At 48.1% G+C, this 72,089-nt stretch overlaps 3 protein-coding genes across 5 annotated transcripts in view; 2 read left to right on the forward strand and 1 right to left on the reverse strand.

Annotated features, from left to right (window-relative positions):
* The first annotated feature begins 3,650 nt into the window (after positions 1-3,650).
* Positions 3,651-39,181, forward strand: LOC130210583 (zinc finger protein 883-like). 3 transcript variants are annotated; one of them, XM_056441016.1, is made up of 7 exons: positions 3,651-3,994; positions 5,589-5,772; positions 34,172-34,572; positions 34,857-34,911; positions 35,238-35,304; positions 35,395-36,003; positions 37,840-39,181. In XM_056441016.1, the coding sequence occupies exons 1-7, from the start codon at positions 3,887-3,889 to the stop codon at positions 38,630-38,632; spliced, it is 2,217 nt and encodes a 738-aa protein (XP_056296991.1). In that variant the 5' UTR covers positions 3,651-3,886; the 3' UTR covers positions 38,633-39,181. The 3 variants fall into 3 exon arrangements, with proteins under 3 accessions (XP_056296991.1, XP_056296990.1, XP_056296992.1); XM_056441015.1 differs by having other exon boundaries at positions 35,238-36,003; XM_056441017.1 differs by lacking the exons at positions 3,651-3,994; positions 5,589-5,772 and having other exon boundaries at positions 33,369-34,353; positions 34,439-34,572; positions 35,238-36,003.
* Positions 39,182-41,167: 1,986 nt separating this feature from the next.
* Positions 41,168-52,368, forward strand: rnf168 (ring finger protein 168). The gene is made up of 8 exons (XM_056441020.1): positions 41,168-41,339; positions 41,834-41,985; positions 43,654-43,852; positions 44,010-44,077; positions 44,153-44,308; positions 44,416-44,501; positions 51,494-51,536; positions 51,766-52,368. The coding sequence occupies exons 2-8, from the start codon at positions 41,857-41,859 to the stop codon at positions 52,234-52,236; spliced, it is 1,152 nt and encodes a 383-aa protein (XP_056296995.1). The 5' UTR covers positions 41,168-41,339; positions 41,834-41,856; the 3' UTR covers positions 52,237-52,368.
* A 16,545-nt stretch (positions 52,369-68,913) lies between these two features.
* nyap2a (neuronal tyrosine-phosphorylated phosphoinositide-3-kinase adaptor 2a) overlaps positions 68,914-72,089 on the reverse strand; it is a 5,640-nt gene continuing 2,464 nt past the window's right edge. The window contains exons 3-5 of the mRNA XM_056441018.1: positions 71,765-72,089; positions 70,318-70,441; positions 68,914-69,034 (exon numbers count right to left, since the gene is read on the reverse strand). The exon at positions 71,765-72,089 is cut by the window's right edge and continues 710 nt beyond it. Coding sequence (XP_056296993.1) covers positions 68,914-69,034; positions 70,318-70,441; positions 71,765-72,089 — 570 coding nt within the window. The remainder of the gene's footprint in view (positions 69,035-70,317; positions 70,442-71,764) is intronic.

Genomic DNA, 72,089 nt, shown 5'->3' on the forward strand with positions numbered 1-72,089 from the left:
ACTTCAACACTATTGGGAGAAAAAAATAACAGACTGTCAGGATATGTGCAGAAGGGAGCCTGAAACATTCACAGCAAATGTTGTGCAATTTGAACCGTAGGGGGCGCTACAATAATTCACCAAAGTTGGCCGTTTTGGGCGTTTTTTGGCGTTTTTTGCTTGATTTGGCCCTTTCCACTCTTTCCCCATCGATTATTTCTCCCACAAAACGCCAACAGAATCGGCTAAAAATCAGTTTTATAGAATCTCAAGACTTGAATAATGAACACTGTGAAAAAAAACGGACTTTTCGTCGGTAGGAAATTTACGTTTTTTTACTGCCAATAATTTTTTACTTTCTGTGATTTCTTTATGTTAAAAACTATTGCTTAATCTCATCCAATACTTCCCCAAAAAATCATGTGTGATGCCAGTCAAGGCCTGAACACATTCAAATGAAGAAACAAGCACATTTCTTCCAGGAACACCTATTGATCACCTATTGATAAGTAAAATAACCACATTTTTCTGCCCAAAATAATGTGAGCTCCTACGGCTGCCTGTAAACCAGCTGGCTCATAGCTCACCATCATAAGTGTTGGTCTGGACACCTGGAGATGCGTGTTCGATTCCAAGACAAGGCAGCTTTTTTTCATCACTTTTTTTTTTTATATTGAATTTACATGACGTGATCTCTACTTCACGTAGGGACACACGACGCATGAATATGTTCACGTAGTTAAAGCGCCACCTAGTGGCTCAACTGGACTTCCTTCAGTCCGCCCCAAATTTGTTTGACTAGCCCGTTATTTAGAATGGAATAAGAACTCTCTCTCTCTTTTTCTCTGTCTCTCTCTTTTTCCTTCTCTTCTCTCTCTCTTCTCTCTCTCTCTTTCTCTCTCTTCTCTCTGTCTCCTCTCTTTCTTTTCTGTCTCTCTCTCCTCTCTCTACTCTAACATAACTAACGTCAGTAAACAGCTGGACGAGGCTTTTAAATCACGGATTTCGTGAGTTTTTGTTTATAGGGACACATGATGCATGAATATGTTCATGTAGTTAAAGCGCCACCTAGTGGCGAAACTGGACTTTGTCGAATCCGCCCCAAACTTGTCGCGCTCGTTACAAGTCGCGGCCCGAGTCGAGTCCGATCGGCGCGCCCGGGTCCTCGGCGCCGGCTCCCCCGACCGGCGTGGGTGAGCGAGGACCCGTTCGACGCTGCTTGCAGCTTTAATTTGAATTTCCATTTTTTTGTTTTGTTCCGTTTGTCTCTGTCTCTTGTCCCCATGTAAAGCGTCTTTGTGTATTTGGAAAAGCGCTCTGAAAATTGGAATTATTATAATTATTATTTACAAAATTAGGCACATCTTGTCTTAAAAAGGGTAAGGGTTAGCTTGTAGAACCATATTACCCCACTAGAGAGCTTGTAGTACCATGTTACCCCACTAGAGAGCTTGTAGTACCATGTTACCCCACTAGAGAGCTTGTAGTACCATGTTACCCCACTAGAGAGCTTGTAGTACCATGTTACCCCACTAGAGAGCTTGTAGTACCATGTTACCCCACTAGAGAGCTTGTAGTACCATGTTACCCCACTAGAGAGCTTGTGGTACCATGTTACCCCACTAGAGAGCTTGTGGTACCATGTTACACTAGAGAGCCCATGTTACCCACTAGAGAGCTTGTGGTACCATGTTACCACTAGAGAGCTTGTAGTGCCATGTTGCCCACTAGAGAGCTTGTGGTGCATGTTCCCACTAGAGAGCTTGTGGTGCCATATTGCCCACTAGAGAGCTTGTGGTACCATGTTGCCACTGAGAGCTTGTACATGTTGCCACTAGAGCTTGTGGTACATGTTGCCACTGGAGCTTGTGGTGCCATGTTGCCACTGGGGCTTGTGGTGCCATGTTGCCACTGGAGGCAACATGGCACCACAAGCCTCCAGTGGGGGCCATGGCACCACAAGCTAGGCAACATGGTACCAAGCTCTCAGTGAGGCAACATGGTACCACAAGCTCTCTGGTGGTAACATGAGATCAAGCTCTCTAGTGGGGTACCATGTTACCCCACTAGAGAGCTGTCTCACTAGAGGCGGGGCTACTTGTGGTTCCTAGAGTCTAAAGTAGGAGGAGCCAGAGCCTTCAGGTATCAAGCTCCTCCTCTTTTCTGATCCAGCTCCACCTTCAGTCCTGGCGACTCCGCCCCCTCATGGAGACTGAAGACTTTCCTCCTGATGGTCTGATAGTGAGACCTGGACCAGGTTCACCTGGTCCAGACCTAGAGATGCTGCTAGAGGCTGAGAGGCTGAGGGGGATGCTTAGGATACACTGAGCTCCTCTCTCCTCTCCTCTCTCCTTATAGACGCTTAGGAGACACTGAGCTCCTCTCTCCTCTCCTCTCTCCTTATAGACGTTTAGGAGACACTGAGCTCCTCTCTCCTCTCCTCTCTCCTTATAGACGTTTAGGATACACTGAGCTCCTCTCTCCTCTCCTCTCTCCTTGTGGACGCTTAGGATAAACTGAGCTCCTCTCTCCTCTCCTCTCTCCTTATAGACGTTTAGGATACACTGAGCTCCTCTCTCCTCTCCTCTCTCCTTAAGGACGCTGAGGATACACTGAGCTCCTCTCTCCTCTCTCCTTATGGATGCTTAGGATACACTGAGCTCCTCTCTCCTCTCTCCTTATGGACGTTTAGGATACACTGAGCTCCTCTCTCCTCTCTCCTTATGGACGCTTAGGAGACACTGAGCTCCTCTCTCCTCTCCTCTCTCCTTATGGACGCTTAGGATACACTGAGCTCCTCTCTCCTCTCCTCTCTCCTTAAGGACGTTTAGGATACACTGAGCTCCTCTCCTCTCCTCTCTCCTTATGGACGCTTAGGATACACTGAGCTCCTCTCTCCTCTCTCCTTATGGACGCTTAGGAGACACTGAGCTCCTCTCTCCTCTCTCCTTAAGGACGCTTAGGAGACACTGAGCTCCTCTCTCCTCTCCTCTCTCCTTATGGACGCTTAGGATACACTGAGCTCCTCTCTCCTCTCTCCTTATGGACGCTTAGGAGACACTGAGCTCCTCTCTCCTCTCCTCTCTCCTTATGGACGCTTAGGATACACTGAGCTCCTCTCTCCTTATGGACGCTTAGGATACACTGAGCTCCTCTCTCCTCCCCTCTCTCCTTATGGATGAATTTTCATCTCTCCATCACACATTATTAACTCTGCTTCCTCCCCGGAGTCTTTGTGACTTCACGTCTCAGAGGGTCCTGGTCTGAAGCCTCCTGCCATGGACCTGCTGAAGCTTTTACAGACCCTAAAGATGAGAGCTGGTCCAGTCTCTGAAATCCTCCAACCTCAAGTGATATGACTCATTTTATATTTTTCATACATTTACTCAATAGTTTTCTACTTATTGTTGTATTTTATATTACTGTTATGTTTTCAGGTATGATACAATTTAAGTTTAGACTTGTGTTTGCGTCCATCTGGTGGCCAAATCGTGTAACTACATAGTTTAAGCAGCTATAGCTTCAAGGAATATTTATATAATATTTATATAGTTTATGTGTGATATGATTCTGTAGTATTGTGGTAGTTGTTACGTGTAAAAATAATAATAATCATCATAATAATAATAATATATAATAATAACATAATTCATCGTATAGTTTTGGACACAACCTTTACTTTGAAGGTACTCGGCAGTGAACTGACCTTTACTTTGAAATGAACTCGGCAGTGAACCGGATGTAGTCAGAGCGCCATATTGCAAACAAAGAACCAAAGTGTTTGTGTTTCACACTTTCTCCAACAGTCACAGGCCCGCTGAACCGGGACCGGACTACCTCGTCCGAGGCCCGGTACGCCGGCCTGCTGCTGCTGCTCCGCGGATCTTCCAGCAGACTCGCGGCCGCCATGGAGCGGACCGACACCTTCGCGTCTCAGACGGAGCTCATCATGGAGGTGGCGGTGGAGTCCGCCGCCTCTGTCCTCCACCATGGGACCGACAGCCGGGAGAGACGGGTGAGGGGACATGTGTCTTACATAGCTATATATATAAATATATAGAAATCAATCTTATTGTTCAAGTCTACCAGAGCTTCAGAGGAAAATCCCACGGTCACTTCCTTCTTTGCTGGGAGTTGTAATCACGCGAGACAACAGAAACGTGATTTCAAATGACGTACTTCCTGTTAGATCTGTAAGCTAATTGTAGTTTACAGACCTAGTTCGGATTTATAACTATTTGGTGTATAAGTGTTTATAAATATATACTTATGTAGAAAAGTGCGTGTACCTGTATTATTTCTACACTGAAGCACTGTAATACATGTTATACAAGTACAGTTTATCATTAATATTGTTCTAAGAGATGTCTTTAGATTAAGCGTGGTGTTTGTTGGCTCTAAAATCTGAGGTGAGGTCATCAATGGACACGTGTTCATGACGTCAGACACGACTGTGATTCTGATCTCCAGCCTAATGTTGTCAATTGTACAACAATGGACTTTGTAATGCATTTATTTATACAAATTTAAGGAGTAATTAAGGAATCTATGAGCAAGTGACAACTTCTCTCTTAAATTATGACCTCGGTAATCATTGTAAACATGAGTTTATGTTTCAAGTCTTCTTCAAAACAGCGTGATGATCATTTAGTAAAGTACGGTCAAACAGACCCAAAAGCGGGATGCTTTAGGGCGGGGCTACAATGTGTTTGACAGGTCTCTTCCTCTTTTAATCTTTTAATACGTTTTCCCTGCTAAGGTCGAAAGATCATCGGCCTGAATGTGAAATGAATCGGGTTTAATCTCGAGGAGGAGTTCTTTATTTTACAATTCCCCAAAATCTGACAAAAGGCTAAAAATGCAGAAGTTGAGCTATTGACTGCGTCGCTGCCTAATATTGAAATATTCTGAAAATATTTGTGTACAGTGAGGCCTGGATTAGGACACTAGACTGAGGATGGGCCAAGTGATTTGGAAGTTGTGTGTCTTGACGTATTAAGCCACACCCCTTACATGTTCATTGGTCCATATCCTCTGAACGCAATGAGAGATCAACAAGTATTGGATCATTGTTGGTGACTTTAAACCACATCAAGTTTGATAAAAATGTGACCCAGTGTTTATGTGATGAAAAAAAACTTGTTTTTTACCAAATTCAAAATGGAGGAAAATCTGATGAGCCACATTTTAATGCCATGATTGACTTTTTTGTCGAGCAGGTCCAAGTGGACATGTGTGCCAAATGTCAAGTCAATCGTCACAGGTTGCAAAAATTATGGGCTTTCTACCTCAAGGGGGCGCTATAGAGACATTTCCTCATACCTGAATGCGAGGCCCCTAAAATATTACATTTTAAACAAGTCTAGATATGCATGTTTAAATGTAACAACTTTTGGGATATGATGAAGCCCCCAAAGTGTTATTGCTAGATAATAAGAATAATTTCTCTAAATACAATAGGTTCCTCTCGGTACGGGGTCTCCAGCAGGTTTCTGGAGACATTCATTCATCATTTACTCCGTGACATGAAAAAATGCCTTGATCGCTTTCTTTAGATGGACCAACAACACAAACACGGAGCTTCAGTTGACCTGTTGATTCCCATACAGGACCAGCTGACTGCCGTCCTCCAGATGATGACCAGGGAGGCTGTTCGTAAGATCTGCAGAGTCTTCAGAGAGCTGCACGTGACCTTGGCCATGGAGAACCAAGCTCTGAAGGACAAAGTGGGACATCTGGAGTGTGAACTGAGGTCAAAGACTGAGAAGACCGTTTACACAATAAAACCATCAGGTAGGAACAACGTGACCTCCTTGACCGTACGTAGACTGTAGAGGAACAATGTGACCTCCTTGACCGTACGTAGACTGTAGAGGAACAATGTGACCTCCTTGACCGTACGTAGACTGTAGAGGAACAATGTGACCTCCTTGACCGTACGTAGACTCTAGAGGAACAATGTGACCTCCTTGACCGTATGTAGACTCTAGAGGAACAACGTGACCTCCTTGACCGTACGTAGACTGTAGAGGAACAACGTGACCTCCTTGACCGTACGTAGACTCTAGAGGAACAACGTGACCTCCTTGACCGTACGTAGACTCTAGAGGAACAATGTGACCTCCTTGACCGTATGTAGACTCTAGAGGAACAACGTGACCTCCTTGACCGTACGTAGACTGTAGAGGAACAACGTGACCTCCTTGACCGTACGTAGACTAGAGGAACAACGTGACCTCCTTGACCGTACGTAGACTCTAGAGGAACAACGTGACCTCCTTGACCGTACGTAGACTCTAGAGGAACAACGTGACCTCCTTGACCGTACGTAGAGTCTAGAGGAACAACGTGACCTCCTTGACCGTGCGTAGACTGTAGAGGAACAACGTGACCCCCTTGACCGTCCGTAGACTGTAGAGGAACAACGTGACCTCCTTGACCGTACGTAGACTAGAGGAACAACGTGACCTCCTTGACCGTCACGTAGACTGTAGAGGAACAACGTGACCTCCTTGACGTCACGTAGACTGTACAGGACCAACGTGACCTCCTTGACCGTACTTAGACTGTAGAGGAACAACGTGACCTCCTTGACCGTAGACTCTAGAGGAACAACGTGACCTCCTTGACCGTCGTAGACTAGAGGAACAACGACCTCCTTGACCGTATGTAGACTGTAGAGGAACAACGTGACCTCCTTGACCGTCGTAGACTGTAGAGGAACAACGTGACCTCTCTTGACCGTGTAGACTAGAGGAACAACGTGACCTCCTTGACCGTCACGTGTAGAGGAGCAACGTGACCTCCTTGACCGTATGTAGACTGTAGGAACAACGTGACCTCCTTGACCGTATGTAGACTGTAGAGGAACAACGTGACCTCCTTGACCGTATGTAGACTGTAGAGGAACAACGTGACCTCCTTGACCGTACGTAGACTCTAGAGGAACAACGTGACCTCCTTGACCGTATGTAGACTGTAGAGGAACAACGTGACCTCCTTGACCGTACGTAGACTGTAGAGGAACAACGTGACCTCCTTGACCGTACGTAGACTCTAGAGGAACAACGTGACCTCCTTGACCGTACGTAGACTCTAGAGGAACAACGTGACCTCCTTGACCGTACGTAGACTGTAGAGGAACAACGTGACCTCCTTGACCGTACGTAGACTGTAGAGGAACAACGTGACCTCCTTGACCGTACGTAGACTGTAGAGGAACAACGTGACCTCCTTGACCGTATGTAGACTGTAGAGGAACAACGTGACCTCCTTGACCCGTCGTGTAACTGAGGAACAACGTGACCTCCTTGACCGTATGTAGACTGTAGAGGAACAACGTGACCTCCTTGACCGTACGTAGACTGTTGAGGAACAACGTGACCTCCTTGACCGTACGTAGACTGTAGAGGAACAACGTGACCTCCTTGACCGTACGTAGACTGTAGAGGAACAACGTGACCTCCTTGACCGTACGTAGACTCTAGAGGAACAACGTGACCTCCTTGACCGTACGTAGACTGTAGAGGAACAACGTGACCTCCTTGACCGTACGTAGACTGTAGAGGAACAACGTGACCTCCTTGACCGTACGTAGACTAGAGGAACAACGTGACCTCCTTGACCGTATGTAGACTGTAGAGGAACAACGTGACCTCCTTGACCGTACGTAGACTCTAGAGGAACAACGTGACCTCCTTGACCGTACGTAGACTCTAGAGGAACAACGTGACCTCCTTGACCGTACATAGACTGTAGAGGAACAACGTGACCTCCTTGACCGTACGTAGACTAGAGGAACAACGTGACCTCCTTGACCGTATGTAGACTGTAGAGGAACAACGTGACCTCCTTGACCGTATGTAGACTAGAGGAACAACGTGACCTCCTTGACCGTACGTAGACTGTAGAGGAACAACGTGACCTCCTTGACCGTATGTAGACTGTAGAGGAACAACGTGACCTCCTTGACCGTATGTAGACTGTAGAGGAACAACGTGACCTCCTTGACCGTAGACTGTAGAGGAACAACGTGACCTCCTTGACCGTATGTAGACTCTTGAGGAACAACGTGACCTCCTTGACCGTATGTAGACTGTAGAGGAACAACGTGACCTCCTTGACCGTACGTAGACTGTAGAGGAACAACGTGACCTCCTTGACCGTCTAGACTACTGAGGAACAACGTGACCTCCTTGACCGTAGACTGTAGAGGAACAACGTGACCTCCTTGACCGTACGTAGACTAGAGGAACAACGTGACCTCCTTGACCGTACGTAGACTATAGAGGAACAACGTGACCTCCTTGACCGTACGTAGACTGTAGAGGAGCAGCGTGACCTCCTTGACCGGTGGTAGCATGTAGAGGAACAACGTGACCTCCTTGACCGTATGTAGACTCTAGAGGAACAACGTCACCTCCTTGACCGCGTAGACTGTAGAGGAACAACGTGACCTCCTTGACCCGTGTAGACTGTAGAGGAACAACGTGACCTCCTTGACCGTACGTAGACTGTAGAGGAACAACGTGACCGTACGTAGACTAGAGGAACAACGTGACCTCCTTGACCGTACGTAGACTGTAGAGGAACAACGTGACCTCCTTGACCGTCGTAGACTGTAGAGGAACAACGTGACCTCTTTGACCCGTCGTAGACTGTAGAGGAACAACGTGACCTCCTTGACCGTCGTAGACTCTAGAGGAACAACGTGCCCTCCTTGACCGTACGTAGACTCTAGAGGAACACCGTGACCTCCTTGACCGTATGTAGACTGTAGAGGAACAACGTGACCTCCATGACCGTCACGTAGACTGCAGAGGAACAACGTGACCTCCTTGACCGCACGTAGACTGTAGAGGAACAACGTGACCTCCTTGACCGTCACGTAGACTGTAGAGGAACAACGTGACCTCCTTGACCCGTCACTGTAGAGGAACGTGACCTCCTTGACCGCACGAGAGGAACAACGTGACCTCCTTGACCGTCACGTAGACTGGAGGAACAACGTGACCTCCTTGACCGTCGTAGACTCTAGAGGAACAACGTGACCTCCTTGACCGTCGTAGACTGTAGAGGAACAACGTGACCTCCTTGACCGTACGAGACTGTAGAGGAACAACGTGACCTCCTTGACCGTCGTAGACTCTGGAGGAACAACGTGACCTCCTTGACCGTCACGTAGACTGTAGAGGAACAACGTGACCTCCTTGACCGTACGTAGACTGTAGAGGAACAACGTGACCTCCTTGACCGTATGTAGACTGTAGAGGAACAACGTGACCTCCTTGACCGTATGTAGACTGTAGAGGAACAACGTGACCTCCTTGACCGTACGTAGACTGTAGAGGAACAACGTGACCTCCTTGACCGTGTAGACCGTAGAGGAACAACGTGACCTCCTTGACCGTGAGACTCTAGAGGAACAACGTGACCTCCTTGACCGTCGTAGACTGTAGAGGAACAACGTGACCTCCTTGACCGTACGTAGACTCTAGAGGAACAACGTGACCTCCTTGACCGTACGTAGACTGTAGAGGAACAACGTGACCTCCTTGACCGTACGTAGACTGTAGAGGAACAACGTGACCTCCTTGACCGTGACTGTGACTAGAGGAACACCGTGACCTCCTTGACCGTACGTAGACTCTAGAGGAACACCGTGACCTCCTTGACCGTATGTAGACTGTAGAGGAACAACGTGACCTCCTTGACCATACGTAGACTCTAGAGGAACAACGTGACCTCCTTGACCGTACGTAGACTCTAGAGGAACAACGTGACCTCCTTGACCGTCGTAGACTGGAGGAACAACGTGACCTCCTTGACCGTCGTAGACTGTAGGAACAACGGACTCCTTGACCGATGTAGACTCTAGAGGAACAACGTGACCTCCTTGACCGTATGTAGACTGTAGAGGAACAACGTGACCTCCTTGACCGTCGTAGACTGTAGGAACAACGTGACCTCCTTGACCGTACGTAGACTGTAGAGGAACAAGGTGACCTCCTTGACCGTAGACTGTAGAGGAACAACGTGACCTCCTCCTGACCGCATGTAGACTGTAGAGGAACAACGTGACCTCCTTGACCGTCGTAGACTGTAGAGGAACAACGTGACCTCCTTGACCGTATGTAGACTGTAGAGGAACAACGTGACCTCCTTGACCGTCGTAGACTGTAGAGGAACAACGTGACCTCCTTGACCGTATGTAGACTCTAGAGGAACAACGTGACCTCCTTGACCGTCGTAGACTGTAGAGGAACAACGTGACCTCCTTGACCGTCGTAGACTGTAGAGGAACAACGTGACCTCCTTGACCGTCGTAGACTGTAGAGGAACAACGTGACCTCCTTGACCGTCAGACTGTAGACTGTGGGAACAGCGTGACCTCCTTGACCGTGCGTAGACTCTAGAGGAACAACGTGACCTCCTTGACCGTCGTAGACTGTAGAGGAACAACGTGACCTCCTTGACCGTCGTCGTAGACTGTAGAGGAACAACGTGACCTCCTTGACCGTCGTAGACTGTAGGAACAACGTGACCTCCTTGACCGTATGTAGACTGTAGAGGAACAACGTGACCTCCTTGACCGTCACGTAGACTGTAGAGGAACAACGTGACCTCCTTGACCGTCGTAGACTGTAGAGGAACAACGTGACCTCCTTGACCGTGACGTAGACTGTAGAGGAACAACGTGACCTCCTTGACCGTACGTAGACTCTAGAGGAACAACGTGACCTCCTTGACCGTGTAGACTGTAGAGGAACAACGTGACCTCCTTGACCGTATGTAGACTGTAGAGGAACAACGTGACCTCCTTGACCCGTAGACTAACAACGTGAGACTGTAGAGAACAACGGACCTCCTTGACCGTCGTAGACTGTAGAGGAACAACGTGACGTCCTTGACCGCATGTAGACTGTAGAGGAACAACGTGACCTCCTTGACCGTATGTAGACTAGAGGAACAACGTGACCTCCTAGACCGTCGTAGACTGTAGAGGAACAACGTGACCTCCTTGACCGTACGTAGACTGTAGAGGAACAACGTGACCTCCTTGACCGTACGTAGACTGTTGAGGAACAACGTGACCTCCTTGACCGTATGTAGACTCTAGAGGAACAACGTGACCTCCTTGATCGTCACGTAGACTGTAGAGGAACAACGTGACCTCCTTGACCGTGCGTAGACTGTAGAGGAACAACGTGACCTCCTTGACCGTACGTAGACTGTAGAGGAACAACGTGACCTCCTTGACCGCGTAGACTGTAGAGGAACAACGTGACCTCCTTGACCGTCGTAGACTGTAGAGGAACAACGTGACCTCCTTGACCGTATGTAGACTGTAGAGGAACAGCGTGACCTCCTTGACCGTCGTGAACTGTAGAGGAACAACGTGACCTCCTTGACCGTACGTAGACTGTAGAGGAACAACGTGACCTCCTTGACCGTACGTAGACTGTAGAGGAACAACGTGACCTCCTTGACCGTACGTAGACTGTAGAGGAACAACGTGACCTCCTTGACCGTATGTAGACCAGAGGAACAACGTGACCTCCTTGACCGTACGTAGACTATAGAGGAACAACGTGACCTCCTTGACCGTACGTAGACTGTAGAGGAACAACGTGACCTCCTTGACCGTACGTAGACTCTAGAGGAACAACGTGACCTCCTTGACCGTATGTAGACTAGAGGAACAACGTGACCTCCTTGACCGTATGTAGACTGTAGAGGAACAACGTGACCTCCTTGACCGTACGTAGACTGTAGAGGAACAACGTGACCTCCTTGACCGTACGTAGACTGTAGAGGAACAACGTGACCTCCTTGACCGTACGTAGACTGTAGAGGAACAACGTGACCTCCTTGACCGTACGTAGACTAGAGGAACAACGTGACCTCCTTGACCGTACGTAGACTGTAGAGGAACAACGTGACCTCCTTGACCGTAGGTAGAGGAACAACGTGACCTCCTTGACCGTAGAGGAACAACGTGACCTCCTTGACCGTACGTAGACTGTAGAGGAACAACGTGACCTCCTTGACCGTACGTAGACTGTAGAGGAACAACGTGACCTCCTTGACCGTATGTAGACTCTAGAGGAACAACGTGACCTCCTTGACCGTATGTAGACTGTAGAGGAACAACGTGACCTCCTTGACCGTACGTAGACTGTAGAGGAACAACGTGACCTCCTTGACCGTACGTAGACTCTAGAGGAACAACGTGACCTCCTTGACCGTACGTAGACTAGAGGAACAACGTGACCTCCTTGACCGTATGTAGACTGTAGAGGAACAACGTGACCTCCTTGACCGTACGTAGACTAGGAGGAACAACGTGACCTCCTTGACCGTATAGACTGTAGAGGAACAACGTGACCTCCTTGACCGCACGTAGACTGTAGGAACAACGTGACCTCCTTGACTGTAGACTGTAGAGGAACAACGTGACCTCCTTGACCGTACGTAGACTGTAGAGGAACAACGTGACCTCCTTGACCGTACGTAGACTGTAGAGGAACAACGTGACCTCCTTGACCGTACGTAGACTGTAGGGAACAACGTGACCTCCTTGACCGTCGTAGACTCTAGAGGAACAACGTGACCTCCTTGACCGTCGTAGACTGTAGAGGAACAACGTGACCTCCTTGACCGTATCAGTAGACTGTAGAGGAACAACGTGACCTCCTTGACCGTCGTAGAATGTAGAGGAACAACGTGACCTCCTTGACCGTCGTAGACTGTAGAGGAACAACGTGACCTCCTTGACCGTCGTAGACTGTAGTAGGAACAACGTGACCTCCTTGACCGTACGTAGACTGTAGAGGAACAACGTGACCTCCTTGACCGTATGTAGACTCTAGAGGAACAACGTGACCTCCTTGACCGTACGTAGACTCTAGAGGAACAACGTGACCTCCTTGACCGTACGTAGACTGTAGGAACAACGTGACCTCCTTGACCGTACGTAGACTGTAGAGGAACAACGTGACCTCCTTGACCGTATGTAGACTGTAGAGGAACAACGTGACCTCCTTGACCGTACGTAGACTGTAGAGGAACAACGTGACCTCCTTGACCGTATGTAGACTGTAGAGGAACAACGTGACCTCCTTGACCGTACGTAGACTGTAGAGGAACAACGTGACCTCCTTGACCGTATGTAGACTCTAGAGGAACAACGTGACCTCCTTGACCGTACGTAGACTCTAGAGGAACAACGTGACCTCCTTGACCGTCTGAGACTCTAGAGGAACAGCGTGACCTCCTTGACCGTACGTAGACTAGAGGAACAACGTGACCTCCTTGACCGTACGTAGACTGTAGAGGAACAACGTGACCTCCTTGACCGTATGTAGACTCTAGAGGAACAACGTGACCTCCTTGACCGTACGTAGACTGTAGAGGAACAACGTGACCTCCTTGACCGTACGTAGACTCTAGAGGAACAACGTGACCTCCTTGACCGTACGTAGACTCTAGAGGAACAACGTGACCTCCTTGACCGTACGTAGACTCTAGAGGAACAACGTGACCTCCTTGACCGTACGTAGACTCTAGAGGAACAACGTGACCTCCTTGACCGTACGTAGACTGTAGAGGAACAACGTGACCTCCTTGACCGTACGTAGACTGTAGAGGAACAACGTGACCTCCTTGACCGTGTAGACTGTAGAGGAACAACGTGACCTCCTTGACCGTATGTAGACTGTAGAGGAACAACGTGACCTCCTTGACCGTATGTAGACTGTAGAGGAACAACGTGACCTCCTTGACCGTATGTAGACTGTAGAGGAACAACGTGACCTCCTTGACCGTGGACTGTAGAGGAACAACGTGACCTCCTAGACCGTACGTAGAATGTAGAGGAACAACGTGACCTCCTTGACCGTACGTAGACTAGAGGAACAACGTGACCTCCTTGACCGTACGTAGACTCTAGAGGAACAACGTGACCTCCTTGACCGTACGTAGACTGTAGAGGAACAACGTGACCTCCTTGACCGTCACGTAGACTGTAGAGGAACAACGTGACCTCCTTGACCGTCGTAGACTGTAGAGGAACAACGTGACCTCCTTGACCGTCGTAGACTGTAGAGGAACAACGTGACCTCCTTGACCGTCACGTAGACTGTAGAGGAACAACGTGACCTCCTTGACCACGTAGACTGAGGAACAACGTGACCTCCTTGACCGTAGACTGTAGAGGAACAACGTGACCTCCTTGACCGTCACGTAGACTGTAGAGGAACAACGTGACCTCCTTGACCGCACGTAGAGTGTAGAGGAACAACGTGACCTCCTTGACCGTCGTAGACTGTAGAGGAACAACGTGACCTCCTTGACCGTCGTAGACTGTAGAGGAACAACGTGACCTCCTTGACCGTCAGTAGACTGTAGAGAACAACGTGACCTCCTTGACCGTACGTAGACTGTAGAGGAACAACGTGACCTCCTTGACCGTCGTAGACTGTAGAGGAACAACGTGACCTCCTTGACCGTCGTAGACTGTAGAGGAACAACGTGACCTCCTTGACCGTCGTAGACTGTAGAGGAACAACGTGACCTCCTTGACCGTCGTAGACTCTGTAGAGGAACAACGTGACCTCCTTGACCGTCGTAGACTGTAGAGGAACAACGTGACCTCCTTGACCGTATGTAGACTGTAGAGGAACAACGTGACCTCCTTGACCGTCGTAGACTGTAGAGGAACAACGTGACCTCCTTGACCGTACGTAGACTGTAGAGGAACAACGTGACCTCCTTGACCGTACGTAGACTAGAGGAACAACGTGACCTCCTTGACCGTACGTAGACTGTAGAGGAACAACGTGACCTCCTTGACGTACGTGAACTGTAGAGGAACAACGTGACCTCCTTGACCGTAGACTAGAGGAACAACGTGACCTCCTTGACCGTACGTAGACTGTAGAGGAACAACGTGACCTCCTTGACCGTATGTAGACTGTAGAGGAACAACGTGACCTCCTTGACCGTACGTAGACTGTAGAGGAACAACGTGACCTCCTTGACCGTACGTAGACTGTAGAGGAACAACGTGACCTCCTTGACCGTACGTAGACTGTAGAGGAACAACGTGACCTCCTTGACCATACGTAGACTGTAGAGGAACAACGTGACCTCCTTGACCGTATGTAGACTGTAGAGGAACAACGTGACCTCCTTGACCGTACGTAGACTGTAGAGGAACAACGTGACCTCCTTGACCGGTAGACTGTAGAGGAACAACGTGACCTCCTTGACCGTACGTAGACTCTAGAGGAACAACGTGACCTCCTTGACCGTACGTAGACTAGAGGAACAACGTGACCTCCTTGACCGTGACTGTAGACCTCCTTGACCGTGGACTGTAGAGGAACAACGTGACCTCCTTGACCGTACGTAGACTGTAGAGGAACAACGTGACCTCCTTGACCGTACGTAGACTGTAGAGGAACAACGTGACCTCCTTGACCGTATGTAGACTAGAGGAACAACGTGACCTCCTTGACCGTACGTAGACTGTTGAGGAACAACGTGACCTCCTCCTTGACCGCACGTAGACTGTAGAGGAACAACGTGACCTCCTTGACCGTCGTAGACTGTAGAGGAACAACGTGACCTCCTTGACCGTCACGTAGACTGTAGAGGAACAACGTGACCTCCTTGACCGTAGGTAGACTGTAGAGGAACAACGTGACCTCCTTGACCGCACGTAGACTCTGAGGAACAACGTGACCTCCTTGACCGTCGTAGACTGTAGAGGAACAACGTGACCTCCTTGACCGCACGTAGACTGTAGGAACAACGTGACCTCCTTGACCACGTAGACTAGAGGAACAACGTGACCTCCTTGACCGTACGTAGACTGTAGAGGAACAACGTGACCTCCTTGACCGTACGTAGACTGTAGAGGAACAACGTGACCTCCTTGACCGTATGTAGACTGTAGAGGAACAACGTGACCTCCTTGACCGTATGTAGACTGTAGAGGAACAACGTGACCTCCTTGACCGTACGTAGACTCTAGAGGAACAACGTGACCTCCTTGACCGTACGTAGACTGTAGAGGAACAACGTGACCTCCTTGACCGTACGTAGACTGTAGAGGAACAACGTGACCTCCTTGACCGTATGTAGACTGTAGAGGAACAACGTGACCTCCTTGACCGTCGTAGACTGACGAACAACGTGACCTCCTTGCCCGTATGTAGACTGTAGAGGAACAACGTGACCTCCTTGACGTCATGTAGACTGTAGAGGAACAACGTGACCTCCTTGACCGTATGTAGAGGAACAACGTGACCTCCTTGACCGCACGTAGACCTAGAGGAACAACGTGACCTCCTTGACCGTCGTAGACTGTAGAGGAACAACGTGTCCTCCTTGACCGTCGTAGACTAGAGGAACAACGTGACCTCCTTGACCGTAGACTGTAGAGGAACAACGTGACCTCCTTGACCGTGTAGACTGTAGAGGAACAACGTGACCTCCTTGACCGTCGTAGACTCAAGAGGAAGAACGTGACCGCCGTGACCGTACGAAGACTGGAGAGGAAGAACGTGACCTCCTTGACCGCACGTAGACTGTAGAGGAACAACGTGACCTCCTTGACCGTCACGTAGACTGTAGAGGAACAACGTGACCTCCTTGACCGTCAGACTGTAGAGGAACAACGTGACCTCCTTGACCGTACTGTAGAGGAACAACGTGACCTCCTTGACCGTGACTAGACTGAGGAACAACGTGACCTCCTTGACCGTTAGACTAGAGGAACAACGTGACCTCCTTGACCGTCGTAGACTGTAGAGGAACAACGTGTCCTCCTTGACCGTAGAGACTAGAGGAACAACGTGACCTCCTTGACCGTACGTGAGACAGAGGAACAACGTGACCTCCTTGACCGCACGTAGACTGTAGAGGAACAACGTGACCTCCTTGACCGTATGTAGACTATAGAGGAACAACGTGACCTCCTTGACCGTCGTAGACTAGAGGAACAACGTGACCTCCTTGACCGTCATGTAGACTGTAGAGGAACAACGTGACCTCCTTGACCGACGTAGACTGTAGAGGAACAACGTGACCTCCTTGACCGTATGTAGACTGTGGAACAACGTGACCTCCTTGACCGTCGTAGACTGTAGAGGAACAACGTGACCTCCTTGACCGTCGTAGACTGTAGAGGAACAACGTGACCTCCTTGACCGCACGTAGACTGTAGAGGAACAACGTGACCTCCTTGACCGTCACGTAGAGGAACAACGTGACCTCCTTGACCGTAGACTGTAGAGGAACAACGTGACCTCCTTGACCGCACGTAGACTGTAGAGGAACAACGTGACCTCCTTGACCGTGTAGACTGTAGAGGAACAACGTGACCTCCTTGACCGTAGACTGTAGAGGAACAACGTGACCTCCTTGACCGTATGTAGACTCTAGAGGAACAACGTGACCTCCTTGACCGTACGTAGACTGTAGAGGAACAACGTGACCTCCTTGACCGTACGTAGACTGTAGAGGAACAACGTGACCTCCTTGACCGTCGTAGACTGAGGAACAACGTGACCTCCTTGACCGTACGTAGACTGTAGAGGAACAACGTGACCTCCTTGACCGTATGTAGACTGTAGAGGAACAACGTGACCTCCTTGAACGTACGTAGACTGTAGAGGAACAACGTGACCTCCTTGACCGTGACGTAGACTGTAGAGGAACAACGTGACCTCCTTGACCCGTCACGTAGAGAACAACGCCTCCTGTGACAGAGGAACAACGTGACCTCCTTGACCGTACGTAGACTGTAGAGGAACAACGTGACCTCCTTGACCGCGTAGACTGTAGAGGAACAACGTGACCTCCTTGACCGTACGTAGACCGTAGAGGAACAACGTGACCTCCTTGACCGCACGTAGACTGTAGAGGAACAATGTGGCCTCCTTGACCGTATGAACTAGAGGAACAACGTGACCTCCTTGACCAGACGTAGACTGTAGAGGAACAACGGACCTCCTTGACCGTCGTGAACTAGAGGAACAACGTGACCTCCTTGACCGTACGTAGACTGTAGAGGAACAACGTGACCTCCTTGACCGTCACGTGAGACTAGAGGAACAACGTGACCTCCTTGACCGCACGTGTAGACTGTAGAGGAACAACGTGACCTCCTTGACCGCACGTGAGACTGTAGAGGAACAACGTGACCTCCTTGACCGTACGTAGACTGTAGAGGAACAACGTGACCTCCTTGACCGTACGTAGACTAGAGGAACAACGTGACCTCCTTGACCGTAGACTGTAGAGGAACAACGTGACCTCCTTGACCGTATGTAGACTGTAGAGGAACAACGTGACCTCCTTGACCGTACGTAGACTGTAGAGGAACAACGTGACCTCCTTGACCGTACGTAGACTGTAGAGGAACAACGTGACCTCCTTGACCGTACGTAGACTGTAGAGGAACAACGTGACCTCCTTGACCGTACGTAGACTAGAGGAACAACGTGACCTCCTTGACCGTAGACTGTAGAGGAACAACGTGACCTCCTTGACCGCATGTAGACTGTAGAGGAACAACGTGACCTCCTTGACCGTGACAACGACTGTAGAGGAACAACGTGACCTCCTTGACCGTATAGACTCTAGAGGAACAACGTGACCTCCTTGACCGTGATGTAGACTGGAGGAACAACGTGACCTCCTTGACCCGTGACTCTAGAGGAACAACGTGACCTCCTTGACCACGTAGACTGTAGAGGAACAACGTGACCTCCTTGACCGCACGGGACCTAGAGAACAACGTGACCTCCTTGACCGGAACAACGTGACCTCTCCTTGACGTAGACTGTAGAGGAACAACGTGACCTCCTTGAACAACGTGACCTCCTTGACTGTAGACAGAGGAACAACGTGACCTCCTTGACCGTCGTAGACTGTAGAGGAACAACGTGACCTCCTTGACCGCACGAGACTGTAGAGAGGAACAACGTGACCTCCTTGACCGTATGTGACTGTAGAGGAACAACGTGACCTCCTTGACCGTATGTAGACTCTAGGAACAACGTGACCTCCTTGACCGTCGTAGACTGTAGAGGAACAACGTGACCTCCTTGACCGACGTAGAGAGGAACAACGTGACCTCCTTGACCGTCGTAGACTGTAGAGGAACAACGTGACCTCCTTGACCGTATGTAGACTGTAGAGGAACAACGTGACCTCCTTGACCGTACGTAGACTGTAGAGGAACAACGTGACCTCCTTGACCGTACGTAGACTGTAGAGGAACAACGTGACCTCCTTGACCGTACGTAGACTCTAGAGGAACAACGTGACCTCCTTGACCGTACGTAGACTGTAGAGGAACAACGTGACCTCCTTGACCGTACGTAGACTGTAGAGGAACAACGTGACCTCCTTGACCGTCGTAGACTGTAGAGGAACAACGTGACCTCCTTGACCGTACGTAGACTGTAGAGGAACAACGTGACCTCCTTGACCGTACGTAGACTGTAGAGGAACAACGTGACCTCCTTGACCGTACGTAGACTGTAGAGGAACAACGTGACCTCCTTGACCGTGACGTAGACTGTAGAGGAACAACGTGACCTCCTTGACCGTCGTAGACTCTAGAGGAACAACGTGACCTCCTTGACCGTCGTAGACTGTAGAGGAACAACGTGACCTCCTTGACCGTACGTAGACTGTAGAGGAACAACGTGACCTCCTTGACCGCACGTAGACTGTAGAGGAACAACGTGACCTCCTTGACCGTCGTAGACTGTAGAGGAACAACGTGACCTCCTTGACCGTCGTAGACTGTAGAGGAACAACGTGACCTCCTTGACCGTCGTAGACTGTAGAGGAACAACGTGACCTCCTTGACCGTCACGTAGACTGTAGAGGAACAACGTGACCTCCTTGACCGTACGTAGACTGTAGAGGAACAACGTGACCTCCTTGACCGTCACGTAGACTATAGAGGAACAACGTGACCTCCTTGACCGTCACGTAGACTGTAGAGGAACAACGTGACCTCCTTGACCGTCGTAGACTGTAGAGGAACAACGTGACCTCCTTGACCGTACGTAGACTGTAGAGGAACAACGTGACCTCCTTGACCGTCGTAGACTGTAGAGGAACAACGTGACCTCCTTGACCGTCGTAGACTGTAGAGGAACAACGTGACCTCCTTGACCGCACGTAGACTAGAGGAACAACGTGACCTTCTTGACCGCACCAAGACTGTAGAGGGACAACGTGACCTCCTTGACCGTCACGTAGACTGTAGAGGAACAACGTGACCTCCTTGACCGTCGTAGACTGTAGAGGAACAACGTGACCTCCTTGACCGTACGTAGACTGTAGAGGAACAACGTGACCTCCTTGACCGTACGTAGACTAGAGGAACAACGTGACCTCCTTGACCGTACGTAGACTGTAGAGGAACAACGTGACCTCCTTGACCGTACGTAGACTGTAGAGGAACAACGTGACCTCCTTGACCGTCGTAGACTGTAGAGGAACAACGTGACCTCCTTGACCGTCACGTAGACTGTAGAGGAACAACGTGACCTCCTTGACCGCACGTAGACTGTAGAGGAACAACGTGACCTCCTTGACCGTCACGTAGACTGTAGAGGAACAACGTGACCTCCTTGACCGTCGTAGACTTAGAGGAACAACGTGACCTCCTTGACCGTACGTAGACTGTAGAGGAACAACGTGACCTCCTTGACCGTCGTAGACTGTAGAGGAACAACGTGACCTCCTTGACCGTACGTAGACTGTAGAGGAACAACGTGACCTCCTTGACCGTCGTAGACTGTAGAGTAACAACGTGACCTCCTTGACCGTACGTAGACTGTAGAGGAACAACGTGACCTCCTTGACCGTACGTAGACTGTAGAGGAACAACGTGACCTCCTTGACCGTACGTAGACTGTAGAGGAACAACGTGACCTCCTTGACCGTACGTAGACTGTAGAGGAACAACGTGACCTCCTTGACCGTACGTAGACTGTAGAGGAACAACGTGACCTCCTTGACCGTACGTAGACTGTAGAGGAACAACGTGACCTCCTTGACCGTACGTAGATTGTAGAGGAACAACGTGACCTCCTTGACCGTCGTAGACTGTAGAGGAACAACGTGACCTCCTTGACCGTCGTAGACTGTAGAGGAACAACGTGACCTCCTTGACCGTCGTAGACTGTAGAGGAACAACGTGACCTCCTTGACCGTCGTAGACTCTAGAGGAACAACGTGACCACCTTGACCGTACGTAGACTGTAGAGGAACAACGTGACCTCCTTGACCGTATGTAGACTGTAGAGGAACAACGTGACCTCCTTGACCGTCGTAGACTGTAGAGGAACAACGTGACCTCCTTGACCGTCACGTAGACTGTAGAGGAACAACGTGACCTCCTTGACCGTCGTAGACTGTAGAGGAACAACGTGACCTCCTTGACCGTACGTAGACTGTAGAGGAACAAGGTGACCTCCTTGACCGTCGTAGACTGTAGAGGAACAACGTGACCTCCTTGACCGTCGTAGACTGTAGAGGAACAACGTGACCTCCTTGACCGTACGTAGACTGTAGAGGAACAACGTGACCTCCTTGACCGTCGTAGACTGTAGAGGAACAACGTGACCTCCTTGACCGTAGAGGAACAACGTGACCTCCTTGACCGTACGTAGACTGTAGAGGAACAACGTGACCTCCTTGACCGTCGTAGACTGTAGAGGAACAACGTGACCTCCTTGACCGTCGTAGACTGTAGAGGAACAACGTGACCTCCTTGACCGTCGTAGACTGTAGAGGAACAACGTGACCTCCTTGACCGTCGTAGACTGTAGAGGAACAACGTGACCTCCTTGACCGTCGTAGACTGTAGAGGAACAACGTGACCTCCTTGACCGTCACGTAGACTGTAGAGGAACAACGTGACCTCCTTGACCGTACGTAGACTGTAGAGGAACAACGTGACCTCCTTGACCGTATGTAGACTGTAGAGGAACAACGTGACCTCCTTGACCGTACGTAGACTGTAGAGGAACAACGTGACCTCCTTGACCGTACGTAGACTGTAGAGGAACAACGTGACCTCCTTGACCGTACGTAGACTCTAGAGGAACAACGTGACCTCCTTGACCGTACGTAGACTGTAGAGGAACAACGTGACCTCCTTGACCGTATGTAGACTGTAGAGGAACAACGTGACCTCCTTGACCGTACGTAGACTGTAGAGGAACAACGTGACCTCCTTGACCGTTGCTAGACTGTAGAGGAACAACGTGACCTCCTTGACCGTACGTAGACTGTAGAGGAACAACGTGACCTCCTTGACCGTACGTAGACTGTAGAGGAACAACGTGACCTCCTTGACCGTACGTAGACTGTAGAGGAACAACGTGACCTCCTTGACCGTACGTAGACTGTAGAGGAACAACGTGACCTCCTTGACCGTGCATGGACTGTAGAGGAACAACGTGACCTCCTTGACCGTATGTAGACTGTAGAGGAACAACGTGACCTCCTTGACCGTACGTAGACTGTAGAGGAACAACGTGACCTCCTTGACCGTACGTAGACTGTAGAGGAACAACGTGACCTCCTTGACCGTACGTAGACTGTAGTGCAACAACGTGACCTCCTTGACCGTACGTAGACTAGAGGAACAACGTGACCTCCTTGACCGTACGTAGACTGTAGAGGAACAACGTGACCTCCTTGACCGTACGTAGACTAGAGGAACAACGTGACCTCCTTGACCGTACGTAGACTGTAGAGGAACAACGTGACCTCCTTGACCGTACGTAGACTGTAGAGGAACAACGTGACCTCCTTGACCGTACGTAGACTGTAGAGGAACAACGTGACCTCCTTGACCGTATGTAGACTGTAGAGGAACAACGTGACCTCCTTGACCGTACGTAGACTAGAGGAACAACGTGACCTCCTTGACCGTACGTAGACTCTAGAGGAACAACGTGACCTCCTTGACCGTACGTAGACTGTAGAGGAACAACGTGACCTCCTTGACCGTACGTAGACTGTAGAGGAACAACGTGACCTCCTTGACCGTCGTAGACTGTAGAGGAACAACGTGACCACCTTGACCGTACGTAGACTGTAGAGGAACATCGTGACCACCTTGACCGCGTAGACTGTAGAGGAACAACGTGACCTCCTTGACCGTACGTAGACTCTAGAGGAACAACGTGACCTCCTTGACCGTCGTAGACTGTAGAGGAACAACGTGACCTCCTTGACCGTCGTAGACTGTAGAGGAACAACGTGACCTCCTTGACCGTCGTAGACTGTAGAGGAACAACGTGACCTCCTTGACCGTCACGTAGACTGTAGAGGAACAACGTGACCTCCTTGACCGTATGTAGACTGTAGAGGAACAACGTGACCTCCTTGACCGTCACGTAGACTGTAGAGGAACAACGTGACCTCCTTGACCGTCGTAGACTGTAGAGGAACAACGTGACCTCCTTGACCGTCGTAGACTGTAGAGGAACAACGTGACCTCCTTGACCGTCGTAGACTGTAGAGGAACAACGTGACCTCCTTGACCGTCACGTAGACTGTAGAGGAACAACGTGACCTCCTTGACCGTCGTAGACTAGAGGAACAACGTGACCTCCTTGACCGTCGTAGACTGTAGAGGAACAACGTGACCTCCTTGACCGTCACGTAGACTGTAGAGGAACAACGTGACCTCCTTGACCGTCGTAGACTGTAGAGGAACAACGTGACCTCCTTGACCGTCACGTAGACTGTAGAGGAACAACGTGACCTCCTTGACCGTCACGTAGACTGTAGAGGAACAACGTGACCTCCTTGACCGTCGTAGACTGTAGAGGAACAACGTGACCTCCTTGACCGTCGTAGACTGTAGAGGAACAACGTGACCTCCTTGACCGTGCGTAGACTCAGAGGAACAACGTGACCTCCTTGACCGTACGTAGACTGTAGAGGAACAACGTGACCTCCTTGACCGTCACGTAGACTGTAGAGGAACAACGTGACCTCCTTGACCGTCGTAGACTGTAGAGGAACAACGTGACCTCCTTGACCGTCGTAGACTGTAGAGGAACAACGTGACCTCCTTGACCGTCGTAGACTGTAGAGGAACAACGTGACCTCCTTGACCGTCGTAGACTGTAGAGGAACAACGTGACCTCCTTGACCGTCGTAGACTAGAGGAACAACGTGACCTCCTTGACCGTCGTAGACTGTAGAGCAACAGCGTGGACTCCTTGACCGTGCGTAGACTGTAGAGGAACAACGTGACCTCCTTGACCGTACGTAGACTGTAGAGGAACAACGTGAGCTCCTTGACCGTCGTAGACTGTAGAGGAACAACGTGACCTCCTTGACCGTCACGTAGACTGTAGAGGAACAACGTGACCTCCTTGACCGTCGTAGACTGTAGAGGAACAACGTGACCTCCTTGACCGTCGTAGACTGTAGAGGAACAACGTGACCTCCTTGACCGTCACGTAGACTGTAGAGGAACAACGTGACCTCCTTGACCGTACGTAGACTGTAGAGGAACAACGTGACCTCCTTGACCGTCGTAGACTGTAGAGGAACAACGTGACCTCCTTGACCGTATGTAGACTGTAGAGGAACAACGTGACCTCCTTGACCGTCACGTAGACTGTAGAGGAACAACGTGACCTCCTTGACCGTATGTAGACTGTAGAGGAACAACGTGACCTCCTTGACCGTCGTAGACTGTAGAGGAACAACGTGACCTCCTTGACCGTCGTAGACTGTAGAGGAACAACGTGACCTCCTTGACCGCACGTAGACTGTAGAGGAACAACGTGACCTCCTTGACCGTCGTAGACTGTAGAGGAACAACGTGACCTCCTTGACCGTCACGTAGACTGTAGAGGAACAACGTGACCTCCTTGACCGTCACGTAGACTGTAGAGGAACAACGTGACCTCCTTGACCGTCGTAGACTGTAGAGGAACAACGTGACCTCCTTGACCGTACGTAGACTGTAGAGGAACAACGTGACCTCCTTGACCGTCGTAGACTGTAGAGGAACAACGTGACCTCCTTGACCGTCACGTAGACTGTAGAGGAACAACGTGACCTCCTTGACCGTCGTAGACTGTAGAGGAACAACGTGACCTCCTTGACCGTGCGTAGACTAGAGGAACAACGTGACCTCCTTGACCGTCGTAGACTGTAGAGGAACAACGTGACCTCCTTGACCGTCACGTAGACTGTAGAGGAACAACGTGACCTCCTTGACCGTCGTAGACTGTAGAGGAACAACGTGACCGCCTTGACCGTCGTAGACTGTAGAGGAACAACGTGACCTCCTTGACCGTACGTAGACTGTAGAGGAACAACGTGACCTCCTTGACCGTCGTAGACTGTAGAGGAACAACGTGACCTCCTTGACCGTCACGTAGACTGTAGAGGAACAACGTGACCTCCTTGACCGTCACGTAGACTGTAGAGGAACAACGTGACCTCCTTGACCGTACGTAGACTGTAGAGGAACAACGTGACCTCCTTGACCGTCGTAGACTGTAGAGGAACAACGTGACCTCCTTGACCGTACCTAAACTGTAGAGGAACAACGTGACCTCCTTGACCGTACGTAGACTGTAGAGGAACAACGTGACCTCCTTGACCGTATGTAGACTGTAGAGGAACAACGTGACCTCCTTGACCGTCACGTAGACTGTAGAGGAACAACGTGACCTCCTTGACCGTCGTAGACTGTAGAGGAACAACGTGACCTCCTTGACCGTCGTAGACTGTAGAGGAACAACGTGACCTCCTTGACCGTCGTAGACTGTAGAGGAACAACGTGACCTCCTTGACCGTCGTAGACTGTAGAGGAACAACGTGACCTCCTTGACCGTCACGTAGACTGTAGAGGAACAACGTGACCTCCTTGACCGTCGTAGACTGTAGAGGAACAACGTGACCGCCTTGACCGCGTAGACTGTAGAGGAACAACGTGACCTCCTTGACCGTCGTAGACTGTAGAGGAACAACGTGACCTCCTTGACCGTCGTAGACTAGAGGAACAACGTGACCTCCTTGACCGTCGTAGACTGTAGAGGAACAACGTGACCTCCTTGACCGTCGTAGACTGTAGAGGAACAACGTGACCTCCTTGACCGTCGTAGACTAGAGGAACAACGTGACCTCCTTGACCGTCGTAGACTGTAGAGGAACAACGTGACCTCCTTGACCGTCGTAGACTAGAGGAACAACGTGACCTCCTTGACCGTCGTAGACTGTAGAGGAACAACGTGACCTCCTTGACCGTCGTAGACTGTAGAGGAACAACGTGACCTCCTTGACCGTCACGTAGACTGTAGAGGAACAACGTGACCTCCTTGACCGTCGTAGACTGTAGAGGAACAACGTGACCTCCTTGACCGTATGTAGACTCTAGAGGAACAACGTGACCTCCTTGACCGTACGTAGACTGTAGAGGAACAACGTGACCTCCTTGACCGTACGTAGACTGTAGAGGAACAACGTGACCTCCTTGACCGTATGTAGACTCTAGAGGAACAACGTGACCTCCTTGACCGTACGTAGACTGTAGAGGAACAACGTGACCTCCTTGACCGTACGTAGACTGTAGAGGAACAACGTGACCTCCTTGACCGTACGTAGACTGTAGAGGAACAACGTGACCTCCTTGACCGTACGTAGACTGTAGAGGAACAACGTGACCTCCTTGACCGTACGTAGACTAGAGGAACAACGTGACCTCCTTGACCGTACGTAGACTGTAGAGGAACAACGTGACCTCCTTGACCGTACGTAGACTGTAGAGGAACAACGTGACCTCCTTGACCGTCACGTAGACTGGAGGAACAACGTGACCTCCTTGACCGTCGTAGACTGTAGAGGAACAACGTGACCTCCTTGACCGTCGTAGACTGTAGAGGAACAACGTGACCTCCTTGACCGTCGTAGACTGTAGAGGAACAACGTGACCTCCTTGACCGTCACGTAGACTGTAGAGGAACAACGTGACCTCCTAGACCGTACGTAGAATGTAGAGGAACAACGTGACCTCCTTGACCGTCGTAGACTGTAGAGGAACAACGTGACCTCCTTGACCGTATGTAGACTGTTGAGGAACAACGTGACCTCCTTGACCGTCGTAGACTGTAGAGGAACAACGTGACCTCCTTGACCGTCGTAGACTGTAGAGGAACAACGTGTCCTCCTTGACCGTCGTAGACTGTAGAGGAACAACGTGACCTCCTTGACCGTCGTAGACTCTAGAGGAACAACGTGACCTCCTTGACCGTCGTAGACTGTAGAGGAACAACGTGACCTCCTTGACCGTACGTAGACTCTAGAGGAACAACGTGACCTCCTTGACCGTCGTAGACTGTAGAGGAACAACGTGACCTCCTTGACCGTCGTAGACTGTAGAGGAACAACGTGACCTCCTTGACCGTCGTAGACTCTAGAGGAACAACGTGACCTCCTTGACCGTCACGTAGACTGTAGAGGAACAACGTGACCTCCTTGACCGTCGTAGACTGTAGAGGAACAACGTGACCTCCTTGACCGTCACGTAGACTGTAGAGGAACAACGTGACCTCCTTGACCGTCGTAGACTGTAGAGGAACAACGTGACCTCCTTGACCGTCACGTAGACTGTAGAGGAACAACGTGACCTCCTTGACCGTCGTAGACTGTAGAGGAACAACGTGACCTCCTTGACCGTCGTAGACTGTAGAGGAACAACGTGACCTCCTTGACCGTCACGTAGACTGTAGAGGAACAACGTGACCTCCTTGACCGTACGTAGACTGTAGAGGAACAACGTGACCTCCTTGACCGTCGTAGACTGTAGAGGAACAACGTGACCTCCTTGACCGTCACGTAGACTGTAGAGGAACAACGTGACCTCCTTGACCGTCGTAGACTGTAGAGGAACAACGTGACCTCCTTGACCGTCGTAGACTGTAGAGGAACAACGTGACCTCCTTGACCGTCGTAGACTGTAGAGGAACAACGTGACCTCCTTGACCGTCGTAGACTGTAGAGGAACAACGTGACCTCCTTGACCGTCGTAGACTGTAGAGGAACAACGTGACCTCCTTGACCGTCACGTAGACTGTAGAGGAACAACGTGACCTCCTTGACCGTCGTAGACTGTAGAGGAACAACGTGACCTCCTTGACCGTCGTAGACTGTAGAGGAACAACGTGACCTCCTTGACCGTCGTAGACTGTAGAGGAACAACGTGACCTCCTTGACCGTCACGTAGACTGTAGAGGAACAACGTGACCTCCTTGACCGTACGTAGACTGTAGAGGAACAACGTGACCTCCTTGACCGTGACGTAGACTGTAGAGGAACAACGTGACCTCCTTGACCGTCGTAGACTGTAGAGGAACAACGTGACCTCCTTGACCGTCGTAGACTGTAGAGGAACAACGTGACCTCCTTGACCGTCGTAGACTCTAGAGGAACAACGTGACCTCCTTGACCGTCGTAGACTGTAGAGGAACAACGTGACCTCCTTGACCGTCACGTAGACTGTAGAGGAACAACGTGACCTCCTTGACCGTCACGTAGACTCTAGAGGAACAACGTGACCTCCTTGACCGTCGTAGACTGTAGAGGAACAACGTGACCTCCTTGACCGTCACGTAGACTGTAGAGGAACAACGTGACCTCCTTGACCGTACGTAGACTGTAGAGGAACAACGTGACCTCCTTGACCGTCGTAGACTGTAGAGGAACAACGTGACCTCCTTGACCGTCGTAGACTGTAGAGGAACAACGTGACCTCCTTGACCGTCGTAGACTGTAGAGGAACAACGTGACCTCCTTGACCGTCACGTAGACTGTAGAGGAACAACGTGACCTCCTTGACCGTACGTAGACTGTAGAGGAACAACGTGACCTCCTTGACCGTCGTAGACTGTAGAGGAACAACGTGACCTCCTTGACCGTCGTAGACTGTAGAGGAACAACGTGACCTCCTTGACCGTCGTAGACTGTAGAGGAACAACGTGACCTCCTTGACCGTCGTAGACTGTAGAGGAACAACGTGACCTCCTTGACCGTCGTAGACTGTAGAGGAACAACGTGACCTCCTTGACCGTCGTAGACTGTAGAGGAACAACGTGACCTCCTTGACCGTCACGTAGACTGTAGAGGAACAACGTGACCTCCTTGACCGTCGTAGACTGTAGAGGAACAACGTGACCTCCTTGACCGTCACGTAGACTGTAGAGGAACAACGTGACCGCCTTGACCGTACGTAGACTCTAGAGGAACAACGTGACCTCCTTGACCGTACGTAGACTGTAGAGGAACAACGTGACCTCCTTGACCGTACGTAGACTGTAGAGGAACAACGTGACCTCCTTGACCGTACGTAGACTAGAGGAACAACGTGACCTCCTTGACCGTACGTAGACTGTAGAGGAACAACGTGACCTCCTTGACCGTACGTAGACTGTAGAGGAACAACGTGACCTCCTTGACCGTACGTAGACTGTAGAGGAACAACGTGACCTCCTTGACCGTATGTAGACTCTAGAGGAACAACGTGACCTCCTTGACCGTACGTAGACTGTAGAGGAACAACGTGACCTCCTTGACCGTACGTAGACTCTAGAGGAACAACGTGACCTCCTTGACCGTACGTAGACTGTAGAGGAACAACGTGACCTCCTTGACCGTATGTAGACTGTAGAGGAACAACGTGACCTCCTTGACCGTACGTAGACTGTAGAGGAACAACGTGACCTCCTTGACCGTACGTAGACTGTAGAGGAACAACGTGACCTCCTTGACCGTACGTAGACTAGAGGAACAACGTGACCTCCTTGACCGTATGTAGACTCTTGAGGAACAACGTGACCTCCTTGACCGTATGTAGACTGTAGAGGAACAACGTGACCTCCTTGACCGTACGTAGACTGTAGAGGAACAACGTGACCTCCTTGACCGTATGTAGACTCTTGAGGAACAACGTGACCTCCTTGACCGTACGTAGACTGTAGAGGAACAACGTGACCTCCTTGACCGTACGTAGACTAGAGGAACAACGTGACCTCCTTGACCGTACGTAGACTGTAGAGGAACAACGTGACCTCCTTGACCGTATGTAGACTCTAGAGGAACAACGTGACCTCCTTGACCGTACGTAGACTCTAGAGGAACAACGTGACCTCCTTGACCGTACGTAGACTCTAGAGGAACAACGTGACCTCCTTGACCGTACATAGACTGTAGAGGAACAACGTGACCTCCTTGACCGTACGTAGACTGTAGAGGAACAACGTGACCTCCTTGACCGTATGTAGACTGTAGAGGAACAACGTGACCTCCTTGACCGTATGTAGACTGTAGAGGAACAACGTGACCTCCTTGACCGTATGTAGACTGTAGAGGAACAACGTGACCTCCTTGACCGTACGTAGACTCTAGAGGAACAACGTGACCTCCTTGACCGTACGTAGACTGTAGAGGAACAACGTGACCTCCTTGACCGTACGTAGACACTAGAGGAACAACGTGAGCTCCTTGACCGTGCGTAGACTGTAGAGGAACAACGTGAACGCCTTGAGCGTACGTAGACTCTAGAGGAACAACGTGACCTCCTTGACCGTACGTAGACTCTAGAGGAACAACGTGACCTCCTTGACCGTACGTAGACTGTAGAGGAACAACGTGACCTCCTTGACCGTATGTAGACTGTAGAGGAACAACGTGACCTCCTTGACCGTACGTAGACTGTAGAGGAACAACGTGACCTCCTTGACCGTATGTAGACTGTAGAGGAACAACGTGACCTCCTTGACCGTACGTAGACTGTTGAGGAACAACGTGACCTCCTTGACCGTATGTAGACTCTAGAGGAACAATGTAACCTCCTTGACCGTACGTAGACTCTAGAGGAACAACGTGACCTCCTTGACCGTACGTAGACTAGAGGAACAACGTGACCTCCTTGACCGTACGTAGACTCTAGAGGAACAACGTGACCTCCTTGACCGTACGTAGACTCTAGAGGAACAACGTGACCTCCTTGACCGTACGTAGACTGTAGAGGAACAACGTGACCTCCTTGACCGTACGTAGACTAGAGGAACAACGTGACCTCCTTGACCGTACGTAGACTCTAGAGGAACAACGTGACCTCCTTGACCGTACGTAGACTCTAGAGGAACACCGTGACCTCCTTGACCGTATGTAGACTGTAGAGGAACAACGTGACCTCCTTGACCGTACGTAGACTCTAGAGGAACAACGTGACCTCCTTGACCGTACGTAGACTCTAGAGGAACAACGTGACCTCCTTGACCGTACGTAGACTGTAGAGGAACAACGTGACCTCCTTGACCGTACGTAGACTAGAGGAACAACGTGACCTCCTTGACCGTATGTAGACTGTAGAGGAACAACGTGACCTCCTTGACCGTATGTAGACTGTAGAGGAACAACGTGACCTCCTTGACCGTATGTAGACTGTAGAGGAACAACGTGACCTCCTTGACCGTATGTAGACTCTAGAGGAACAACGTGACCTCCTTGACCGTATGTAGACTAGAGGAACAACGTGACCTCCTAGACCGTACGTAGACTGTAGAGGAACAACGTGACCTCCTTGACCGTATGTAGACTGTAGAGGAACAACGTGACCTCCTTGACCGTATGTAGACTGTAGAGGAACAACGTGACCTCCTTGACCGTACGTAGACTGTTGAGGAACAACGTGACCTCCTTGACCGTATGTAGACTCTAGAGGAACAATGTGACCTCCTTGACCGTATGTAGACTAGAGGAACAACGTGACCTCCTAGACCGTACGTAGACTGTAGAGGAACAACGTGACCTCCTTGACCGTACGTAGACTCTAGAGGAACAACGTGACCTCCTTGACCGTACGTAGACTAGAGGAACAACGTGACCTCCTTGACCGTACGTAGACTCTAGAGGAACAACGTGACCTCCTTGACCGTACGTAGACTCTAGAGGAACAACGTGACCTCCTTGACCGTACGTAGACTAGAGGAACAACGTGACCTCCTTGACCGTACGTTGACTGTAGAGGAACAACGTGACCTCCTTGACCGTCGTAGACTGTAGAGGAACAACGTGACCTCCTTGACCGTCGTAGACTGTAGAGGAACAACGTGACCTCCTTGACCGTCGTAGACTCTAGAGGAACAATGTGACCTCCTTGACCGTCGTAGACTCTAGAGGAACAACGTGACCTCCTTGACCGTCGTAGACTGTAGAGGAACAACGTGACCTCCTTGACCGTCGTAGACTGTAGAAGAACAACGTGACCTCCTTGACCGTCACGTAGACTAGAGGAACATCGTGACCTCCTTGACCGTCGTAGACTGTAGAGGAACAACGTGACCTCTTTGACCGTGACGTAGACTGTAGAGGAACAACGTGACCTGCTTGACCGTCGTAGACTGTAGAGGAACAACGTGACCTCCTTGACCGTCACGTAGACTGTAGAGGAACAACGTGACCTCCTTGACCGTCGTAGACTAGAGGAACAACGTGACCTTGACCGTACGTAGACTGTAGAGGAACAACGTGACCTCCTTGACCGTACGTAGACTCTAGAGGAACAACGTGACCTCCTTGACCGTACGTAGACTAGAGGAACAACGTGACCTCCTTGACTGTACGTAGACTGTAGAGGAACAACGTGACCTCCTTGACCGTACGTAGACTCTAGAGGAACAACGTGACCTCCTTGACCGTATGTAGACTCTAGAGGAACAACGTGACCTCCTTGACCGTACGTAGACTGTAGAGGAACAACGTGACCTCCTTGACCGTACGTAGACTCTAGAGGAACAACGTGACCTTCTTGACCGTATGTAGACTCTAGAGGAACAACGTGACCTCCTTGACCGTATGTAGACTCTAGAGGAACAACGTGACCTCCTTGACCGTATGTAGACTCTAGAGGAACAACGTGACCTCCTTGACCGTACGTAGACTAGAGGAACAACGTGACCTCCTAGACCGTACGTAGACTAGAGGAACAACGTGACCTCCTTGACCGTATGTAGACTCTAGAGGAACAACGTGACCTCCTTGACCGTATGTAGACTCTAGAGGAACAACGTGACCTCCTTGACCGTACGTAGACTAGAGGAACAACGTGACCTCCTTGACCGTACGTAGACTGTAGAGGAACAACGTGACCTCCTTGACCGTACGTAGACTGTAGAGGAACAACGTGACCTCCTTGACCGTACGTAGACTAGAGGAACAACGTGACCTCCTTGACCGTACGTAGACTGTAGAGGAACAACGTGACCTCCTTGACCGTACGTAGACTGTAGAGGAACAACGTGACCTCCTTGACCGTACGTAGACTAGAGGAACAACGTGACCTCCTTGACCGTACGTAGACTGTAGAGGAACAACGTGACCTCCTTGACCGTACGTAGACTCTTGAGGAACAACGTGACCTCCTTGACCGTACGTAGACTAGAGGAACAACGTGACCTCCTTGACCGTACGTAGACTGTAGAGGAACAACGTGACCTCCTTGACCGTATGTAGACTAGAGGAACAACGTGACCTCCTTGACCGTATGTAGACTCTAGAGGAACAACGTGACCTCCTAGACCGTACGTAGACTGTAGAGGAACAACGTGACCTCCTTGACCGTACGTAGACTCTTGAGGAACAACGTGACCTCCTTGACCGTACGTAGACTAGAGGAACAACGTGACCTCCTTGACCCTACGTAGACTGTAGAGGAACAACGTGACCTCCTTGACCGTACGTAGACTGTAGAGGAACAACGTGACCTCCTTGACCGTACGTAGACTCTAGAGGAACAACGTGACCTCCTTGACCGTACGTAGACTGTAGAGGAACAACGTGACCTCCTTGACCGTATGTAGACTCTAGAGGAACAACGTGACCTCCTTGACCGTACGTAGACTCTAGAGGAACAACTTGACCTTCTTAACCTCTTGGACCCTAGGTGATGTGTCCTTGTATACTGTAGATGGACTCTGTAGAAACAAGTAAACCTTGTAGACTGTACTTAGACACTGTAGAAACCACTTGACCTCGTAGACCCTTAAATCAAAGTGATTTATCCCAAAAAGATTTGAAGTAAAGAAAACTTTGACTTTTTCTGTCCTGAATCCCCCAGATGGACCTGCCTCATCACTAGACATCAACCAACCAGCTGCTAACCCTTCGGCCCTCGCCATGGCCATCCTCAACTCTGCCAAATGCAGACGCAGAGCCAGCAGCAACCCTCAGGTCCCTTTGGTCATCATCAGCCAGCCAATCCCCGGACCAATCACAGGCCAGAGCAGCCCTGCCCCCCCGGTACTGACGGAGAAACCAGATCCAACCACAGCTAACTCTAATCTTCAGACCGAGGTGGTGTTAGAAATTAACCAGGTTTCCATAGATCTTGATGAATCACTTGAGGAAGTGACCTCTCTTCCTGTGGCACATGATCAGCCAACCAGTGAGAACACAGGTGTTCCGGTGACAGCCAGGGAAGACACTCCCTCACCTGAAGAGGACCAGTCTGTTGTTGTTGTAAGTATTTTACTATATATATATATATATGATTAACATGAAATTTAAATGATCAGTAAAGGATCATTAATGCAAGTATTAATTTCCGTTTTCATGACTCAAAATGTAAATTATTATGTTGATGCACATCTTAAGAGGAATAATGTATCATACTTGCTGCTCGTACTAAAGTCTCTTTATTACTGAAGCTGACATCATTGATCATTAATAGTCCATCTTATTTTTCTAATAAATCTAATTTCGAAACAACTGCTGATATTTTATTTCTGAACTCTGTTTTCCAGGAAACAGAAATAAAGATGGAAACTGTTGAAGCTGCCGTTGCTGACAGCCAACCAGGTGAGACAGGAAGTTCTATAGTGATGATGATGTGTTTGAGAACACAGGTGAAGGGATGTTTGGTGTGTTGAAGTGACAGTCAGACCGCATGTCTCCGTTTGGAAGGTAACTTGTGATTCTGAATCCGAACTTATGTAATGATCTTGAAGTTGAACAGGCTGGGCTTTATTGCTTCTCTTCACCTGCAGCAGTCCACCAGTCGTTCTGTAGGATTGTATCGCTGTCGAATCTGAGTTTGATCTTATCGGACGAGAGAAGAGCAGAAAGTGTCCCACAGCATTCTACTGTTGTATCTGGGTTGACATGTCCAATGTCTTCCGGTGCAGCTATGTGTGAGGAGGAGCAGAAGGAGCTGGAGAGGAAGAGAAGGAGGGAGCTGTACAAAGAGAAGAGGTTCTTCTGTGAACTCTGTAACAAAGGTTTCCACCAGAAACACCAGCTGAGGAAACACGTGTCCTGTCACCTCAAACCTTTCCCCTGCAGCTCCTGCGACAAAGGTTTCTACAAGGCCAAGAGTCTGCAGAAGCACCTGCTGAGCCACCAGCTAAGGGAGGCTCAGGAGAACGACCCTGACAAGCTGCTGCGTTGCAACCAGTGCAACAGGAAGTTCAGGTTGCTGCGGCAGCTCAGAGTCCACCAGGCGTCTCACCGGCTGGAGAAAACGTCGCTGCAGTGCCGCGTCTGCAACCGCACCTTCACCTCGGCGGGCGCACTGCGCTACCACGAGGTTTCGCACGCGCAGGTCAAGCCCTTCATGTGCGACGTTTGCGGGAAAGGCTTCACCAGGAAGAAGAGCCTCCGCGAACACCAGACCGTGCACACCGGCGCCCGGCCGTACGCCTGCCCCGCCTGTGGAAAGAGCTTCTCCACCGCCAGCAACCTGCGCGTCCACAAGCGGTCGCACTCCGAGGAGCGGCCGTACAAGTGCTGCGAGTGCGACAAGGCCTTCAAGTGTAAGATGGGGCTGCTGCAGCACCGAGTGGTCCACTCCGGAGAGAAGCCCTTCATGTGCCAGACCTGCGGACTCAGCTTCGGCCTCAAGTACAACTTCCAGAGACATCTGCGCCTCCACAACGGAGAGAAGCCCTTCAGGTACTCAAACAGTCGCACTGCTCCTTCAAACACCAGCAACACAACATATTTTTAACGTTGATCCGTCCCATCCAGGGTTAGGTAGTCCACGTTCTGCCCATCCAGAGTTAGGTAGTCCACGTTCTGCCCATCCAGGGTTAGGTAGTCCACGTTCGGTCCCATCCAGGGTTAGGTAGTCCACGTTCTGCCCATCCAGGGTTAGGTAGTCCACGTTCGGTCCCATCCAGGGTTAGGTAGTCCACGTTCTGCCCATCCAGGGTTAGGGTTAGGTAGTCTTATTCTGTACCGTCCAATTTAGGTAGTCCACGTTCTGCCCATCCAGGGTTAGGTAGTCCACGTTCTGCCCATCCAGAGTTATGGTTAGGTAGTCTTATTCTGTACCGTCCAGGGTTAGGGGGTCCGATAGTCCATATTCTTTCCCAGGGTTAGGGGATTAGGTAGTCCACGTTCGGTCCCATCCAGGGTTAGGTAGTCTTATTCTGTACCGTCCAGGGTTAGTTAGTCCACGTTCTGCCCATCCAGAGTTATAGTTAGGTAGTCCACGTTCGGTCCCATCCAGGGTTAGGTAGTCCACGTTCGGTCCCATCCAGGGTTAGGTAGTCCACGTTCGGTCCATCCAGGGTTAGGTAGTCCACGTTCGGTCCCATCCAGGATTAGGTAGTCCACGTCCGGTCCCATCCAGGGTTAGGTAGTCCACATTCGGTCCCATCCAGGGTTAGGTAGTCCACGTTCGGTCCCTTCCAGGATTAGGTAGTCCACGTTCGGTCCCTTCCAGGATTAGGTAGTCCACGTTCGGTCCCATCCAGGGTTAGGTAGTCCACGTTCGGTCCCATCCAGGGTTAGGTAGTCCACGTTTGGTCCCATCCAGGATTAGGTAGTCCACGTCCGGTCCCATCCAGGATTAGGTAGTCCACGTTCGGTCCCTTCCAGGATTAGGTAGTCCACGTTCGGTCCCATCCAGGATTAGGTAGTCCACGTTCGGTCCCTTCCAGGATTAGGTAGTCCACGTTCGGTCCCATCCAGGATTAGGTAGTCCACGTTCGGTCCCATCCAGGGTTAGGTAGTCCACGTTCGGTCCATCCAGGGTTAGGTAGTCCACGTTCGGTCCCATCCAGGATTAGGTAGTCCACGTCCGGTCCCATCCAGGGTTAGGTAGTCCACGTTCGGTCCCATCCAGGGTTAGGTAGTCCACGTTCGGTCCCATCCAGGGTTAGGTAGTCCACGTTCGGTCCCATCCAGGGTTAGGTAGTCCACGTTCGGTCCCATCCAGGATTAGGTAGTCCACGTCCGGTCCCATCCAGGGTTAGGTAGTCCACGTTCGGTCCCATCCAGGGTTAGGTAGACCACGTTTGGTCCCGTCCAGGATTAGGTAGTCCACGTCCGGTCCCATCCAGGATTAGGTAGTCCACGTTTGGTCCATCCAGGGTTAGGTAGTCCACGTTCGGTCCCATCCAGGATTAGGTAGTCCACGTCCGGTCCCATCCAGGGTTAGGTAGTCTTATTCTGTACCGTCCAGGGTTAGTTAGTCCACGTTCTGCCCATCCAGAGTTATAGTTAGGTAGTCCACGTCCGGTCCCATCCAGGGTTAGGTAGTCCACGTTCGGTCCATCCAAGGTTAGGTAGTCCACGTTCGGTCCATCCAGGGTTAGGTAGTCCACGTTCGGTCCCATTGAAGGAAGTTCATTGAATGTTTCTCTCTGCATGCTGTTCTGCTTGATCATTATAATATTTAATGCATAATTATTTCCTGATCATGATGATATGATGTGAAGAAAAGTAAATCTATATATTCTCTAACAAAGCTGAAGCCTAACCTGTTCTTGGTTTCGGTCTCAGGTGTGATAAATGTGGAGAGGGCTTCACGGGTACCTGGGCTCTGAAGACCCACATGCTGGTTCACGGCGTGGAGAAGCCGTTCATGTGCGACCTCTGTGGGAAGACGTTTTTCTACAACTGCCAGTTGCAGAAGCACCAGCAGCTGGTCCACGACAACAAGGACCGGCAGAAGGCCGGCGGGGTGGCGGGCAGACGGCGGCCGACCGTAGCCAAACCCTACGGCTGTAAGACCTGCCTGAAGAGCTTCAGCAGCAACACCACGCTAAGGACGCACGAGAAGAGCCACGCCGAGAACAAGGACTTTACCTGTGACACTTGCGGGAAGTCCTTCCACCTGCGCCACCTGCACCTTTACCACATGAGGCAGCACAGCGGCGACCGGCCGTACGTCTGCAGCATCTGCCAGAAAGGCTTCCTGCTGATGTCGCAGCTGAAGCAGCACGAGCTCCTGCACACCGGAGTCAAGCCTCACAAGTGTGAAGAGTGCGGCAGAGAGTTCAGAACGCCGCAGAACTACCACCGCCACTTGCTGGTCCACACCGGCGAGAAACCCTATGAGTGCGTGGTGTGCAGCAGGAAGTTCAGGCAGTCCAACCAGCTCAAGTCTCACATGCAGATCCACACCGGGGTGAAGCTGTACACCTGTGAGCGCTGCGGTCAGGGCTTCTCTGACTCGAGGCAGCTGAAGAAACACCGATGTGGAGACGAGTTCCAGAGCTGCGAGTCGAGCAGCAAACGCAGGAAGCAGAAGAGCAGCTTCCCCTGGACCAAGAGCTTCACACAGCTAGCCTAGCATAGAGACTGGAAACAGCTAGCCTAGCCTAGCATAGAGACGGGAAACAGCTAGCCTAGCATAGAGACTGGAAACAGCAATCCTAGGCTAGCATAGAGACTAAACAGCTAGCCTAGCTGAGCATAGAAACTAAATACAGCTATCCTTGCTGAGCATAGAGACAAACACAGCTAGCCTAGCTGAGCATGGAGCTAACCACAGCTAGCCTAGCTGAGCATGGAGCTAAACACAGCTAGCCTAGGTCTGTCCAAACCTCTCTCTCAAACAAACCGAATTATTTCTTGTCAATAACAGCGTATCAATATTGACAGACCGACATAAGATTATTATCCATCCAATAATATACACGTCAAAACTGAATAATCCCAGAATGTTGTACAATGGCTTTCAAACATTTCTCTATTTTTATATTTTTTTAAACAACATTTGTGAAAAACATGATAAATACAGTTCATAGTTTCTTATGAGTTGTATAGTGGACGGGCAATGTCTTGTTTTGTGTTCTGTTCACTCAGTTTTCAGTTGAATTAAAGGGCCGGTTCACTTGTCTGTTTCTGCCTCGTCAATTATTATTCTGTATCATGGAGGTCTGGATCGTAACTATACATACACTCTACTGTTCATCTAGTCACATGACATCTATTGTTCATCTGGTCACATGACATCTATTGTTCATCTAGTCACATGACATCTATTGTTCATCTGGTCACATGACATCTATTGTTCATCTAGTCACATGACATCTATTGTTCATCTGGTCACATGACATCTATTGTTCATCTGGTCACATGACATCTATTGTTCATCTGGTCTCATGACATCTATTGTTCATCTGGTCTCATGACATCTATTGTTCATCTAGTCACATGACATCTATTGTTCATCTAGTCACATGACATCTATTGTTCATCTAGTCACATGACATCTATTGTTCATCTAGTCACATGACATCTATTGTTCATCTGGTCACATGACATCTATTGTTCATCTAGTCACATGACATCTATTGTTCATCTAGTCACATGACCTCTATTGTTCATCTGGTCACATGACATCTATTGTTCATCTGGTCACATGACATCTATTGTTCATCTAGTCACATGACATCTATTGTTCATCTAGTCTCATAACATCTATTGTTCATCTGATCACATGACATCTATTGTTCATCTGGTCACATGACATATATTGTTCATCTAGTCACATGACATCTATTGTTCATCTGGTCACATGACATCTATTGTTCATCTGGTCACATGACATCTATTGTTCATCTGGTCACATGACATCTATTGTTCATCTGGTCACATGACATCTATTGTTCATCTAGTCACATGACATCTATTGTTCATCTAGTCACATGACATCTATTGTTCATCTGGTCACATGACATCTATTGTTCATCTGGTCACATGACATCTATTGTTCATCTGGTCACATGACATCTATTGTTCATCTGGTCACATGACATCTATTGTTCACCTGGTCTCATGACATCTATTGTTCATCTGGTCACATGACATCTATTGTTCATCTAGTCACATGACATCTATTGTTCATCTGGTCACATGACATCTATTGTTCATCTAGTCACATGACATATATTGTTCATCTGGTCACATGACATCTATTGTTCATCTAGTCACATGACATCTATTGATCATCTGGTCACATGACATCTATTGTTCATCTGGTCACATGACATCTATTGTTCATCTAGTCACATGACATCTATTGTTCATCTAGTCACATGACATCTATTGTTCATCTGGTCACATGACATCTATTGTTCATCTAGTCACATGACATCTATTGTTCATCTGGTCACATGACATCTATTGTTCATCTGGTCTCATGACATCTATTGTTCATCTGGTCACATGACATCTATTGTTCATCTGGTCACATGACATCTATTGTTCATCTGGTCTCATGACATCTATTGTTCATCTGGTCACATGACATCTATTGTTCATCTAGTCACATGACATCTATTGTTCATCTGGTCACATGACATCTATTGTTCATCTGGTCACATGACATCTATTGTTCATCTAGTCACATGACATCTATTGTTCATCTGGTCACATGACATCTATTGTTCATCTGGTCACATGACATCTATTGTTCATCTGGTCACATGACATCTATTGTTCATCTAGTCACATGACATCTATTGTTCATCTGGTCACATGACATCTATTGTTCATCTGGCTCCATTAGAGAGGGAGATTTCTTTTCAAAATATATTTATAATTAGTATCCATTAAAAAAAAAGTAAATTGTTATTTAATAAATATTGAATCAATCAATTAAATATAAATGTAAGTTTGTAAAGTGAATTGTATATGTTCTATTCTAAACCACACACTGATGGCCCAGTGCTGGACATCACTGGTTGAGAGCGAGTGGATTAGATTATGAGGGAAAGCCCAACCTGAATGGTCCGTAAAGTGACATCGTTAATGTGAACTGTCGTAAAGTTGAAAGAAGCTGTACTTTACGGTTTTCCGGGAAGCAGCCCTTTCTGCTCGAAGCCAGCACACAGACTGTGCGCATGCGCTCTGTGCCAAAAGACGCGGCTCTTCGGTGTCTTCACGTCGGTTCCCGGTAGTTCCGGTTACCGCTAACCCTAACTCGAGTTAGCTGGATCCTTCCCGTGCGAACAGTTAGCGCTAACGCGTTAGCATCAACTTGAGTGTTACAGGTGAGCTAAAGGGAGTGACCGCGTCACAGTCCTGAGAACTACGTATGACCGTTCACCGGAACCGGTCTCTGTGTACCTGTCTCTGTGTCTCTGTGTACCTGTCTCTGTGTCTCTGTGTACATGTCTCTGTGTCTTTGTGTCTCTGTACATGTCTCTGTGTACCTGTCTCTGTGTACCTGTCTCTGTGTACATGTCTCTGTGTACCTGTCTCTGTGTACATGTCTCTGTGTACATGTCTCTGTGTACATGTCTCTGTGTCTCTGTGTACATGTCTCTGTGTCTTTGTGTCTCTGTACATGTCTCTGTGTACATGTCTCTGTGTACCTGTCTCTGTGTACATGTCTCTGTGTATCTGTCTCTGTGTCTCTGTGTACATGTCTCTGTGTACATGTCTCTGTCTCTGTGTACATGTCTCTGTGTCTCAGTGTATCTGTGTACCTGTCTCTGTGTACTGTGTGTGGTGTGTCTTGGTCTTCTCACCTGTACTGTCTCAGTCTCCTGACTCCTCCCCCTGAGGATGAGGGAGGTGAAGGTGTCCGACGGAAGGAGAGAAGGAGTTCTGTCTCTGGACGACTGTCGATGTCCCGTGTGTCTGGAGATGTTCCTGGAGCCGGTGACCCTGCCCTGCACACACACCTTCTGCAAGGTGAGACACACACACACACACACACACACCTTCTGCTAGGTAACACACACACACACACACACCTTCTGCAAGGTGACACACACACACCTTCTGCAAGGTGAGACACACACACACCTTCTGCAAGGTGACACACACACACCTTCTGCTAGGTAACACACACACACACCTTCTGCTAGGTAACACACACACACACCTTCTGCTAGGTGACACACACACACACACACACCTTCTGCAAGGTGACACACACACACACCTTCTGCTAGGTAACACACACACACACACCTTCTGCTAGGTAACACACACACACACACACCTTCTGCAAGGTGACACACACACACACCTTCTGCAAGGTGACACACACACACACACACCTTCTGCAAGGTGACACACACACACACACATCTTCTGCTAGGTAACACACACACACACACACACCTTCTGCTAGGTAACACACACACACACACCTTCTGCAAGGTGACACACACACACACACACACACATCTTCTGCTAGGTAACACACACACACACCTTCTGCTAGGTAACACACACACACACACACACCTTCTGCAAGGTGACACACACACACACACACACACATCTTCTGCTAGGTAACACACACACACACACACACCTTCTGCTAGGTAACACACACACACACACCTTCTGCAAGGTGACACACACACACACACACCTTCTGCAAGGTGACACACACCTTCTGCAAGGTGAGACACACACACACCTTCTGCAAGGTGACACACACACACACACACCTTCTGCAAGGTGACACGCACACACACCTTCTGCTAGGTAACACACACACACACACCTTCTGCTAGGTGACACACACACACACACACACACCTTCTGCAAGGTGACACACACACACCTTCTGCTAGGTAACACACACACACACACCTTCTGCTAGGTAACACACACACACACACCTTCTGCTAGGTAACACACACACACACACACCTTCTGCAAGGTGACACACACACCTTCTGCAAGGTGACACACACACACACACACCTTCTGCAAGGTGACACACACACACACACCTTCTGCTAGGTAACACACACACACACACCTTCTGCTAGGTAACACACACACACATACCTTCTGCAAGGTGACACACACACACACACACACACACCTTCTGCAAGGTGACACACACACCTTCTGCAAGGTGACACACACACACACCTTCTGCTAGGTAACACACACACACACACACCTTCTGCTAGGTAACACACACACACACACACACACCTTCTGCAAGGTGACACACACACACACACCTTCTGCTAGGTAACACACACACACACCTTCTGCTAGGTAACACACACACACACCTTCTGCTAGGTAACACACACACACATACCTTCTGCAAGGTGACACACACACACACACACACACACCTTCTGCAAGGTGACACACACACCTTCTGCAAGGTGACACACACACACACCTTCTGCTAGGTAACACACACACACCTTCTGCTAGGTAACACACACACACATACACACCTTCTGCTAGGTAACACACACACACACCTTCTGCTAGGTAACACACACACACCTTCTGCTAGGTAACACACACACACACACACACCTTCTGCTAGGTAACACACACACACACCTGGTCTTCATCGAGGTCTTCGTCCTCCAGGCCTGCTTCCTGGAGTCCGTGGACAAAGCCACGCTGTGCTGCCCGCTGTGCAGGAGGAGGGTTTCTACGTGGGCTCGCCTGAACAGCAGGAACCGGACTCTGGTGGACCAGCAGCTGTGGGACCAGATCCAGACCCGCTTCCCTCTGCAGTGTCAGCGCCGCCTCACCGGGGAGGACGAGCCCGGAGGTACCGCACGCAGACATCCCATAATACTGTCTGACTGTACGGATCCTGAGTGTGTGTGTGTGTGTGTGTGTGTGTGTGTGTGTGTGTGTGTGTGTGTGTGTGTGTGTGTGTGTGTGTGTGTGTGTGTGTGTGTGTGTGTGTGTGTGTGTGTGTGTGTGTGTGTGTGTGTGTGTGTGCTCTCCGAGAGTGAGTCCGCCTGGAGAGCTGAAGCAGGAATACGAGGCCCAGGTCTCCAAGGTGAGTCCATTCTGGGTTCGGGTCCGTCTGGGTTTGGGTCCCTCCTGCTCGTAACATGTCATTTGTTGTGGTCAGCTGACGGAGGAGAAGCGAGTCCTGGACCAGGAGGAGAGCCGGGCCAGTGACGACTACATCCACAGACTGCTGGCTGAGGAGGAGGAGCTGCAGCGGGAGGAGACGAGGAGGCGCCAAGACGATGAGAGACTGGCCCGACAGCTCAGCAGCCAGCTGGTTAGTCCTGGATCCTGGTGGGGCTGAAGTCCAGGTCCCTCTTGAGGTCCTGGATCCTGGTGGAGACCAGATAGAGCGTTTTCATTCATAGTTTGTTCCTCCTCCAGAACCCGGTCCCGGTCTCTCAGGGTCCTGCTGCCGTCATTCCAGCCATGAAAAAGAAGAAAGGGGTCAGCGGAGGACAGATGGAGAAGTAGGTCCACTTGTTGTTTCAGGGACCACTGGTGGGATGGACGAGGCTGCACCAAGACCAGTACGGGGAGCAGGTTCCATAGAGACCAGTACGGGGAGCAGGTTCCATAGAGACCAGTACGGGGAGCAGGTTCCATAGAGACCAGTACGGGGAGCAGGTTCCATAGAGACCAGTACGGGGAGCAGGTTCCATGGAGACCAGTACGGGGAGCAGGTTCCATAGAGACCAGTACGGGGAGCAGGTTCCATAGAGACCAGTACGGGGAGCAGGTTCCATAGAGACCAGTACGGGGAGCAGGTTCCATAGAGACCAGTACAGGGAGCAGGTTCCATAGAGACCAGTACGGGGAGCAGGTTCCATAGAGACCAGTACAGGGAGCAGGTTCCATAGAGACCAGTACGGGGAGCAGGTTCCATAGAGACCAGTACAGGGAGCAGGTTCCATAGAGACCAGTACGGGGAGCAGGTTCCATAGAGACCAGTACAGGGAGCAGGTTCCATAGAGACCAGTACGGGGAGCAGGTTCCATAGAGACCAGTACGGGGAGCAGGTTCCATGGAGACCAGTACGGGGAGCAGGTTCCATGGAGACCAGTACGGGGAGCAGGTTCCATAGAGACCAGTACGGGGAGCAGGTTCCATGGAGACCAGTACGGGGAGCAGGTTCCATAGAGACCAGTACGGGGAGCAGGTTCCATGGAGACCAGTACGGGGAGCAGGTTCCATAGAGACCAGTACAGGGAGCAGGTTCCATAGAGACCAGTACAGGGAGCAGGTTCCATGGAGACCAGTACAGGGAGCAGGTTCCATGGAGACCAGTACAGGGAGCAGGTTCCATAGAGACCAGTACAGGGAGCAGGTTCCATGGAGACCAGTACAGGGAGCAGGTTCCATGGAGACCAGTACAGGGAGCAGGTTCCATGGAGACCAGTACAGGGAGCAGGTTCCATGGAGACCAGTACGGGGAGCAGGTTCCATGGAGACCAGTACAGGGAGCAGGTTCCATGGAGACCAGTACAGGGAGCAGGTTCCATAGAGACCAGTACAGGGAGCAGGTTCCATAGAGACCAGTACAGGGAGCAGGTTCCATAGAGACCAGTACAGGGAGCAGGTTCCATAGAGACCAGTACAGGGAGCAGGTTCCATAGAGACCAGTACAGGGAGCAGGTTCCATAGAGACCAGTACAGGGAGCAGGTTCCATAGAGACCAGTACAGGAGCAGGTTCCATAGAGACCAGTACGGGAGCAGGTTCCATAGAGACCAGTACGGGAGCAGGTTCCATAGAGACCAGTACAGGGAGCAGGTTCCATAGAGACCAGTACAGGAGCAGGTTCCATAGAGACCAGTACAGGAGCAGGTTCCATAGAGACCAGTACAGGAGCAGGTTCCATGGAGACCAGTACAGGGAGCAGGTTCCATGGAGACCAGTACAGGGAGCAGGTTCCATAGAGACCAGTACAGGGAGCAGGTTCCATAGAGACCAGTACAGGAGCAGGTTCCATAGAGACCAGTACAGGGAGCAGGTTCCATAGAGACCAGTACAGGGAGCAGGTTCCATAGAGACCAGTACAGGGAGCAGGTTCCATAGAGACCAGTACAGGGAGCAGGTTCCATAGAGACCAGTACAGGGAGCAGGTTCCATAGAGACCAGTACAGGGAGCAGGTTCCATGGAGACCAGTACAGGGAGCAGGTTCCATGGAGACCAGTACAGGGAGCAGGTTCCATGGAGACCAGTACGGGGAGCAGGTTCCATAGAGACCAGTACGGGGAGCAGGTTCCATAGAGACCAGTACAGGGAGCAGGTTCCATAGAGACCAGTACAGGGAGCAGGTTCCATAGAGACCAGTACAGGGAGCAGGTTCCATAGAGACCAGTACAGGGAGCAGGTTCCATAGAGACCAGTACAGGGAGCAGGTTCCATAGAGACCAGTACAGGGAGCAGGTTCCATGGAGACCAGTACAGGGAGCAGGTTCCATAGAGACCAGTACAGGGAGCAGGTTCCATAGAGACCAGTACAGGGAGCAGGTTCCATAGAGACCAGTACGGGGAGCAGGTTCCATGGAGACCAGTACAGGGAGCAGGTTCCATAGAGACCAGTACAGGGAGCAGGTTCCATAGAGACCAGTACGGGGAGCAGGTTCCATAGAGACCAGTACGGGGAGCAGGTTCCATGGAGACCAGTACAGGGAGCAGGTTCCATAGAGACCAGTACAGGGAGCAGGTTCCATGGAGACCAGTACGGGGAGCAGGTTCCATGGAGACCAGTACGGGGAGCAGGTTCCATGGAGACCAGTACGGGGAGCAGGTTCCATAGAGACCAGTACGGGGAGCAGGTTCCATAGAGACCAGTACGGGAGCAGGTTCCATAGAGACCAGTGCGGGAGCAGGTTCCATAGAGACCAGTACGGGAGCAGGTTCCATAGAGACCAGTACGGGAGCAGGTTCCATAGAGACCAGTACGGGAGCAGGTTCCATAGAGACCAGTACGGGAGCAGGTTCCATAGAGACCAGTACGGGAGCAGGTTCCATAGAGACCAGTACAGAGCAGGTTCCATAGAGACCAGTGGGGCAGGTTCCATAGAGACCAGTACGGGAGCAGGTTCCATAGAGACCAGTACGGGAGCAGGTTCCATAGAGACCAGTACAGGAGCAGGTTCCATAGAGACCAGTACAGGGCAGGTTCCATAGAGACCAGTACGGGAGCAGGTTCCATAGAGACCAGTGGAGCAGGTTCCATAGAGACCAGTGGTCTCATGAGCAGGTTCCATGGAGACCAGTGGTCTCATGTGGTCTGGTCTCATGTGGTCTCATGTGGTCTGGTCTCATGTGGTCTCATGTGGTCTCATGTGGTCTCATGTGGTCTCATGTGGTCTGGTCTCTTGTGGTCTCATGTGGTCTCATGCGGTCTGGTCTCATGTGGTCTCATGTGGTCTCATGTGTCCCATGTGGTCTCTTGTGGTCTCATGTGGTCTCTGCGTGTCCCTTGTGGTCTCATGTGGTCTCATGTGGTCTCTTGTGGTCTCATGTGGTCTCATGTGTCCCATGTGGTCTCATGTCTCTGTGTCCCTTGTGGTCTCATGTGGTCTCTCTCATGTGGTCTGTTGTGGTCTCATGTGGTCTCATGTGGTCTCATGTGGTCTCTGCGTGTCTCATGTGGTCTCTTGTGGTCTCATGTGGTCTCTTGTGGTCTCATGTGGTCTCTGCGTGTCCCTTGTGGTCTCATGTGGTCTCTGCGTGTCCCTTGTGGTCTCATGTGGTCTCTTGTGGTCTCATGTGGTCTCTGCGTGTCTCATGTGGTCTCATGTGGTCTCTTGTGGTCTCATGTGGTCTCTTGTGGTCTCATGTGGTCTCTGCGTGTCCCATGTGGTCTCATGTGGTCTCTTGTGGTCTCATGTGGTCTCATGTGGTCTCTTGTGGTCTCATGTGGTCTCATGTGGTCTCTGCGTGTCCCTTGTGGTCTCATGTGGTCTCTGCGTGTCCCTTGTGGTCTCATGTGGTCTCTTGTGGTCTCATGTGGTCTCTGCGTGTCCTTGTGGTCTCATGTGGTCTCTCGTGTCCCTTGTGGTCTCATGTGGTCTCTCGTGTCCCATGTGGTCTCATGTGGTCTCTTGTGGTCTCATGTGGTCTCTGCGTGTCCCTTGTGGTCTCATGTGGTCTCTTGTGGTCTCATGTGGTCTCTGCGTGTCCCTTGTGGTCTCATGTGGTCTCTTGTGGTCTCATGTGGTCTCATGTGGTCCCTTGTGGTCTCATGTGGTCTCTGCGTGTCCCTTGTGGTCTCATGTGGTCTCTGCGTGTCCCTTGTGGTCTCATGTGGTCTCATGTGGTCTCTTGTGGTCTCATGTGGTCTCTGCGTGTCCCTTGTGGTCTCATGTGGTCTCTGCGTGTCCCTTGTGGTCTCATGTGGTCTCTTGTGGTCTCATGTGTCCCTTGTAGTCTCTTGTGGTCTCTCGTGTCCCTTGTGGTCTCATGTGGTCTCATGTGTCTCTAGTCCCTTGTGGTCTCATGTGGTCTCTCATGTCCCTTGTGCTCTCATGTGGTCTCATGTGGTCTCATGTGGTCTCATGTGGTCTCTTGTGGTCTCATGTGGTCTCTTGTGGTCTCATGTGGTCTCATGTGGTCTCTGCGTGTCCCTTGTGGTCTCATGTGGTCTCATGTGGTCTCATGTGGTCTCATGTGTCCCTTGTGGTCTCATGTGGTCTCTCATGTCCTTGTGGTCTCATGTGGTCTCTGCGTGTCCCTTGTGGTCTCATGTGGTCTCTTGTGGTCTCATGTGGTCTCTGCGTGTCCCTTGTGGTCTCATGTGGTCTCTGCGTGTCCCTTGTGGTCTCATGTGGTCTCTGCGTGTCCCTTGTGGTCTCATGTGGTCTCTGCGTGTCCCTTGTGGTCTCATGTGGTCTCTTGTGGTCTCATGTGGTCTCTGCGTGTCCCTTGTGGTCTCATGTGGTCTCTTGTGTCCCTTGTGGTCTCATGTGGTGTCCCATGTGGTCTCATGTGGTCTCATGTGGTCTCTGCGTGTCCCTTGTGGTCTCATGTGGTGCTCATGTGTCCCTTGTGGTCTCATGTGGTCTCATGTGGTCTCTTGTGGTCTCATGTGGTCTCTGCATGTCCCTTGTGGTCTCATGTGGTCTCTGCATGTCCCTTGTGGTCTCATGTGGTCTCATGTGGTCTCTGCGTGTCCCTTGTGGTCTCATGTGGTCTCTGCGTGTCCCTTGTGGTCTCATGTGGTCTCTGCGTGTCCCTTGTGGTCTCATGTGGTCTGCGTGTCCCTTGTGGTCTCATGTGGTCTCATGTGGTCTCTGCGTGTCCCTTGTGGTCTCATGTGGTCTCTGCGTGTCCCTTGTGGTCTCATGTGGTCTCTCATGTGGTCTCATGTGGTCTCTGCGTGTCCCTTGTGGTCTCATGTGGTCTCTTGTGGTCTCATGTGGTCTCTGCGTGTCTCTTGTGGTCTCATGTGGTCTCTGCGTGTCCCTTGTGGTCTCATGTGGTCTCTGCGTGTCCCTTGTGGTCTCATGTGGTCTCTGCGTGTCCCTTGTGGTCTCATGTGGTCTCTGCGTGTCCCTTGTGGTCTCATGTGGTCTCTGCGTGTCCCTTGTGGTCTCATGTGGTCTCTTGTGGTCTCATGTGGTCTCTGCGTGTCCCTTGTGGTCTCATGTGGTCTCTGCGTGTCCCTTGTGGTCTCATGTGGTCTCTGTGTCCCTTGTGGTCTCATGTGGTCTCTTGTGGTCTCATGTGGTCTCTGCGTGTCCCTTGTGGTCTCATGTGGTCTCTGCGTGTCCCTTGTGGTCTCATGTGGTCTCTGCGTGTCCCTTGTGGTCTCATGTGGTCTCTTGTGGTCTCATGTGGTCTCTGCGTGTCCCTTGTGGTCTCATGTGGTCTCATGTGGTCTCTTGTGGTCTCATGTGGTCTCTGGTCTCATGTCCTCCCTGTGGTCTCATGTGGTCTCTGCGTGTCCCTTGTGGTCTCATGTGGTCTCTGCATGTCCCTTGTGGTCTCATGTGGTCTCTGCGTGTCCCTTGTGGTCTCATGTGGTCTCTGCGTGTCCCTTGTGGTCTCATGTGGTCTCATGTGGTCTCTTGTGGTCTCATGTGGTCTCTGCGTGTCCCTTGTGGTCTCATGTGGTCTCTTGTGGTCTCTGCGTGTCCCTTGTGGTCTCATGTGGTCTCTGCGTGTCCCTTGTGGTCTCATGTGGTCTCTGCGTGTCCCTTGTGGTCTCATGTGGTCTCTTGTGGTCTCATGTGGTCTCTGCGTGTCCCTTGTGGTCTCATGTGGTCTCTGCGTGTCCCTTGTGGTCTCATGTGGTCTCTGTCCCGTGTCCTGTGGTCTCATGTGGTCTCTGCATGTCCCTTGTGGTCTCATGTGGTCTCTGCGTGTCCCTTGTGGTCTCATGTGGTCTCATGTGGTCTGCGTGTCCCTAGTGGTCTCATGTGGTCTCATGTGGTCTCATGTGGTCTCATGTGGTCTGGTCTGTTGTGGTCTCATGTGGTCTCATGTCCCTTGTGGTCTCATGTGGTCTCTGCGTGTCCCTTGTGGTCTCATGTGGTCTCTGCGTGTCCCTTGTGGTCTCATGTGGTCTCTGCGTGTCCCTTGTGGTCTCATGTGGTCTCTGCGTGTCCCTTGTGGTCTCATGTGGTCTCTGCGTGTCCCTTGTGGTCTCATGTGGTCTCTGTGTCCCATGTGGTCTCATGTGGTCTCCCTTGTGGTCTCATGTGGTCTCATGTGGTCTCATGTGGTCTCATGTGGTCTCTGCGTGTCTCATGTGGTCTCTTGTGGTCTCATGTGGTCTCTGCGTGTCCCTTGTGGTCTCATGTGGTCTCATGTGGTCTCTGCGTGTCCCTTGTGGTCTCATGTGGTCTCTGCGTGTCCCTTGTGGTCTCATGTGGTCTCTTGTGGTCTCATGTGGTCTCTTGTGGTCTCATGTGGTCTCTGCGTGTCCCTTGTGGTCTCATGTGGTCTCTGCGTGTCCCTTGTGGTCTCATGTGGTCTCTGCGTGTCCCTTGTGGTCTCATGTGGTCTCTGCGTGTCCCTTGTGGTCTCATGTGGTCTCTGTGTCCCTTGTGGTCTCATGTGGTCTGCGTGTCCCTTGTGGTCTCATGTGGTCTCTGCGTGTCCCTTGTGGTCTCATGTGGTCTCTGCGTGTCCCTTGTGGTCTCATGTGGTCTCTTGTGGTCTCTGCGTGTCCCTTGTGGTCTCATGTGGTCTTATGTGTCCCTTGTGGTCTCATGTGGTCTCTGCGTGTCCTTGTGGTCTCATGTGGTCTCATGTGTCCCTTGTGGTCTCATGGTCTCATGGTCTCATGTGTCCCTTGTGGTCTCATGTGGTCTCTGCGTGTCCCTTGTGGTCTCATGTGGTCTCTGCATGTCCCTTGTGGTCTCATGTGGTCTCTGCGTGTCTCATGTGGTCTCATGTGGTCTCTGCGTGTCCCTTGTGGTCTCATGTGGTCTCTGCGTGTCCCTTGTGGTCTCATGTGGTCTCATGTGGTCTCTGTTCCCAGGTTCCTGAGCCCTCTTCCCTCTAGCAGCTTCCTGGCCAACAAGGTACTCCAACAGGTGTTCTTTAACCTTTTAAAGGGCCAGCTCCACATGAAGTGGTCTTTGTGGTTGATGGTGTCAATGTTATGCGAAGCTAACTGTTGCTTGAGAGAGGGGCTCCGCCCACTGCTCCTGAGGCTCCGCCCACTACTCCTGAAGCTCTGCATGGAGGTCAAAGTGATTTACCCTGAAAACATGTATGAATTTAAAACTTGTTTGACTTCCTGTGTTTCAGGAGAACATCCTCCCCCCCCCACAGACAGCCGGACCACCTCCTGCGGCGGCCTCGCCGGAGCTCCAGACTCCCAGGAGTCACATGACTGGAGAAGGGTCGGAGCCGGAGACGTCGGAGGAAGGGAAGGTCACCGAACGAGGCTGTGGCGCCTCCCCCTCTCTGGAGGTGGGGGGGCCGGCCTCGTTTGGGTTTGCTGAATTGGAGGCGGAGCTTGTGAGCAGACAGCAGCAGGAAGAGGAGGACCGGCGGCTAGCTTTACTTCTGCAGAAGGAGCTGTACCAGCAGGAGAAGCACAGAGCCACTGACCGGCGGAGAGGCTCTTCTGACCCGTATCTGCTCCGCCCACGGGAGGACAGCAGACCCCCCACCAAGAGGTCCAAGCCCTCCTCCAACAGAAGACAAGCCACTCTGCCTGAGGTCCTAGAGGCCCCTTCTGACTCATCACCTCGGACTGCAACACTTTTAGAATAAATTAAACAGACGCTTCATTTGATGTTTGGAAATGATTATGTTTCAAATGTTGTTTTTTCTCTAAAATCCTGTGAAAAATAAGTTTGTTTGAAACTTTTTGTTTTCTCAGATTAAAGTTAAATTAGATTATAATCAATACAAGTGGTCAGTGATCTGGTGATGTGGTTCCTGTAGATCGCTTTGCCCTGACTCCTTATGATCAGGCTGCTCTATAAGTCTCTGAGGTCAACTCCTTATGATCAGGCTGCTCTAGAAGTCTCTTAAGTCAACACATTATCAGGCTGCTCTAGAAGTCTCTTAAGTCAACTCCTTATGATCAGGCTGCTCTATAAGTCTCTTAGGTCAACTCCTTATGATCAGGCTGCTCTATAAGTCTCTTAAGTCAACTCCTTATGATCAGGCTGCTCTATAAGTCTTTGGCCAACTCCTTATGATCAGGCTGCTCTATAAGTCTCTTAGGTCAACTCCTTATTATCAGGCTGCTCTACAAGTCTCTTAGATCAACTCCTTATGATCAGGCTGCTCTATAAGTATCTTAAGTCAACTCCTTATGATCAGGCTGCTCTATAAGTCTCTTAGGTCAACTCCTTATGATCAGGCTGCTCTATAAGTCTCTTAAGTCAACTTATGATCAGGCTGCTCTATAAGTCTTAGGTCAACTCCTTATGATCAGGCTGCTCTATAAGTCTCTTAGGTCAACTCCTTATCAGGCTGCTCTATAAGTCTCTTAGATCAACTTATTATCAGGCTGTTCTATAAGTCTGTTAAGTCAACTCCTTATGATCAGGCTGCTCTATAAGTCTCTTAATTCAACTCCTTAGTATCAGGCTGCTCTATAAGTATCTTAGGTCAACTCCTTATGATCAGGCTGCTCTATAAGTCTCTTAGGTCAACTCCTTATGATCAGGCTGCTCTATAAGTCTCTTAGGTCAACTTATGATCAGGCTGCTCTATAAGTCTCTTAAGTCAACTCCTTATGATCAGGCTGCTCTATAAGTCTCTTAGGTCAACTCCTTATTATCAGGCTGTTCTATAAGTCTCTTAAGTCAACTCCTTATGATCAGGCTGCTCTATAAGTCTCTTAGGTCAACTCATGATCAGGCTGCTCTATAAGTCTATTCGGTCAACTTATGATCAGGCTGCTCTATAAGTCTCTTAAGTCAACTCCTTATTATCAGGCTGCTCTATAAGTCTCTTAAGTCAACTCCTCATGATCAGGCTGCTCTATAAGTCTCTTAGGTCAACTTCTTATTATCAGGCTGCTCTATAAGTCTCTTAGGTCAACTCCTTATGATCAGGCTGCTCTATAAGTCTCTTAGGTCAACTCCTTATGATCAGGCTGCTCTATAAGTCTCTTAAGTCAACTCCTTATGATCAGGCTGCTCTATAAGTCTGTTAAGTCAACTCCTTATTATCAGGCTGTTCTATAAGTCTCTTAAGTCAACTCCTTATGATCAGGCTGCTCTATAAGTCTCTTAGGTCAACTCATGATCAGGCTGCTCTATAAGTCTATTCGGTCAACTCCTTATGATCAGGCTGCTCTATAAGTCTCTTAAGTCAACTCCTTATTATCAGGCTGCTCTATAAGTCTCTTAAGTCAACTCCTTATGATCAGGCTGCTCTATAAGTCTCTTAGGTCAACTCCTTATTATCAGGCTGCTCTATAAGTCTCTTAAGTCAACTCCTTATGATCAGGCTGCTCTATAAGTCTCTTAAGTCAACTCCTTATTATCAGGCTGCTCTATAAGTCTCTTAAGTCAACTCCTTATTATCAGGCTGCTCTATAAGTCTCTTAAGTCATCTCCTTATTATCAGGCTGCTCTATAAGTCTCTATAGTCAAGTCCTTATGATCAGGCTGCTCTATAAGTCTCTTAAGTCAACTCCTTATGATCAGGCTGCTCTATAAGTCTCTTAGGTCAACTCCTTATGATCAGGCTGCTCTATAAGTCTCTTAAGTCAACTCCTTATGATCAGGCTGCTCTATAAGTCGCTATAGTCAACTCCTTATGATCAGGCTGCTCTATAAGTCTCTTAAGTCAACTCCTTATGATCAGGCTGCTCTATAAGTCGCTATAGTCAACTCCTTATGATCAGGCTGCTCTATAAGTAAGTAAGTAAGTAAAAGTTTATTTATATAGCGCCCTTCGCAGTACGAATACACAGAGTGCTTTACAATAAAAACAATAAAAACAGTAAAAACAGTACAACATCATCAATATCATCATGTTAAACAAAGCAGCAAGGTGCTGAAGCCAGTGCTACATCACAAATTGCGGGTGCATTACCTCCAGTACACAAGACTTTTGAGCAGTCACAAACGCAGTAGAAGAAACCAACAAACAATAAATTAAACATAGAGAGCAGAAAACCGATAACACACAGAAACCTAACCCAGAAATGCCTGTTTGTAGAGATGTGTTTTAGCTGATTTCTGAAGCTTTTTCGGACTGAGTTGCTCTCAACACCTGCGGAAGTGTGTTCCACAGGCGTGGGCGACTGCAGCAAAGGACCGATCGCCCTTTGTTTTTAATCGTGTGTGCGGCACTGCCAGGAGCCCCTGGTCAGCTGACCGTAAGGACCGGCTGGGGGTGTGCTGTATGATGAGGTCATGTATATAACTGGGGGCGAGGCCGTGTATGGACTTAAAGGTAAAGAGAAGCACTTTGTACTGGATCCTATACTGGATTGGTAACCAGTGTAGGGCAGCCAGTATAGGGGTGATGTGACACGATTTCTTTGACCTGGTGAGTAATCTGGCAGCTGCATTTTGAACCAGTTGGAGGCGGTTTATGGATGCCTGGTTTAGACAGGTGAACAGTGAGTTGCAATAATCCAGTCTGGAGGATACAAAGGCATGTATAGCCATTTTCATCTCAGAGTGGGCGATGATGGAACGCAATTTCGCGATGTTTCGCAGGTGGAAAAGCAATTGCGACTCAGAGTCTTGACGTGTTTATCCAGCAGCATTGCCTGGTCAAAATGAATACCGAGGTTTTTGATGGTTGGGTGGACATTGTTTTTGAGAGGGCCCAGATGTTCTAGTACCCTGGCTCTGGTGCCATCGGAGGCGATGACCAACACCTCGGTCTTGGTTGCATTTAATTGCAGGAGGTTGTTAGCCATCCAACCCCCGATGGCGGCTAAACACTCCATCAGGATGCTGAGGGACTGCATATGCTCCGGTTTAAAAGAGCAAAGCAGCTGGATGTCGTCAGCATAAAGGTGGTATGTGATGCCAGAGAATGTTCTGATCAGCTGACCCAATGGGATCAGGTATAGGGCAAAGAGTAACGGGGCCAGCACCGAGCCTTGTGGTACCCCGCAGTGCAGAGGGGCGAAGTCGGATTTATATGGACTTATTTATATAAGTCTCTTAGGTCAACTCCTTATGATCAGGCTGCTCTATAAGTCTCTTAGGTCAACTCCTTATGATCAGGCTGCTCTATAAGTCTCTTAGGTCAACTCCTTATTATCAGGCTGCTCTATAAGTCTCTTAGGTCAACTCCTTATTATCAGGCTGCTCTATAAGTCTCTTAAGTCAACTGCTCATGATCAGGCTGCTCTATAAGTCTCTTAGGTCAACTCCTTATGATCAGGCTGCTCTATAAGTCTCTTAAGTCAACTCCTTATGATCAGGCTGCTCTATAAGTCTCTTAAGTCAACTCCTTATGATCAGGCTGCTCTATAAGTCTCTTAAGTCAACTCCTTATTATCAGGCTGCTCTATAAGTCTCTTAGGTCAACTCCTTATACTCATGCTGCTCTATAAGTCTCTTAGGTCAACTCCTTATGATCAGGCTGCTCTATAAGTCTCTTAGGTCAACTCCTTATGATCAGGCTGCTCTATAAGTCTCTTAGGTCAACTCCTTATGATCAGGCTGCTCTATAAGTCTCTTAGGTCAACTCCTTATGATCAGGCTGCTCTATAAGTCTCTTAGGTCAACTCCTTATCAGGCTGCTCTATAAGTCTCTTAAGTCAACTCCTTATTATCAGGCTGCTCTATAAGTCTCTTAGGTCAACTCCTTATTATCAGGCTGCTCTATAAGTCTCTATAGTCAACTCCTTATCAGGCTGCTCTATAAGTCTCTTAGGTCAACTCCTTATGATCAGGCTGCTCTATAAGTCTCTTAAGTCAACTCCTTATTATCAGGCTGCTCTATAAGTCTCTTAGGTCAACTCCTTATTATCAGGCTGCTCTATAAGTCTCTTAGGTCAACTCCTTATGATCAGGCTGCTCTATAAGTCTCTTAGGTCAACTCCTTATGATCAGGCTGCTCTATAAGTCTCTTAAGTCAACTCCTTATGATCAGGCTGCTCTATAAGTCTCTTAGGTCAACTCCTTATGATCAGGCTGCTCTATAAGTCTCTTAGGTCAACTCCTTATGATCAGGCTGCTCTATAAGTCTCTTAGGTCAACTCCTTATTAGCAGGCTGTTCTATAAGTCTCTATAGTCAACTCCTTATGATCAGGCTGCTCTATAAGTCTCTTAAGTCAACTCCTTATGATCAGGCTGCTCTATAAGTCTCTTAGGTCAACTCCTTATGATCAGGCTGCTCTTCCTTATTATCAGGCTGCTCTATAAGTCTCTTAGGTCAACTCCTTATGATCAGACTGCTCTATAAGTCTCTTAAGTCAACTCCTTATTATCAGGCTGCTATATAAGTCTCTCTTAGGTCAACTCCTTATTATCAGGCTGCTCTATAAGTCTCTTAGGTCAACTCCTTATGATCAGGCTGCTCTATAAGTCTCTTAGGTCAACTCCTTATGATCAGGCTGCTCTATAAGTCTCTTAGGTCAACTCCTTATCAGGCTGCTCTATAAGTCTCTTAGGTCAACTCCTTATGATCAGGCTGCTCTATAAGTCTCTTAGGTCAACTCCTTATGATCAGGCTGCTCTATAAGTCTCTTAGGTCAACTCCTTATGATCAGGCTGCTCTATAAGTCTCTTAGGTCAACTCCTTATGATCAGGCTGCTCTATAAGTCTCTTAAGTCAACTCCTTATGATCAGGCTGCTCTATAAGTCTCTTAGGTCAACTCCTTATGATCAGGCTGCTCTATAAGTCTCTTAAGTCAACTCCTTATGATCAGGCTGCTCTATAAGTCTCTTAGGTCAACTCCTTATTATCAGGCTGCTCTATAAGTCTCTTAGGTCAACTCCTTATTATCAGGCTGCTCTATAAGTCTCTTAGTCAACTCCTTATGATCAGGCTGCTCTATAAGTCTCTTAGGTCAACTCCTTATTATCAGGCTGCTCTATAAGTCTCTTAGGTCAACTCCTTATTATCAGGCTGCTCTATAAGTCTCTTAGGTCAACTCCTTATGATCAGGCTGCTCTATAAGTCTCTTAAGTCAACTCCTTATGATCAGGCTGCTCTATAAGTCTCTTAGGTCAACTCCTTATTATCAGGCTGCTCTATAAGTCTCTTAAGTCAACTCCTTATGATCAGGCTGCTCTATAAGTCTCTTAGGTCAACTCCTTATGATCAGGCTGCTCTATAAGTCTCTTAGGTCAACTCCTTATTATCAGGCTGCTCTATAAGTCTCTTAGATCAACTCCTTATGATCAGGCTGCTCTATAAGTCTCTTAGGTCAACTCCTTATGATCAGGCTGCTCTATAAGTCTCTTAGGTCAACTCCTTATGATCAGGCTGCTCTATAAGTCTCTATAGTCAACTCCTTATGATCAGGCTGCTCTATAAGTCTCTTAGGTCAACTCCTTATGATCAGGCTGCTCTATAAGTCTCTTAGGTCAACTCCTTATGATCAGGCTGCTCTATAAGTCTCTTAAGTCAACTCCTTATGATCAGGCTGCTCTATAAGTCTCTTAGGTCAACTCCTTATTATCAGGCTGCTCTATAAGTCTCTTAGGTCAACTCCTTATTATCAGGCTGCTCTATAAGTCTCTTAGGTCAACTCCTTATGATCAGGCTGCTCTATAAGTCTCTATAGTCAACTCCTTATTATCAGGCTGCTCTATAAGTCTCTTAGGTCAACTCCTTATTATCAGGCTGCTCTATAAGTCTCTTAGGTCAACTCCTTATTATCAGGCTGCTCTATAAGTCTCTTAGGTCAACTCCTTATGATCAGGCTGCTCTATAAGTCTCTTAGGTCAACTCCTTATGATCAGGCTGCTCTATAAGTCTCTTAGGTCAACTCCTTATGATCAGGCTGCTCTATAAGTCTCTTAAGTCAACTCCTTATGATCAGGCTGCTCTATAAGTCTCTTAAGTCAACTCCTTATTATCAGGCTGCTCTATAAGTCTCTTAGGTCAACTCCTTATGATCAGGCTGCTCTATAAGTCTCTAAGTCAACTCCTTATGATCAGGCTGCTCTATAAGTCTCTTAGGTCAACTCCTTATGATCAGGCTGCTCTATAAGTCTCTTAGGTCAACTCCTTATGATCAGGCTGCTCTATAAGTCTCTTAGGTCAACTCCTTATGATCAGGCTGCTCTATAAGTCTCTTAAGTCAACTCCTTATGATCAGGCTGCTCTATAAGTCTCTTAAGTCAACTCATTATGATCAGGCTGCTCTATAAGTCTCTTAGGTCAACTCCTTATGATCAGGCTGCTCTATAAGTCTCTTATGTCAACTCCTTATGATCAGGCTGCTCTATAAGTCTCTTAGGTCAACTCCTTATTATCAGGCTGCTCTATAAGTCTCTTAGGTCAACTCCTTATTATCAGGCTGCTCTATAAGTCTCTTAGGTCAACTCCTTATTATCAGGCTGCTCTATAAGTCTCTTAAGTCAACTCCTTATTATCAGGCTGCTCTATAAGTCTCTTAGGTCAACTCCTTATGATCAGGCTGCTCTATAAGTCTCTTAGTCAACTCCTTATGATCAGGCTGCTCTATAAGTCTCTTAGGTCAACTCCTTATGATCAGGCTGCTCTATAAGTCTCTTAAGTCAACTCCTTATTATCAGGCTGCTCTATAAGTCTCTTAGGTCAACTCCTTATGATCAGGCTGCTCTATAAGTCTCTTAGGTCAACTCCTTATGATCAGGCTGCTCTATAAGTCTCTTAGGTCAACTCCTTATGATCAGGCTGCTCTATAAGTCTCTAAGTCAACTCCTTATGATCAGGCTGCTCTATAAGTCTCTGAGATCAACTCCTTATTATCAGGCTGCTCTATAAGTCTCTTAGGTCAACTCCTTATTATCAGGCTGCTCTATAAGTCTCTATAGTCAACTCCTTATGATCAGGCTGCTCTATAAGTCTCTTAGGTCAACTCCTTATTATCAGGCTGCTCTATAAGTCTCTTAGGTCAACTCCTTATTATCAGGCTGCTCTATAAGTCTCTTAAGTCAACTCCTTATGATCAGGCTGCTCTATAAGTCTCTTAGGTCAACTCCTTATTATCAGGCTGCTCTATAAGTCTCTTAAGTCAACTCCTTATTATCAGGCTGCTCTATAAGTCTCTTAGGTCAACTCCTTATGATCAGGCTGCTCTATAAGTCTCTTAAGTCAACTCCTTATTATCAGGCTGCTCTATAAGTCTCTTAGGTCAACTCCTTATGATCAGGCTGCTCTATAAGTCTCTTAAGTCAACTCCTTATGATCAGGCTGCTCTATAAGTCTCTTAGGTCAACTCCTTATTATCAGGCTGCTCTATAAGTCTCTTAGTCAACTCCTTATTATCAGGCTGCTCTATAAGTCTCTATAGTCAACTCCTTATGATCAGGCTGCTCTATAAGTCTCTTAGGTCAACTCCTTATTATCAGGCTGCTCTATAAGTCTCTTAGGTCAACTCCTTATGATCAGGCTGCTCTATAAGTCTCTTAGGTCAACTCCTTATGATCAGGCTGCTCTATAAGTCTCTTAAGTCAACTCCTTATGATCAGGCTGCTCTATAAGTCTCTTAGGTCAACTCCTTATGATCAGGCTGCTCTATAAGTCTCTTAAGTCAACTCCTTATGATCAGGCTGCTCTATAAGTCTCTTAGGTCAACTCCTTATTATCAGGCTGCTCTATAAGTCTCTTAGGTCAACTCCTTATTATCAGGCTGCTCTATAAGTCTCTATAGTCAACTCCTTATGATCAGGCTGCTCTATAAGTCTCTTAAGTCAACTCCTTATGATCAGGCTGCTCTATAAGTCTCTTAGGTCAACTCCTTATGATCAGGCTGCTCTATAAGTCTCTTAGTCAACTCCTTATGATCAGGCTGCTCTATAAGTCTCTTAGGTCAACTCCTTATGATCAGGCTGCTCTATAAGTCTCTTAGGTCAACTCCTTATTATCAGGCTGCTCTATAAGTCTCTTAAGTCAACTCCTTATGATCAGGCTGCTCTATAAGTCTCTTAAGTCAACTCCTTATTATCAGGCTGCTCTATAAGTCTCTTAGGTCAACTCCTTATGATCAGGCTGCTCTATAAGTCTCTTAGTCAACTCCTTATGATCAGGCTGCTCTATAAGTCTCTATAGTCAACTCCTTATGATCAGGCTGCTCTATAAGTCTCTTAGGTCAACTCCTTATTATCAGGCTGCTCTATAAGTCTCTTAGGTCAACTCCTTATGATCAGGCTGCTCTATAAGTCTCTTAAGTCAACTCCTTATTATCAGGCTGCTCTATAAGTCTCTTAGGTCAACTCCTTATTATCAGGCTGCTCTATAAGTCTCTTAGTCAACTCCTTATGATCAGGCTGCTCTATAAGTCTCTTAGGTCAACTCCTTATTATCAGGCTGCTCTATAAGTCTCTTAGGTCAACTCCTTATTATCAGGCTGCTCTATAAGTCTCTTAGGTCAACTCCTTATTATCAGGCTGCTCTATAAGTCTCTATAGTCAACTCCTTATGATCAGGCTGCTCTATAAGTCTCTTAGGTCAACTCCTTATTATCAGGCTGCTCTATAAGTCTCTTAGGTCAACTCCTTATGATCAGGCTGCTCTATAAGTCTCTTAAGTCAACTCCTTATGATCAGGCTGCTCTATAAGTCTCTTAGGTCAACTCCTTATTATCAGGCTGCTCTATAAGTCTCTTAGGTCAACTCCTTATTATCAGGCTGCTCTATAAGTCTCTTAGGTCAACTCCTTATGATCAGGCTGCTCTATAAGTCTCTTAGGTCAACTCCTTTATCAGGCTGCTCTATAAGTCTCTTAGGTCAACTCCTTATGATCAGGCTGCTCTATAAGTCTCTATAGTCAACTCCTTATGATCAGGCTGCTCTATAAGTCTCTTAGGTCAACTCCTTATTATCAGGCTGCTCTATAAGTCTCTATAGTCAACTCCTTATGATCAGGCTGCTCTATAAGTCTCTTAGGTCAACTCCTTATTATCAGGCTGCTCTATAAGTCTCTATAGTCAACTCCTTATGATCAGGCTGCTCTATAAGTCTCTAAGTCAACTCCTTATGATCAGGCTGCTCTATAAGTCTCTTAGGTCAACTCCTTATTATCAGGCTGCTCTATAAGTCTCTAAGTCAACTCCTTATGATCAGGCTGCTCTATAAGTCTCTTAGGTCAACTCCTTATCATCAGGCTGCTCTATAAGTCTCTATAGTCAACTCCTTATTATCAGGCTGCTCTATAAGTCTCTTAGGTCAACTCCTTATGAATCATGATCAGGCTGCTCTATAAGTTTCTTAGGTCAACTCCTTATGATCAGGCTGCTCTATAAGTCTCTTAGTCAGCTCCTTATTATCAGGCTGCTCTATAAGTCTCTTAGGTCAACTCCTTATTATCAGGCTGCTCTATAAGTCTTAAGTAAACTCCTTATCAGGCTGCTCTATAAGTCTCTTTAGTCAACTCTTTATTATCAGGCTGCTCTATAAGTCTCTAAGTCAACACCTTATTATCAGGCTGCTCTATAAGTCTCTTAGTCAACTCCTTATGATCAGGCTGCTCTATAAGTCTCTTAGGTCAACTCCTTATTATCAGGCTGCTCTATAAGTCTCTTAGGTCAACTCCTTATTATCAGGCTGCTCTATAAGTCTCTTAGGTCAACTCCTTATTATCAGGCTGCTCTATAAGTCTCTTAAGTCAACTCCTTATCAGGCTGCTCTATAAGTCTCTTAGGTCAACTCCTTATTATCAGGCTGCTCTATAAGTCTCTTAGGTCAACTCCTTATGATCAGGCTGCTCTATAAGTCTCTATAGTCAACTCCTTATGATCAGGCTGCTCTATAAGTCTCTTAGGTCAACTCCTTATTATCAGGCTGCTCTATAAGTCTCTATAGTCAACTCCTTATTATCAGGCTGCTCTATAAGTCTCTTAGGTCAACTCCTTATGATCAGGCTGCTCTATAAGTCTCTTAGGTCAACTCCTTATTATCAGGCTGCTCTATAAGTCTCTTAGGTCAACTCCTTATCAGGCTGCTCTATAAGTCTCTTAAGTCAACTCCTTATGATCAGGCTGCTCTATAAGTCTCTTAAGTCAACTCCTTATGATCAGGCTGCTCTATAAGTCTCTTAGGTCAACTCCTTATTATCAGGCTGCTCTATAAGTCTCTTAAGTCAACTCCTTATGATCAGGCTGCTCTATAAGTCTCTTAAGTCAACTCCTTATTATCAGGCTGCTCTATAAGTCTCTTAAGTCAACTCCTTATTATCAGGCTGCTCTATAAGTCTCTTAGGTCAACTCCTTATGATCAGGCTGCTCTATAAGTCTCTTAAGTCAACTCCTTATTATCAGGCTGCTCTATAAGTCTCTTAGGTCAACTCCTTATTATCAGGCTGCTCTATAAGTCTCTTAAGTCAACTCCTTATGATCAGGCTGCTCTATAAGTCTCTATAGTCAACTCCTTATGATCAGGCTGCTCTATAAGTCTCTTAGGTCAACTCCTTATTATCAGGCTGCTCTATAAGTCTCTTAAGTCAACTCCTTATGATCAGGCTGCTCTATAAGTCTCTTAGGTCAACTCCTTATTATCAGGCTGCTCTATAAGTCTCTTAGGTCAACTCCTTATTATCAGGCTGCTCTATAAGTCTCTATAGTCAACTCCTTATGATCAGGCTGCTCTATAAGTCTCTTAGGTCAACTCCTTATTATCAGGCTGCTCTATAAGTCTCTTAAGTCAACTCCTTATGATCAGGCTGCTCTATAAGTCTCTTAAGTCAACTCCTTATTATCAGGCTGCTCTATAAGTCTCTTAGGTCAACTCCTTATGATCAGGCTGCTCTATAAGTCTCTTAAGTCAACTCCTTATGATCAGGCTGCTCTATAAGTCTCTTAGGTCAACTCCTTATTATCAGGCTGCTCTATAAGTCTCTTAAGTCAACTCCTTATTATCAGGCTGCTCTATAAGTCTCTTAGGTCAACTCCTTATGATCAGGCTGCTCTATAAGTCTCTTAAGTCAACTCCTTATTATCAGGCTGCTCTATAAGTCTCTTAAGTCAACTCCATATTATCAGGCTGCTCTATAAGTCTCTTAGGTCAACTCCTTATGATCAGGCTGCTCTATAAGTATCTTAAGTCAACGCCTTAGTATCAGGCTGCTCTATAAGTATCTTAGGTCAACTCCTTATTATCAGGCTGCTCTATAAGTCTCTTAAGTCAACTCCTTTTTATCAGGCTGCTCTATAAGTCTCTTAGGTCAACTCCTTATTAGCAGGCTGCTCTATAAGTCTCTTAGGCCAACTCCTTATGAGCAGGTTGCTCTATAAGTCTCTATAGTCAACTCCTTACGACCAGGCTGCTCTATATGTCTCTTAGGTCAACTCCTTATTATCAGGCTGCTCTATAAGTCTCTTAAGTCAACTCCATATTATCAGGCTGCTCTATAAGTCTCTTAGGTCAACTCCTTATGATGAGGCCGCTCTATAAGTATCTTAAGTCAACTCCTTAGTATCAGGCTGCTCTATAAGTATCTTAGGTCAACTTCTTATTATAAGGCTGCTCTATAAGTATCTTAAGTCAACTCCTTAGTATCAGGCTGCTCTATAAGTCTCTTAGGTCAACTCCTTAGTATCAGGCTGCTCTATAAGTATCTTAGGTCAACTCCTTATTATAAGGCTGCTCTATAAGTCTCTATAGTCAACTCCTTATGATCAGGCTGCTCTATAAGTCTCTTAGGTCAACTCCTTATTATCAGGCTGCTCTATAAGTCTCTTAGTTCAACTCCTTATGATCAGGCTGCTCTATAAGTCTCTATAGTCAACTCCTTATGATCAGGCTGCTCTATAAGTCTCTTAGGTCAACTCCTTATAATCAGGCTGCTCTATAAGTCTCTTAGGTCAACTCCTTATTATCAGACTGCTCTATACGTCTCTTAAGTCAACTCCTTATGATCAGGCTGCTCTATAAGTCTCTTAAGTCAACTCCTTATTATCAGGCTGCTCTATAAGTATCTTAGGTCAACTCCTTATTATCAGGCTGCTCTATAAGTCTCTATAGTCAACTCCTTATTATCAGGCTGCTCTATAAGTCTCTATAGTCAACTCCTTATTATCAGGCTGCTCTATAAGTCTCTTAGGTCAACTCCTTATTATCAGACTGCTCTATAAGTCTCTTAGGTCAACTCCTTATTATCAGGCTGCTCTATAAGTCTCTTAAGTCAACTCCTTATTATCAGGCTGCTCTATAAGTCTCTTAGGTCAACTCCTTATTATCAGGCTGCTCTATAAGTCTCTTAGGCCAACTCCTTATGAGCAGGCTGCTCTATAAGTCTCTTAAGTCAACTCCTTATGATCAGGCTGCTCTATAAGTCTCTTAAGTCAACTCCTTAGTATCAGGCTGCTCTATAAGTATCTTAGGTCAACTCCTTATGATCAGGCTGCTCTATAAGTCTCTATAGTCAACTCCTTATGATCAGGCTGCTCTATAAGTCTCTTAGGTCAACTCCTTATAATCAGGCTGCTCTATAAGTCTCTTAGGTCAACTCCTTATTATCAGACTGCTCTATAAGTCTCTTAAGTCAACTCCGTATGATCAGGCTGCTCTATAAGTCTCTTAAGTCAACTCCTTATTATCAGGCTGCTCTATAAGTCTCTTAAGTCAACTCCATATTATCAGGCTGCTCTATAAGTCTCTTAGGTCAAGTCCTTATGATCAGGCTGCTCTATAAGTATCTTAAGTCAACGCCTTAGTATCAGGCTGCTCTATATGTATCTTAGGTCAACTCCTTATTATCAGACTGCTCTATAAGTCTCTTAAGTCAACTCCTTATGACCAGGCTGCTCTATACGTCTCTTAGGTCAACTCCTTATTATCAGGCTGCTCTATAAGTCTCTTAAGTCAACTCCATATTATCAGGCTGCTCTATAAGTCTCTTAGGTCAACTCCTTATTATAAGGCTGCTCTATAAGTATCTTAAGTCAACTCCTTAGTATCAGGCTGCTCTATAAGTCTCTTAGGTCAACTCCTTAGTATCAGGCTGCTCTATAAGTATCTTAGGTCAACTCCTTATTATAAGGCTGCTCTATAAGTCTCTATAGTCAACTCCTTATGATCAGGCTGCTCTATAAGTCTCTTAGTTCAACTCCTTATGATCAGGCTGCTCTATAAGTCTCTATAGTCAACTCCTTATGATCAGGCTGCTCTATAAGTCTCTTAGGTCAACTCCTTATAATCAGGCTGCTCTATAAGTCTCTTAAGTCAACTCCTTATGATCAGGCTGCTCTATACGTCTCTTAAGTCAACTCCTTATTATCAGGCTGCTCTATAAGTATCTTAGGTCAACTCCTTATTATCAGGCTGCTCTATAAGTCTCTATAGTCAACTCCTTATTATCAGGCTGCTCTATAAGTCTCTATAGTCAACTCCTTATTATCAGGCTGCTCTATAAGTCTCTGAGGTCAACTCCTTATTATCAGGCTGCTCTATAAGTCTCTTTAGTCAACTCCTTATTATCAGGCTGCTCTATAAGTCTCTTAAGTCAACTCCTTATGATCAGGCTGCTCTATACGTCTCTTAAGTCAACTCCTTATTATCAGGCTGCTCTATAAGTATCTTAGGTCAACTCCTTATTATCAGGCTGCTCTATAAGTCTCTATAGTCAACTCCTTATTATCAGGCTGCTCTATAAGTCTCTATAGTCAACTCCTTATTATCAGGCTGCTCTATAAGTATCTTAGGTCAACTCCTTATTATCAGGCTGCTCTATAAGTCTCTTAAGTCAACTCCCTATGATCAGGCTGCTCTATAAGTCTCTTAGGTCAACTCCTTATTATCAGGCTGCTCTATAAGTCTCTTAAGTCAACTCCTTATTATCAGGTTGCTCTATAAGTCTCTTAGGTCAACTCCTTATGATCAGGCTGCTCTATAAGTCTCTTAGGTCAACTCCTTATTATCAGACTGCTCTATAAGTCTCTTATGTCAACTCCTTATGATCAGGCTGCTCTATAAGTCTCTTAAGTCAACTCCTTATTATCAGGCTGCTCTAATAAGTCATTTAGGTCCCTCCAGAATGCTGCAGCTCGTGTACTCACTAGAATTAAGAAAAGAGGTCACATGACATCTATTGTTCATCTGGTCACATGACATCTAGTGTTCATCTGTTTGTGAGTTTGTGATTTTGGGCTACGGCTAAAGTAAACTGAATTGAATTCAATGAATCGTTTTCTTACCTTCATAAGTATAGACACAACTCGTAACCCTGGGCTAAACTTTAATAAATGACTGGTCCATGAAATGACTTATGCTGTGTCAGAAACTATTTTCAATATTAGTGTGATCCCACAGTATTTGTGACGACATCACAGTCAATCTTTTGTTATGGTTGTGATTAAGACCCTTAAGGACAGAAAGTATATGCTTTGCTTCTGAATTTGGTTTTATGAATATTTTATTCATCAAAAACACTCGGAACACAAAGTTTCAGATTTCATGTCAATTTACATCATAATGAGCCGAAAGACACGGATAAACAGTCAAGTTTGAATCCTAGTTTAGGGTTCAGGTTAGCTGGACTAGGGTTAGATGGGCTAGTGTTAGGGTTAGATCAACTAGGGTTCGATGGACTAGGGTTAGAGGGTCTAGGGTTAGATGGACTAGGGTTAGATGGACTAGGGTTCGCTGGACTAGGGTTAGATGGACTAGGGTTAGATGGACTAGGGTTAGATGGGTTAGGGTTAGATGGGTTAGGGTTAGATGGACTAGGGTTCGCTGGACTAGGGTTAGATGGACTAGGGTTAGGGTTAGATGGGCTAGTGTTAGGGTTAGATGGACTAGGGTTAGATGGGTTAGGGTTAGATGGACTAGGGTTCGCTGGACTAGGGTTAGATGGACTAGGGTTAGGGTTAGATGGGCTAGTGTTAGGGTTAGATGGACTAGGGTTAGATGGACTAGGGTTAGATGGACTAGGGTCAGATGGGTTAGGGTTAGATGGACTAGGGTTCGCTGGACTAGGGTTAGATGGACTAGGGTAATGGTTAGGTGGACTAGGGTTAGGGTTAGATGGGAACAGAGTTTGTATTAGTGTCAATGAATGTAGATCAAGTTGAATGAGATTTATTAAAGTGCTTCAGTGGAAGTTTATTGTTGGTACTAAGTATGTTGTGTTAGTTTAATGATGGTATCAATAAAGGTTTGTGAGTATTAAAGTATTACAGCCCGTTGTTAATCCCATGGCGTCCAATCAAACCTTCTGTATGAAACTCTCATGTGAACATATCCGTGTTAGCATGGTTAACCCCATGTTGACTAGCGGAGCGTCACAGTGCGCCATGAAGGAATGAGAAGGTTCTGAGATTACTTCACTTTCAATTCATTCAAATGTCACATTTTATAATTCATGTTGAGACATAATAGAAAAAACATTAAATTCAAACACCAAATATTTTTCACACAAATTAAATTATGAAATGTTTCTTAAAAAGGAAAGAGAATACGTATTTAGTAGTTTGCACGTTTACATTTCAGATGTCAGTCAGCTGATGAATCAAAGTTTACGCTCTGTTGCTCATTGGTGTTCAATCCTGTGTGGAAAATAAAGTCTGCCATCATTTCAAGAAATGAAATAAAACTGCTGTTTGTCATCTGATTTACAAAATGGATCCAAGTGAACAGACAAGGAACAGAAACATAGACAGGTAGACAGACAGGTAGACACACAGGTAGACAGACAGACAGGTAGACACACAGGTAGACAGACAGACAGGTAGACACACATGTAGACAGACAGACAGGTAGACACACAGGTAAACAGACAGACAGACAGGTAGACACACAGGTAAACAGACAGACAGGTAGACACACAGGTAAACAGACAGACAGGTAGACACACAGGTAGACAGACAGACAGGTAGACACACAGGTAGACAGACAGACAGACAGGTAGACACACAGGTAAACAGACAGACAGGTAGACACACAGGTAGACAGACAGACAGGTAGACACACAGGTAGACAGACAGACAGGTAGACACACAGGTAGACACACAGGTAGACAGACAGGTAGACACAGGTAGACACACAGGTAGACAGACAGACGGGTAGACACACAGGTAAACAGACAGACAGGCAGACACACAGGTAAACAGACAGGTAGACACACAGGTAGACAGTAGAGAGACAGGTAGACACACAGGTAGACACACAGGTAGACACACAGGTAAACAGACAGACAGGTAGACACACAGGTAAACAGACAGACAGGTAGACACACAGGTAAACAGACAGACAGGTAGACACACAGGTAGACAGACAGACAGGTAGACACACAGGTAGACAGACAGGTAGACAGACAGGTAGACACACAGGTAAACAGACAGGTAGACACACAGGTAGACAGACAGGTGTCATACCTGGCTGAGGGCCGGGTGATGTGGCTCATACAGGTGATGCTGTGTTGTCCCACCTGGTGAAGGAACTCCTGAAGTAGACGCTGAACGACCAAGTTTACAAGGCAGCTTCGCTTCTGCAGATCAGATTCACTTAGGGTTAGGCGTATCAAAGTCAGGCTTATCAGAGTCAGGATTATCAGAGTCAGGATTATCAGAGTCAGAGTTATCAGAGTCAGGGTTATCAGAGTCAGAGTTATAAGAGTCAGGGTTATTAAAGTCAGGATTATCAGAGTCAGAGTTATCAGAGTCAGGGTTATCAGAGTCAGGATTATCAGTCAGGATTATCAGAGTCAGGGTTATCAGAGTCAGGGTTATCAGAGTCAGGCTTATCAGAGTCAGGCTTATCAGAGTCAGGCTTATCAGAGTCAGGGATATCAGAGTCAGAGTTATCAGAGTCAGGGTTATCAGAGTCAGACTGATCAGAGTCAGGGTTATCAGAGTCAGGCTTATCAGAGTCAGGGATATCAGAGTCAGAGTTATCAGAGTCAGGGATATCAGAGTCAGAGTTATCCGAGTCAGAGTTATCCGAGTCAGAGTTATCCGAGTCAGGGATATCAGAGTCAGAGTTATCCGAGTCAGAGTTATCAGAGTCAGGGTTATCAGAGTCAGGCTTATCAGAGTCAGGATTATCAGAGTCAGGGATATCAGAGTCAGTTATCAGAGTCAGAGTTATCAGAGTCAGGGTTATCAGAGTCAGGCTTATCAGAGTCAGGGTTATCAGAGTCAGAGTTATCAGAGTCAGGGATATCAGAGTCAGAGTTATCAGAGTCAGAGTTATCAGAGTCAAGATTATCAGAGTCAGGGTTATCAGAGTCAGAGTTATAAGAGTCAGGGTTATTAAAGTCAGGATTATCAGTCATGGTTATCAGAGTCAGGATTATCAGAGTCAGGATTATCAGAGTCAGGGTTATCAGAGTCAATATTATCAGAGTCAGGGTTATCAGAGTCAGGCTTATCAGAGTTAGAAAAATAATCAGTGAAACTTCTGATTTCAGAGGGAAAAAGCCTTTCTGAAGATGTTGGATAACCTGACCTCCTGTTACCATCTTCACATTTAAACCTGACCTCCTGTTATCATCTTCACATTTAAACCTGACCTCCTGTTATCATCTTCACATTTAAACCTGACCTCTTGTTATCATCTTCACTTTTAAACCTGACCTCCTGTTATCATCTTCACATTTAAACCTGACCTCCTGTTATCATCTTCACATTTAAACCTGACCTCCTGTTATCATCTTCACTTTTAAACCTGACCTCCTGTTATCATCTTCACATTTAAACCTGACCTCCTGTTATCATCTTCACATTTAAACCTGACCTCCTCCTCCTCCTCCTCCTCCTCCTCCTCCTCCTCCTCCTCCTCCTCCTCCAGACAGCATCATGGTGGGGCTGACCGATGACCTCCCCATCCTGCTTGAGACTGGACTGGACTGCCCGTCTCGGTTTCTACTGCCGTGTCTAGGCAGAGACCTGGAGTCCCCTAGAGACACAAAGAGACGGAGGTCAGAGAAGGGAACAGAAAGTCAGTGATTGGTCCAAGAAGACCACCAGAACCAGCAGAACTTGATCATGAAGACACGAGGACAAGTGAGACAAAGAGACATTAGGAACCATGTCGGCCTCTCAAATGTATGTTGCTGAAAGAAGTAGCAACACTAAGCTGTAGCTTTTGAATATTCTTGTAACATTATATTTGAAGTTATAGTTCACATGAAGTCAAGAATCTCTCTTCCACCTTCATCTTTCAAAACTGCTGTTTTAAATAATAACGTGTTTTCCCAGTTAAAGTCTGTACGTCAATTATTAAAGTCACATTGTGTACATTCTCTATTTTTATTATTATTATTATTGTTATTAATAATATTATTAATAATATTATTATTATTGGCATTATTATTATTATTTACTAATTCACTTAAATAAACTAAAAATAGATACTTTTGAGAAGATGCTGGTCAGATTAGTATATCATTTACTTTCTAAGAAGGTAAAATGCTGAAACTGATTACAGACAAAATATTTAGAAATCCTTATTTTGGATTAATACACGGCATAAAGCTAAATGATTGCTGCGGTTAATTATTCTAAATTCACAGTTTTAAATGGTGTTTCATGCCATGTGGGGATGTCCAGTGCCCCAGAGGAAGATAACATCTGTGGAGGATCAAAGACCTGAAGGACATTTGCCTTTCTCTGCTGGCGTCTTGTTAATTCTTGGCCATATGCCAGAGTATTTGCACAAGGCACCACACCTGCCCGTGTGTTTCGGGAGCGTTAGCTTTGTTAATAATGAACACTGTCTGCCAGGTAGCTGGGCAGTCGGCGTAGGAGGGTATTCCAGATGTCCCTCTCCTCAGCAAAGCTTTCCAGCTCTTTGTGTGGAACTCCGAGGCCACAGAGGTATCTATCCCCTCCAGCTTCTTAGGGTCATGGCCTCGAACCAGTCAGATGTGCCCAGAAAAGCTTTTAAAAGGAGGCGACCAGGAGGCATCCCCATCAGAGGACCTTGGGACCTGAAGGATCAGCGTCTCCCCTCTTGATGTCTGGACCCCTTCACCCTATCTCTAGGGTCAAGCCTAGACTCCCGTGGTCTCTTTCTTTTGGCCACTACACAAAGTCCACGACCATAGCTTAGGGTCTGAAAAAAGATGGAGTGGTAAATCGATGATGTCGTACAGATGTTGAACACATAACTCTTACCTTCAGCCTCCCTGATCCTCTTGAGCCTGGCTTCATCACCTGTTTAATATGAAACTGATTTTAAAGATGCTGTAGTTCTGCAGTAGAGCTGATAAGTATTTACCTCCGCTCCCTCGGCTCTTCCTGTCTGCCGTCACTTTCTTCATCACCTGTCTACCCGAGGTAAACAGGTTGTTGAGTTCATCCAATGGGCTCGTGGGTGTCCGTGACCTCATCGACACATTCTGCATGGAGCCATGGGTGGAGGAGGAGTTACTAAGTTTAACCCCACCCTCCCTGGCCCTGTGTGAAGATGAGGAAGAGGAAGAGCGGGGCATACTTCCTCCTGCCATCAGAGCGTCATATGGCGGAGGTCTCTTCAGACTCAGAGGAGTCAGGGAGCGACCCATGCTGACAGGAGAAGGACATGCTGATTGGCTGCGGGGGTA

This window comes from Pseudoliparis swirei, chromosome 20 (assembly GCF_029220125.1).
Source record: "Pseudoliparis swirei isolate HS2019 ecotype Mariana Trench chromosome 20, NWPU_hadal_v1, whole genome shotgun sequence".
Lineage (NCBI taxonomy): Eukaryota > Metazoa > Chordata > Actinopteri > Perciformes > Liparidae > Pseudoliparis > Pseudoliparis swirei.

Coding starts and splice junctions, on each gene's coding strand:
- LOC130210583 (XM_056441015.1), top strand. CDS start 3,887: ATGGAGCGGACCGACACCTTCGCGTCTCAGACGGAGCTCATCATGGAG. Junction 5,773..34,171: donor TTACACAATAAAACCATCAG/GTAGGAACAACG, acceptor TGAATCCCCCAG/ATGGACCTGCCTCATCACTA. Junction 34,912..35,237: donor CGTTGCTGACAGCCAACCAG/GTGAGACAGGAA, acceptor CTTCCGGTGCAG/CTATGTGTGAGGAGGAGCAG.
- rnf168 (XM_056441020.1), top strand. CDS start 41,857: ATGAGGGAGGTGAAGGTGTCCGACGGAAGGAGAGAAGGAGTTCTGTCT. Junction 41,986..43,653: donor GCACACACACCTTCTGCAAG/GTGAGACACACA, acceptor TTCGTCCTCCAG/GCCTGCTTCCTGGAGTCCGT. Junction 44,309..44,415: donor GACAGCTCAGCAGCCAGCTG/GTTAGTCCTGGA, acceptor TTCCTCCTCCAG/AACCCGGTCCCGGTCTCTCA.